The sequence below is a fragment of the Osmerus mordax genome, chromosome 3 (assembly GCF_038355195.1).
Source record: "Osmerus mordax isolate fOsmMor3 chromosome 3, fOsmMor3.pri, whole genome shotgun sequence".
Lineage (NCBI taxonomy): Eukaryota > Metazoa > Chordata > Actinopteri > Osmeriformes > Osmeridae > Osmerus > Osmerus mordax.
In genome coordinates this window covers 22,509,472-22,576,939 of record NC_090052.1, presented here as the reverse complement: position 1 = coordinate 22,576,939, position 67,468 = coordinate 22,509,472, and the positions used below count along the sequence as shown (strand labels likewise).

Sequence of the window (67,468 nt, the reverse complement as noted above, 5' to 3'; positions counted from 1 at the left end):
CTCCATTTACTCCCCTCTCTTCCCCTCTCCCCTCCTCTCCTCAGGTGTTAAACCTCTTCCTAGCTCTGCTTCTCAGCTCCTTCAGCGGCTTGGCTTCGTCAGACGAAGACGGGGAGATGAACAACCTCCAGATCGCCGTCGCCAGAATCACCAACGGTATCGATTGGTTGAAAGCCTTCCTCCTCCGCCAGCTTGGTGCCCTGCTGGGGAAGAAGGGGCGCTCGCGGGACGAGGGCGGCAAGGAGGGGGAGGAGGTGAAGAAGGACCAGATGGTGCTGACCCTGGTGACCTCGGATGACTCGGGGAAATTAACTGTGAAAGTGCCGATCGCCACCGGGGAGTCAGACGTGGACAACCTGGATGACGATGATGATGATAGCTCAGAGGGAGACCATGAGGGCACAAGACTGGATATCAAAGTGAGACCACGTTTGTCCAGATGCTTCCTTCCTTTGGCTAGTCTGTCTTGGTTAGATTGATAGATGGGGGCTGTGGATAGGGGGCAGAGAGGCTGGGTCTGGGAGTGAGGCTGGGGCTGAGGGTGAGGCTGGGTCTGGGGCTGTGGATAGGAGACAGAGAGGCTGGGGCTGGGAGTGAGGCTGAGGGTGAGGCTGGGTCTGTGGATAGGAGACAGAGAGGCTGGGTCTGGGAGTGAGGCTGGGGCTGAGGGTGAGGCTGGGGCTGGGGCTGTGGATAGGAGACAGAGAGGCTGGGGCTGGGAGTGAGGCTGAGGGTGAGGCTGGGTCTGGGGCTGTGGATAGGAGACAGAGAGGCTGGGGCTGGGAGTGAGGCTGAGGGTGAGGCTGGGTTTGGGGCTGTGGATAGGGGGCAGAGAGGCTGGGTCTGGGAGTGAGGCTGGGGCTGAGGGTGAGGCTGGGGCTGTGGATAGGGGGCAGAGAGGCTGGGGCTGGGAGTGAGGCTGGGGCTGAGGCTGGGTCTGGGGCTGTGGATAGGGGGCAGAGAGGCTGGGTCTGGGAGTGTTGGAGAGGTTGAGTAACCTGGGGTCCTGAGAGAGATCAGGTTGCCTGATTCACATGATGGCTCCTCTTACAGCTAAACCTCAGGCATGTCAACCCCTCCACCCCTCCACTACACGTCTGTGTGTGTGTGTGTGCGTGCATGTGTGTGTGCGTGCATTTGTGTGTGTGCACGCGTGCGTGCTTGTGCGTGTGTGTGTGTGCGTGTGTGTGCACTGTGTGTTTCAGACTGAGTGTGATTGGTGACTGTCTAAGACAGACTGCAGCTTCAGAGAAACTCAGACATCTACAGGACAGTACATCTACTGTATATACTATAATTAGTACACTTATGCATGTTTGTGTGTGTGTGCGTGCACACGTTTATCAGAATGTGTATGTGTCACATGCACATATATGACACATGAAGACTGATGTTACAATGTGTTAGTGTTGATACCAGCTCTGTTCTGTCAGCCGTCTAAGACAGCTTGCTGTGCAGGAGACTATGCTGTCTGTACTCCAGAACATGCTTCATCTCTGAGAATCTTTAGATAATTTAAGAATTGAAATATACCTCTCCTGTCCTCTCCTCCCCTGTCTTACATTTTACATTTAGTCATTTAGCAGACGCTCTTATCCAGAGCGACTTACAGTAAGTACAGGGACATTCTCTCCGAGGCAAGTAGGGTGAAGTGCCTTGCCCAAGGACACAACGTCATTTTGCACGGCCGGAAATCAAACCGCCAACCTTCTGATTAATAGGTCGATTCCCTAACCGCTCAGCCATCTGACCCCCTGTCTTCCAGTTGAAGGAGGTGGGGGGTGATGACTCGTCAGCCTGCAGCACGGTGGACAACCCTCCCGAGGAGGAGGAGGAGGAGCTGGAGGAGGAGCCAGACGCCAGCCTGCCCGTGGACTGCTACAGCCAGAGTAAGACTGAGGATCTAGTCTTGGAACAGTCAGCATCATCAGCTTTGGTCTTCTTCAACCTTCTCCCTTCTTCCATTCCTCTCTTTTCCATCTTCCACCTCCTTCCTTCCTTCCTCCTCCTCTCCTCTACTCTCCTCCCCTTTCCTCTCCTCTCCTCTCCTCTCCCCTCCCCTCCCCTCCCCTCCCCTCCCCTCCCCTCCCCTCCCCTCCCCTCCCCTCCCCTCCCCTCCCCTCCCCTCCCCTCCTCCCCTCCTCCTCCCCTCCCCTCCTCTCCTCTCCTCCCCTTTCCTCTCCCCTCCTCCTCCCCTCCCCTCCTCTCCTCTCCTCCCCTTTCCTCTCCCCTCCTCCTCCCCTCCTCCTCCCCTCCCCCCTCCCCTCCCCCTCCTCCTCTCTTCCCTGGCAGACTGCATACGGCGGTGCCCATGTCTGGACCAGGACATCACTACAAGCTTTGGAAAGCGCTGGTGGAACTTCAGGAAAACCTGTTTTACCATTGTGGAGCATAATTACTTTGAGACTTTCATCATCTTCATGATCCTTCTCAGCAGTGGAGCCCTGGTGAGAGATGAACACCCACCATGCTGTGTCTGAAACCAACCACACACAAACTAGTCACTGAGGAAAAAGAGTAACTGTTTTCAGAAACAACATTACATTTACTCTGACTAAAACCACTGAACTAGCCACAAGGTCTTGCACCACAACAGGTATGCCAACTTTACCTCCCCTCCCCCCCCTCCCCTCCCTCTCCTCCCCTCCCCTCCCCTCCCCTCCCCTCCCCTCCCCTCCCCTCCCCTCCCCTCCCCTCCCCCCCTCCCCTCCCCTCCCTCCCTCCCTCCCTCCCTCCCTCCCTCCCTCCCTCCCTCCCTCCCTCCCTCCCTCCCTCCCTCCCTCCCTCCCTCCCTCCCTCCCTCCCTCGCCTCGCTCCCTCCCTCCCTCCCCTCCCCTCCCCTCCCCTCCCCTCCCCTCCCCTCCCCTCCCCTCCCCTCCCCTCCCCTCCCCTCCCCTCCCCTCCCCTCCCCTCCCCTCCCCCTCCCTCCCCTCTCCTCCCCTCCCCTCCTCTCCTCTCCTCTCTTCTCCTCTCTTCTCTCCACAGGCATTTGAGGACATCTACATCGAGCAGCGTCGTGTCATTAAGACCATCCTGGAGTATGCTGACCAGATCTTCACCTACGTCTTCATCATTGAGATGATCTTGAAGTGGGTGGCTTACGGCTTCCAGACCTACTTCACCAACGCCTGGTGCTGGCTCGACTTCCTCATTGTGGACGTAAGGAAACAGATGATCGACTACTTCCTATCGATTCCCTTACTGGATGTAAACAACTTCCTGTCGTTGCACTTACTGGATGTAAACAACTTCCTGTTACATTTACATTTAGTAATTTAGCAGACGCTCTAATCCAGAGCGACTTACTGTAGGTACAGGGACATTCCCCCGAGGCAAGTAGGGTGAAGTGCCTTGCCCAAGGACACAACGTCAGTTGGCATGACCGGGAATCAAACTGGCAACCTTCGGATTACTAGCCCGATTCCCTCACCGCTCAGCCACCTGACTCCAATCTGTTGTTGTCTGACTGTCCCCTAGGTGTCGCTGATCAGCCTGACGGCTAACCTGCTGGGCTACTCTGAGCTGGGGCCCATCAAGTCCCTGAGGACCCTCAGGGCCCTGCGGCCCCTCCGGGCCCTCTCCCGCTTCGAGGGAATGAGGGTGAGCCTGCCTGACTCATGACCAAAGGTCATATATTTACCAGCCATATATTGCTGTCATATATTGACCAGAATGTATGTGTATGTTTGCGCGTCTATGGGTGTGTATGTGTGCGGGTGTGTGCGCATGCGTGTGTGTGTGCGTGTGTGTGTGCAGGTGGTAGTTAATGCGCTGGTGGGGGCCATCCCCTCCATCTTCAACGTGATGCTGGTGTGCCTGATCTTCTGGCTCATCTTCAGCATCATGGGGGTGAACCTGTTTGCTGGGAAGTACTACTACTGCTTCAACTCCACCTCTGAGGAGGTGTTCAGCGCCGACGTGGTCAATAACAAGACTGAGTGTCTGTCTCTGGTGGCAGACAATCACACGGAAGTCAGGTGGATGAACCTTAAGGTCAACTTCGACAGTGTGGGAATGGGATACCTGTCACTGTTTCAGGTGGTAAGTACTGGAGACACACACACACAGAAACACACACAGAAACACACACAGAAACACACACAGAAACAGAACATCTACAAATTCACACATACTCCACATGCATATTCCCCCCCCCCCCCTACACACACACACACACACATTCAACACACTAGACACCCCCATTCAAACTCAATCCCACACACACTCATCAGACAGACTCATCCACTTCACCATCCACTCACACTAACATGTGTTTGAACTGGAAGCAGCACTCATGTGGGAGTCAGTTGGCTGAGCGGTGAGGGAGTCGGGCTAGTAATCCGAAGGTTGCCAGTTCGATTCCCGGTCATGCCAACTGACGTTGTGTCCTTGGGCAAGGCACTTCACCCTACTTGCCTCGGGGGGAATGTCCCTGTACTTACTGTAAGTCTGCTAAATGACTAAATGTAAATGTCATGTAAGCGTGTCCGTGTTTTCAGGCCACATTCAAAGGATGGATGGACATCATGTACGGGGCAGTGGATTCCCGCAATGTGAGTCACCGTCTCTCAAAACATGCTCGCAACCATAACATTCCCATAATGTTTGTTTTTATAAAAACACCACAACGTGGTGACCAGATGATCTCATGGCATCATTTTGAGGCCATGAGATCATCTGAGTGTTTCATCTGGTGTTGGTGTTACCTTTAGTAGATGTTTGTTGTCAATGCTGTTGTTTTTTACTGTTGTTTACTGTTGTTGTTGTTGTGATGTGTTCCGTCCAGGTGGAGGACCAGCCGGTGTACGAGGCCAACCTCTACATGTACGTCTACTTTGTTATCTTCATCATCTTCGGCTCCTTCTTCACCCTCAACCTCTTCATTGGCGTCATCATCGACAACTTCAACCAGCAGAAAGCCAAGATAAGTCGACTCCCTGGAAGATCTTAATATATCAACATCCCCTGAAACACACTGACGCATCGGGCTTTACTGACTTTACTGAAAATGACAACCTTCCTTGATATCCCGTTAATAATGCACTTTTTAGGGTGTGAATATGTAAAGTGGATTGGGCGTGATGCTAACCAAGTGTGTGTTTCTATACTTTGGAGGGAAAGATATCTTCATGACTGAGGAGCAGAAGAAGTACTACAACGCCATGAAGAAGCTGGGCTCCAAGAAGCCCCAGAAGCCCATCCCCCGACCCCTGGTAGGTTGCCCCCTCTCCCCTGGTAGGCTGCCCCCGCTCCCCTGGTAGGCTGCCCCCTGGTAAGCTGTCCCCTCTCCCCTGGTAGGCTGCCCCCTCTCCCCTGGTAGGCTGCCCCCTGGTAGGCTGTCCCCTCTCCCCTGGTAGGCTGCCCCCTCTCCCCTTGTTTGCTGCCCCCTGGTAGGCTGCCCCCTGGTAGGCTGCCCCCTGGTAGGCTGTCCCCTCTCCCCTGGTAGGCTGCCCCCTCTCCCCTTGTTTGCTGCCCCCTGGTAGGCTGCCCCCTGGTAGGCTGCCCCCTGGTAGGCTGCCCCCTCTCCCCTGGTAGGCTGCCCCCTCTCCCCTGGTAGGCTGCCCCCTGGTAGGCTGCCCCCTGGTAGGCTGCCCCCTCTCCCCTGGTAGGCTGCCCCCCTCTCCCCTGGTAGGCTGTCCCCTCTCCCCTGGTAGGCTGCCCCCTCTCCCCTTGTTTGCTGCCCCCTGGTAGGCTGCCCCCTGGTAGGCTGCCCCCTGGTAGGCTGCCCCCTCTCCCCTGGTAGGCTGTCCCCTCTCCCCTGGTAGGCTGCCCCCTCTCCCCTTGTTTGCTGCCCCCTGGTAGGCTGCCCCCTGGTAGGCTGCCCCCTGGTAGGCTGCCCCCACTCCCCTTGTAGGCTGCCTCCTCTCCCCTTGTAGGCTGCCTCCTCTCCCCTTGTAGGCTGCCTCCTCTCCCCTTGTAGACTGCCCCCTGGTAGACTGCCCCCTCTCCCCTGCTCTCTAGTACCACCCGGTGTACTAGTCTAAGCCAGTATTTGGGTGATTGAGCTTTTGCCATAGAGATGAGAATGATAGAAATGACAGGTAAACTGAACTGTCAATTCAAACATCTATCTAAACCCTGGATCTGCATCTGACCCTGTTACCGTAGCGTTAATGTTATATGATGAATGTAAAGTCATGTTGAGATTTGCTGCATGACTCTGGTTCTTCCCCTTGGTTCTGTCTCTCGTTCCTAGAACTGTTTCCAAGGCCTGGTGTTTGACCTGGTGAACAAGCAGTTCTTCGACATCTTCATCATGGTTCTGATCTGCCTCAACATGGTGACCATGATGGTGGAAACGGATGATCAGAGCAAAGAGAAGGATGAGATCCTGTTCCTGATCAACCTGGTGTTCATCATCGTCTTCACCACAGAGTGCATGTTGAAGATGATAGCGCTGAGGCACCACTACTTCTCTGTCGGATGGAACATCTTTGACTTTGTGGTGGTCATCCTCTCCATTACGGGTGAGTACGCACCCAGACTAGGAGACAGAGAAAACAGAATTGCGTTGTAATATTTATTGTATTCCAGTACAATGAGAAGCAGTTTTAAAGTGTCTTAAAAAAGAAAATCTAAATCGTATATTAGTTTCCTCCTCGCTTCTGGTTCAACTTTGTTTTCACTCCACTCCCCTCTCTCTCTATCCCTCCTCCCCTCACCCCCTCACCCCCTCCTCCCCTCCTCCCTTCCTCCCCTCTCTCTCTACCCCTCCTCCCCTCACCCCAGGGATCATGTTGGCTGACCTCATCGAAAAGTACTTTGTCTCTCCCACTCTGTTCCGTGTCATCCGATTGGCCAGGATCGGCCGCGTCCTCCGCCTCATCCGCGGCGCCAAAGGCATCCGCACCCTCCTCTTCGCCCTGATGATGTCACTTCCCGCGCTCTTCAACATCGGCCTGCTCCTCTTCCTGATCATGTTCATCTTCTCCATCTTCGGCATGTCCAACTTCGCCTACGTCAAGAAAGAGGGGGGCATCAACGACATGTTCAACTTCGAGACGTTCGGCAACAGCATCATCTGCCTGTTCATGATCACCACGTCTGCCGGCTGGGACGGCCTCCTGTCACCCATCATGAACAGCCGCCCGCCCGACTGTGACCCCGACGTGGAGAACCCTGGCACGGACGTGCGGGGGAATTGCGGCAGCCCCGGTGTGGGCATCGTGTTCTTTTGCAGTTACATCATCATGTCCTTCCTGGTGGTGGTCAACATGTACATCGCCATCATCCTGGAGAACTTCAACGTGGCCACGGAGGAGAGCGGTGATCCGCTGTGCGAGGACGACTTTGAGATGTTCTACGAGACCTGGGAGAAGTTCGACCCCAAGGCCACGCAGTTCATCAACTACAGTGAGCTGTCGACCTTCTGCGACACGCTGCTGGATCCGCTCAGGATCCCCAAACCCAACACCGTCAAACTGATCACCATGAACCTGCCCCTGGTGCCCGGCGACAAGATCCACTGTCTGGATATACTGCTGGCTCTGACCGCTGAGGTGAGGGGGGGGCGGGGTGGGGTATTTGAATGTAAAACATTCTTAATTTTAACTGTTTCCTGTCATCTTTAACTGTTGAAGAATTTGGGAGATATTATATCATATTGTATATAATTAATTTATATATATTTTTTACCGTGATTCTATGTTAGACAGTTCTGTTACAGTGTGAGCTGTGAGCAAAATGTGCCTGTTGTGTCCATGCATTCATATAATCTAGTGTTGTCTCTAGGTGCTGGGTGACTCAGGAGAGATGGACGGCCTGAAGGCCAGCATGGAGGAGAAGTTCATGGCCAATAACCCGTCCAAGGTGTCCTACGAGCCAATCAGCAGCACCCTGAAAAGGAAGCAGGAAGAGGTGGCAGCGTCGGTCATCCAGCGGGCCTATAGGAAGCACCTCCTCGTGCGCACCCTCAAACACGCCTCCTACAAGTTCCGAGTGAAGCAGGAGCTGACCCAGGCGGACGAGGAACCCCCGGAGACGGAGGGGCTGATCTTCAACAGGATCAGCCAGCTGTACGGCAGCCAGGAGGGGAGGCTGGGCCTGGGGGAGCCCTCAGGGAGGAAGGCTGGGGCTACAGGGGTGAACGTGGCCTCCAGGAAGACAGGGGGCGCTGGTGAGCTCCGTCCCCGTGTGAAGATGCAGAGCGAGGTGCTGCTCCACTCAGCCCCCTTCCTCATCCCCGACTCGGTACGCAGTGAGGACCTTAAGGAGTCAATCGTCTAAGAGCTAACACGCTAACAACATACTAACAACAAGCTAACACCCCAGACAGCTGGTCTCCCTTAAGGAAGGAAGCTGTCCATGGTTTCTGGCAGGACTTCCTGACCATGTTAAGGTCACTAGGGTTTGACCCTGTGTTCAACTCAACATGACTGAGCCCATATGCTGTCTCAGAGACTCCAGACAGGAAGCTACTAATGTAGCAGTCAATCAAATTGATGTTTTCGATGCCCTACAAGGATTGTCGCTGCCAAGGCCAACCAAAGAGCACTCTGGGTAAGACCGTAGAGCTCAGATGGAGTGGTGCTCCATGGGGCTTGGTTCTCTGGTTGTGGTTGGAGATTTAGACCTGTGGTTCTGATGACTATCAGAGGTGACCTTTCTCCCCGCAGTGCTTATATGGCATCTTTCTAAAGTTTTTTTTTTATCCACGTTTTTTTTTTTTATCTTTTAGAAGGAGCCATTTCTGATTATTTTTTTCATGCTGTCAAAAGTATCAAGTTACATCAGATGAACATAATTCACAACAGTTTTACCTAGAGAAAATGCAAGTTTGTTTAAACTTGTTGCTTTTCATAGCAATGGAGTTCTACAGTACATTAGATAATTGTTGCAACCGGAGTTTGGTAACAGAAGTTGTCTTCCATAAGTAGAATCTCTTATTATTTTTTTTATGAAAACTGATTTATTGAAATGTTTCTTGGTTTCTTAATCAATTGTATTTTTTTTTTTTTAAGTATAACATTTTATTTAGAAGCTCTTACAATTTATTTACAAGTAAAAATATGATTGATTTCCTAATTGCATTTTAGGCAGTGATTTATTGTTTTGCTATTTGATCTCAGTGCCTTAAGATGAGTCAAATTCTGTGAAATCCAAATTGATATTGCACTCCTCATTACTGTAGTCATTTTTTTGTAGAAACAGTCGTAGATAGATCAAACATCTACATTTGGAATTTGGATACTTAAGCTATTTCAGCTAACACCTTTGAGTGCCTTAGTGTATTCTCTAAGAACACGTAATTGTTTATAAGACATAAAATACCAGTATATGATGTGCTGATTTCATGTCATTTGTATCTACGTACTAACAATCTGCAATGTAATTTCATTTTTTCTTTTTGGTTGGGTATTGTAGATTTTTTTTCTTGCTGCAATTAAAAGGCACGTCTGTCCTGTGCAGTGTTGTAGTGAATCTTAGCAGCTTCTAACCGCCATGTCTGTACAAACTAGACAAGCCCACTCCGCTCTGCCTCTCCCACCAGTAGATTAAATACATGCTCCAAGTCTTAACGTGATCCTGTCTTAGTAGCGATAGTGTTATTTTGGACGGATACCCCACACCTGAGGTCAGGGCCCTCTTGACGGCAAGTGAGGTCATATTGATGTGTCACTATCATGTCCATGACGTGCTCATCTACACATACAACCTCACGTATGTACCAAACATTCATAAAAACACAACTCAAAGGAATTCAACATTTATGATGATCTATCTAGAAAATCAGACACACTTTTGCAACTAGGGTAGGAGTGGGGGGGGGGGGGGGGGCAGAATTTTATCTCTAGAATACCTCGCCTCCTCAGACACCAGCATCACTTCCTCAGACACCAGCCTCACCTCCTCAGACACCAGCCTCATCTCCTTAGACACCAGCCTCACCTCCTCAGACACCAGCCTCACCTCCTCAGACACCAGCCTCACCTCCTCAGACACCAGCCTCATCTCCTTAGACACCAGCCTCACCTCCTCAGACACCAGCCTCACCTCCTCAGACACCAGCCTCACCTCCTCAGACACCAGCCTCATCTCCTTAGACACCAGCCTCATCTCCTTAGACACCAGCTTCACCTCCTCAGACACCAGCCTCACCTCCTCAGACACCAGCCTCACCTCCTCGGACACCATCCCTCTACTGTAAACATCTGTACATGTAAACAACTGTTCAAAGTTTTTACTAAATCATGTTGCAGTGCCTGTGGACAAAAACTTTGAACAGTTGCTTAAACACACAGATGTTTAAAGTAGAGGGCTGGGGGCCTGAGGGAGTGAAGTATACTAGTAATACTGTCCCATGGTAATACTGTCTCATGGTAATACTGTCTCATGGTAATACTGTCTCATGGTAATACTGTCTCCTAGTGTCACAGCATGCAGAGCCTCTCATCAGGTGTAATGAAGACATCGGTGTGAGCTCAACGTATTGACATCTTGTTTATCTAAAGTGTGTGTGTGTGTGTGTAGTGGCTTCGGGTTTAAAGAGAGATGAACCCGAGGCCCTCTGACCCACACGCTCTACTCTTGTGAGGCAGTAGGCCTTCTGACCCAGACGCTCTACTCTTGTGAGGCAGTAGGCCCTCTGACCCAGACGCTCTACTCTTGTGAGGCAGTAGGCCCTCTGACCCAGACGCTCTACTCTTGTGAGGCAGTAGGCCTTCTGACCCAGACGCTCTACTCTTGTGAGGCAGTAGGCCCTCTGACCCAGACGCTCTACTCTTGTGAGGCAGTAGGCTCTCTGACCCACACGCTCTACTCTTGTGAGGCAGTAGGCCCTCTGACCCAGACGCTCTACTCTTGTGAGGCAGTAGGCCCTCTGACCCAGACGCTCTACTCTTGTGAGGCAGTAGGCCCTCTGACCCAGACGCTCTACTCTTGTGAGGCAGTAGGCCCTCTGACCCAGATGTTAGAATGCAGACAGGCCAGCTTCTTAGTTTTGATTGGATTAAGATGACTTGTGCACACAGATTCAAATTTTTAATCAGACTTAAATTAATCTTGAAACCAGTGTTTTAATCGTTGCAAGGGATGTTGATATGAATGGAGAAACTATGTTTATTTTTGTACATCTTCCAGTATTAGTGCCACAGCAAAGCTCATGCATGTTAAAGTAACAGTACACGCGTTTATCAGCACTGTACTGTTTGACTCCATTTTTTTTTTCAATTGTAGTATTTTAGTGCTGCACCACTGTTTACAAACTCATGCTGTCCGAGAGACTGAGGCCAGTGTTGGGGTAGGGGTTCCTGAAACTGTGTGTGTTAGCTGTGTGTGTGTGTGTTAGCTGTGCCTGTATATATATCTCCAACGCATAGTAATGGTTTTGACCCTTTTTGTAGGTTTATTTCTTTGTATTGTCAATATTATAAAGCATATTCCTGTAATAAAATGTAAATGCATACACAAAAATGTCCCAATGAACTGGGTGTGTATATTATATTGTATAATTCACAGTATACATATTTAAATATGTGTTAGAATATATATTCCCCCCACTCTCCAGGTGGGAAAAATTCAGGCTGCTCAAATTCGAATGGTGAAATTCAGATTCCAAAATTTTGAGCCGAAAAGGTTTGAGTCGAAAAAATTCATATTGCAACTTTCGGGATACCATGGTACTCCTGACCAGACCGGAACTTGTTTTTTTTTTTTTTTTTTTTTTACTCCTTTTTCACACACAGCACGAGAAAAAAGTTTCTAGTTTTTTTTATCGCAAATGATTTTGAAAACCTTTCAACATTGCAACATCTGGGATCCCAAGGTATTGCTTGCCTCAGATCAGACCTCTCTCCTCAGACCCGAAGCAGTGATTGTATGACTGATCTGCATGTATGACTGCCTGCAGCTACACCTGGATGAGAGGGGCCTGAGGAGAGAGGTCTGCAGTTGGACCCTTTTCGGAGAAGTGAGATGGTTCGATTGCATTCAGGCTCAATTGCCTTACTTATCCTTGGTATCCCGGATGTTGCAATCAGATTTTTTGTTGGCTCAAATTTTTTGGGTTATAATTTTTTTAATCTGAATTTCACCATTCGAATTTAAGCAACCTGATTTTTGTTCTATTAAAATTTCTGAAGCTTGAATTTTTTGTATAAACATTTTGGGATCTGAATTTTACTGTTCGAACTTGAGCAACGTGAATTAATGAACCTTGGATTTTTGGATCAGATTTTTTTTTCACATTGAAAAAAAATCATATTTAATTTTTTAAGAGGTGAATTCAAAGCAAACACATTTAGTGGTGTTAAAAGGTCAATATTAAGTATTCAATGCCTTTGAAAATTAAAAACATGGTGTCACTGATTTGCTTCCATAGTTCTAGAACCAGGAAATTAGGAGATCATACTGCATACTTCACATGCCCTCTGCTGGACACCTCACCTGCACCCAGTGTGACCCTCCCTCGCTCCCACTCATCCTCACCTGCACCCAGTGTGACCCTCCCTCCCTCCCACTCATCCTCACCTGCACCCAGTGTGACCCTCCCTCCCTCCCACTCATCCTCACCTGCACCCAGTGTGACCCTCCCTCCCTCCCACTCATCCTCACCTGCACCCAGTGTGACCCTCCCTCCCTCCCACTCATCCTCACCTGCACCCAGTGTGACCCTCCCTCCCTCCCACTCATCCTCACCTGCACCCAGTGTGACCCTCCCTCCCTCCCACTCATCCTCACCTGCACCCAGTGTGACCCTCCCTCCCTCCCACTCATCCTCACCTGCACCCAGTGTGACCCTCCCTCCCTCCCACTCATCCTCACCTGCACCCAGTGTGACCCTCCCTCCCTCCCACTCATCCTCACCTGCACCCAGTGTGACCCTCCCTCCCTCCCACTCATCCTCACCTGCACCCAGTGTGACCCTCCCTCCCTCCCACTCATCCTCACCTGCACCCAGTGTGACCCTCCCTCCCTCCCACTCATCCTCACCTGCACCCAGTGTGACCCTCCCTCCCTCCCACTCACTAATTTACATTCAGTCATTTAGCAGACGCTCTTATCCAGAGCGACTTACAGTAAGTACAGGGACATTCCCCCCGAGGCAAGTAGGGTGAAGTGCCTTGCCCAAGGACACAACGTCATTTGGTTGGCATAGCCAGGAATCGAACTAGCAACCTTCTGATTACCAGCCCGATTCCCTAACCACTCAGCCATCTGACTCTAATTCCAATGTCTTTACTACCTGTGCGACTTGTGTGTCTGTGTACGTGTGGTGGGGAGGGGTGTGTGCATATATATATTCTGAAGCCTATATTTTGTGTGTGTGGGAGGAAGGGGGCATCTGTGTGTGTGCATCTGTGTGTGTGCATCTGTGTGTGCATCTGTGTGTGTGCATCTGTGTGTGTGCATCTGTGTGTGTGCATCTGTGTGTGTGTGTTTATATATGTATTGATATTCCGAGGCCTATATTGTGTGTGTTTGTTCAGACAGCAGGTATTCCAGCCATGCACGATGCTGGTGCCAGGTTGTAAATACTCATCCAGCTCTTTATCACTCACCGCTCTCCAAGATGATTAGAGAGTTTTCACTGTAGCTGGACCTTTCACACACACATACACACGTATTCATGCACACATATGCATACACACACCTACTTACATACAGTACATGTCAAACGACAGTAAAAAATGTGAGGAGAAGGGGGGGAAAGAGAATGACATGGGAGGCGTAGGGCTGAGGGGTTGAGGGGGTTGGTGGGGTGAGATGGGAGACGGTGAGAGCAGCAGATGGGGAGGGGGGGGGAGAGGGGGAGATGATGGAGGGGGTGTTGACTGGGAAGGGGCCAGAGTTGAGGGGTTTGGTGGGGGCAATAGCAGGTGTCCCTCCCCCTAATCTGCTGGTATTCAAGGTCAGAGGTCAAATGACCCCTGGAGGTCACAGATGTTAATCGTCCAGTGCAGGTGTCTCTCTCCCTGTCTGTCTCTCTGTCTCTCTCCCTTTCTCTCTCTCTCTGGCCCTCCCAACACAGCTGCTGTCTGTCTCTACCCATCTACAGGATCAGTCCCATTCTATGGTACTGCAACAGGATTTGTGGAAAACCTTGAACTGTAGCTTAAACACACAGATGTTTAGAGTAGAGGGCTGGGGGCCTGAGGGAGTGAAGTATACTAGTAATACTGTCCCATGGTAATACTGTCTCATGGTAATACTGTCTCATGGTAATACTGTCTCATGGTAATACTGTCTCCTAGTAATAATGTCTCATGGTAATACTGTCTCATGGTAATACTGTCTCATGGTAATACTGTCTCCTAGTAATAATGTCTCATGGTAATACTGTCTCATGGTAATACTGTCTCATGGTAATACTGTCTCCTAGTAATAATGTCTCATGGTAATACTGTCCCATGGTAATACTGTCCCATGGTAATACTGTCTCATGGTAATACTGTCTCCTAGTAATAATGTCTCATGGTAATACTGTCCCATGGTAATACTGTCCCATGGTAATACTGTCTCCTAGTAATACTGTCTCATGGTGATACTGTCTCATGGTAATACTGTCTCCTAGTAATACTGTCTCCTAGTGTCACAGCATGTAGAGCCTCTCATCATTCGTCCTAAAGAGATATGAAACAAACACACACAGACCGGATCACAGATCAGAGAGCAGGTTGTTGACAACGGTAACCAACAACCTACTATATCATTTCTCTCTCTCTCTCTCTCTCTCTCTCTCTCTCTCTCTCTCTCTCTCTCTCTCTCTCTCTCTCTCTCTCTCTCTCTCTCTCTCTCTCTCTCTCTCTCTCTCTCTCTCTCTCTCTCTCTCTCTCTCTCTCTCTCTCTCTCTCTCTCTCTCTCTCTCTCTCTCTCTCTCTCTCTCTCTCTCTCTCTGTCTCTCTCTCTCTCTCTCCCCCCCAGTCTCTCTCTCTCTACTTCAGCCTAAACGGTCCAGTTATTCCTATCCTCTGTAGTTTGAGCGGAAGCTTCAGGGTCTGAAGTTCACAGTCCAGACACCTGATAGGGTTCTGAAATAGTTATTGGAGCCACATCTGAGAAGAGCACGTCACTGTACATTAACTTAGCACTTCCAGGAGCCACTGGGGAGATGGGGGAGGGAGAGGAGGGGGAGGGAGGGAGGTGGGTGGGCGGGCAGTAAGGGACACAGGTGGGGGGCGGGGGAAAGAGGGGTAGGGAGGGAGTGAGAGGGAGGTTTGGGGGAGGGCAGTAAGGGACACAGGTGGGGGGCGGGGGAAAGAGGGGTAGGGAGGGAGTGAGAGGGAGGTTGGGGGGAGGGCAGTAAGGGACACAGGTGGGGGGCGGGGGAAAGAGGGGTAGGGAGGGAGTGAGAGGGAGGTTGGGGGGAGGGCAGTAAGGGACACAGGTGGGGAGCGGGGGAGAGGGAGGGGATTGGCAATGTTCACCTAACAGTGACGTCAGGAACAGATTCATCCTTTCTGTTTTTCCTCTCCACTGTTAGTATTATCATCTTTATCACTTCCTGAGATACAAGAATCCACTTCCAGGTTTACATCACCGAGGCCTGTACTGTCAGGCTCTTTTTCTCCATTTCCCTGACGGGTCAAGGGGACCTAAAGATACAAGCGTCTCTGGACAGATCTTGAAGAGCTGTGGCTCTTTGCTCCAGCCTTGAACCCCATGAGCCAGTGTGGGTACAGCTAGGGTTGGGCCAAACACCTACAGGAGCCAGGGCAGACAATCGCATCCAAGCAACATACTAGGGGGGATTTGCACCTGTGATTGCCCTATCTGCAGTAAGTTGCTCTACCCCTGAGCGATACCCAGATATTGAGGTTCAAGGATCAAGGCCAATAAGACCGGTCCACTGGCCAGGCACAGGACAGGTGCGTCAGCAACAACAACAGTCAAACACTGTCCCACGTAAACAGATCAGATGACTGGATAGGGCTCATTGTTATGACCTTTAAGAGCACAGTCATTAATATGGACCATTACGACCGTGGTTCAGTCAACATGAATATGGACCCTGCTCACACACACACACACATGCAGTCACAGACCACATACACACACACACACTCACACACACATGCACACACACCTCCCATGATACCATAGCATCATCTTCATGGGTAGTGATAACCTAGATAACCTTTATTAGATACAGGACACCATGTAACTGCATGGATCAAATATGCACACACACCCACGCAAACGTTTTTCTTTTTTCAGTTTTAGAAGAGAGAAAATTTAGAATGCCATATTCCTACTGTAGAATGAAAAACCGAACAGAACCAGTTTTCCCAGATGAAGCTGTGTTACAGCAGAGTGTGACATGCTGGTGGGGTTATGGTGTACTGAAAACAAGTTGGACAACAGTGACATAAACCCTGTGCTTTGACTCCAATGACTTCCGTCACAAAGCTTGTTTGTTTTCCCACCTTTCAAAGCTCATGGAAACATGCATGATTGTCTTGACTCATGACCCTGTTGTGTAAGCACACTCACACACACACTCTCACACACACTCACTCACACACACACACACACACACACATACACAAACACTATCAATGAAGGCTCTCTTTTAACATAGGGATGGAATAACCATCACATTTCCCTGATCAATGCATTGAAACATAAGTTGTCGCCCTATAAAGCCAAGCTGCTAAACCAAAGACAACACACACCTTCCTGCATCTCTCAGAGACCAACGACAAACTCAGAGTTCTCTACTGAAGACGTCAGCCTCAGATACGACGAGGACAGAATGGGGCAGGGTGAGCTTCTCCTACCTGAACCACCGTGGGCCTCGTTGGAGCTGCTTCTGATAACCTCCTCTTCTTTCCTCTCTCGTCTCCCATCTTTCCTTCTCTTCTCTCTTGTCCTGTTTACTGTGTATTTCCACAACTCCTCAAATCTCTCTCTCTCTCTCCCTCAGTCTTTCTCCTGGTGACCCTTCTGCTGGTCAGTGACCTGGTCAGGCCTGCATCTGGCTCAGAGAACCAGCGTCTCTTCAGCATCGCCGTCGACCGTGCTCAGCACCTGCACCTGCTGGCACAGAAGATGTTCAACGACTTTGTAAGATCTTGAGCCTTTCTTATTCAGTGTTAACTTTCGTACTCAGTGTTATCTGAAAGATCAAACGATCTTTAAGATAATCATTTTACTTTGTTTCTTTCTTTCCCCATTTGTCTCTCTACTACCTCTCTTTCTTCCCCCTCTCCCTCTCTCTGTCCCTCTCTCTGTCCCTCTCTCTGTCCCTCTCTCTGTCCCTCTCTCTCTCTTTCTTCCCCCTGTCCCTCTCTCTGTCCCTCTCTCTGTCCCTCTCTCTGTCCCTCTCTCTCTCTTTCTTCCCCCTCTCCCTCTCTCTGTCCCTCTCTCTGTCCCTCTCCCTCTCTCTCTCCCTCTCTTCTCTTCCCCCTCTCCCTCCCTCTCTCTGTCTCTCTCTCTCTTTCTCTCCCTCCATACATTGTCAGGAGGGAAACCTTTCTCCAGAAGATCGAAGGCAGATGAACAAGATCTTCCTGCAGGACTTCTGTAACTCAGACTCCATCATCAGCCCCGTCGACAAGCACGAGACTCAGAAAAGCTCGGTCAGTTGGATCTCTGTTCAGATTCACGTAGATTAGATTCATATTCAGATGAATCAGGTTCACATTTACCTGTGCGTGAGAATCAAGCACAGATTAACTGAATCATCAGAGGGACTCATTTCACATTAGTTATAACCAGGTTCAGATTCAGACTTTCACTCTAGCCCTTGTCAACCAATGAGCCACCCTTTGAAAACTCGACAACATACATGTTTAATGTGTGTGTGTGTGTGTAGGTGCAGAAGCTGCTCCACATCTCGTTCCGTCTGGTGGAGTCGTGGGAGTACCCCAGCCAGGCTCTCAGCAGCTCCCTGACCCTCAGTCGCTTCAGTGAGATCCCTCTGAAACTCACCGACCTGAAGATAGGCATCGACACCATCCTCAGGGTACACGTACACACACACACACACACGCACACACACACACACACACTGACACACACACATACCCTCACAATGATGTTCTCTTACTCCAAAAGAAAATACATACCAACTCTCTCAATCCAGACAAACTCATTCTGAGATTACCTTTTACTGCCCCCCCCCCCCAACACACACCCAACACACACACTCCACACACACACACACATTTAAACACACACACACCTCCAGGGCACCCAAGACGGGATCCCCAGCCTGGAGGACAACGAAGCCCAGCAGCTGCCCCCCTACGAGAACTACTACCAGAACCTCGGGGGCGACGACAACATCCGCAGGAGCTACGAGCTGCTGGCCTGTTTCAAGAAGGACATGCACAAGGTAGGGAACTCTGCTGGCCCTGTGTGTGTGAGGGTGTGTGTGTGAGGGTGTGTGTGTGTGTGTGTGTGTGTGTGTGTGTGTGTGTGAGGGTGTGTGTGTGTGTGTGTGTGTGTGTGAGGGTGTGTGTGTGTGTGTGTGTGTGTGTGAGGGTGTGTGTGTGTGTGTGTGTGTGTGTGTGTGAGGGTGTGTGTGTGTGTGAGGGTGTGTGTGTGTGTGTGTGTGTGTGTGTGTGTGTGTGTGTGTGAGGGTGTGTGTGTGTGAGGGTGTGTGTGAGAGAGAGCTGGTGTGTAAGTGCTGGTATTTCTGTTGTGTGTGTAGTGTATGGTGTGTGTGAAATGGTGTGTGTGAGTGTGTGTGTGTGAGTGGGTTGTCTAGGTAACTGAAGCCGCAAAGCATGTATGTGTTTCTGCTCCTCAGGTGGAAACGTACCTGACTGTTGCCAAGTGTCGACGGTCCCTGGAGGCTAACTGCACCCTGTAGAACCATGCCTGACAGACAGAACCAATCTATCACAGATCAACAAAGCCCTGGACTGCGTTACATAAAAAATGCTCCCCCTCTATATTCCATCCCTTCTGCTTTGGAATGAAATAACTACACAAATATATATTTATAAACTATAACTATATATTCACTTTAGGTTTATTTTAAAGCAGAAGGAATGGCATCTCTCAAGAGGCAAGAGTTGGGAGGATGATTTTCTCACAATCCACCTTTGTTTTGTTTTGGAGTATAGATTTTTTCTGAGACACCAGGCCGATGGTTCTCTGTTACCGACAGCACTTTCTCTCTGTATTTCTCTCTCTCTTTGTCTATAGTGGAGTCTGATTTAAAAGATTCCAGACAGATAAGTGTTTTCTGATGGAGGTGTATTTGTTTGTCACTCGCAAATGACTCAAGATACGATTCATATTGGTGCTCATTTTTATTAGTAATCAAAATATACACACTCTCAGAGGATGTGTGTTTTGTAACAGTTTAGGTCAAATTGATAATGATATGATAGCCTGTTGGTGAAAAGACTCCCATATGTATTTGTGGTGAATACATATGTATTAGGAGACGTTTAGACGTTTGACGTTTAGACGTTTGAGGTTTTTCTACTTGATTCATTTCCCTCTCCTTACTTACTTACTGTATGTGAAATGTGTAATGGTTTTTAGTTTTCCAATAAAGCTGTTGTTTATTGCAAATCATCTTTTTCTACTCCCTGCTTCCTTTTTAATCAATCAATCAGTCTGTCCGTCCATCCATCCATCCATCCATACACCCATCATGTGATTAAGTGATGAGTTGGCAGATTTTGGTATCAAGTCGTCTGTGAGCCAAATCTGACCTCCCGAACAATCAAATGACAGAACAGTAGGTTCTAACAACAACCTTCCATATAAACATTTTACTAAGTTGGCAAAAAATCTTACTGTTTATCACTTCAGCACCAGACAGTGGAAGGATACAATTAGAAGCTGCAAGTGGCAGCTCGGATCTAAGACGGATTCGAGAGACCGCAGATAGAGTGCGGCTAGTTTGTTATTTGTTTTAGATCAACACTTGTATTATTGTTTTTGTTGATTTTATGTAAAGCACTTTGAGCTGCAATTCTTGTATGAAAAGTGCTATATAAATAGTCTTACTTACTTACTTACAAGATCCACATACAGGCAGGAAACTCCAACACTGTCAAACTGTGTCACTGTTTAGAACGCTGAACTAACGTACATATGGCCAAAAAGACAACACACATCTTCATTGTTTCATCCGCTACAGCAAATCCTTCAATTCAAAATAACACAATTTCACTCTAGGGTACGTGACGAAAGCTGAAGCAAGCTCAGTTTTCTGTCACAGTTACCAAGGTTTAAAACCCATATGAACACAATGTTCAACCTTGTGAGGCAGCTGGGTTCTCGAGTTCACTACCACTTGAGAATGCATCTTGCCAAACTCCAAGTTCTTCTTTTTTGTCCGAAGCACATCGGTTTGGACCAATCAGCACCCTCTGAGGAGCTACTGACGTGGTTAACCTGGAATAGATGATGATTGACACATGAGTCATCCAATCACCTGCCATGTTTTTTTTTTAAGCCTTTTGCCCTTTTACCAAACAGTTTCCAAAGACGACTTTCCAGATGGATATGTGTAATAAATCACGTGGCGAGTCAGGTTAGTTCAGATCTGTTGGGACGTAATTAAACTAAAGACCTAAACATTCACACAATCCCCATCCTTACAATCTGGCATTTAAATCTCTGCCAGATTATTCAACATTATCGTTTAAAACAACATTGATGTTGGAGAAACTCACACTATAATCCTGTAATGAGGATCGAGTGGAAAGGCCAGTACTCTCTGAACCCTCCCTGAGACAGACTGGTGCCTGGCTGCACATTGGCAGCAGAACGCAGACGGCTCCGAACACAACTCTCAACCCGCACTGATCGGGTTACTGTTGTGCCAGAGATTTGATTAAATGACATTTCACACAGTTTGAATATATGGACCAAAATGTGACGATATTTCACACAGTTTGAATATATGGACCAAAATGCAATGACATGTAGACCTCCAGTGGCTATCTGGATCATGGTCAGGTCATGATGAATATGGAACACAATGTGACCATTTCAGACAGTATGACTATGGATCACACAGACACACACACCCACGCACACACACACCTGCCTGGTAGGAATGAGATAACCTTTATTAGATACAGGACATGACCTGTGTGGAACCAATATGCATACACACACACACACACAAAGAGAACTTATTTTGGGAGAGAGGAAAAGTCTCCCTGAATGCTTTAAAACATTCATGACTGATTTGACGTGCAATCCACAAACTCATACACAAACATGCCAAATTAATCTTTTTATCTAAGATAGAATAACCCTCACATTTCTCTTACCAATGCATTGAAACATAAGTTGCCGCTCTATAAAGCCAAGCTGCTAAACCGAAGTCAACAACACACACCTTCCTGCATCTCTCAGAGACCAACGACAAACTCAGAGTTCTCTACTGAAGACGTCAGCCTCAGATACGACGAGGACAGAATGGGGCAGGGTGAGCTTCTCCTACCTGAAGCACCGTGGGACTCGTTGGAGCTGCTTCTGATAACCTCCTCTTCTTTCCTCTCTCGTCTCCCATCTTTCCTTCTCTTCTCTCTTGTCCTGTTTACTGTGTATTTCCACAACTCGTTGAATCGCTCTCTCTCTCTCCCTCAGTCTTTCTCCTGGTGACCCTTCTGCTGGTCAGTGACCTGGTCAGGCCTGCATCCGGCTCAGAGAACCAGCGTCTCTTCAGCATCGCCGTCGACCGTGCTCAGTACCTGCACCTGCTGGCGGAGAAGATGTTCAACGACTTTGTAAGACAACACGTCCTCCGTGTTAAAAGAGTTTAATTTGTTCTGACGGTCCAGTGAATCGGTCCATTCGTTGATCCTTAATTTTCGAAATCTAAATATCTTCTAAATCTCTCAATTTCTGTCTTTGTACTGCTACCTATCTCGAATCCCTTCAATCTACTGTATTTATCTTTCTGCCTCTCTGTGTCAAACTAACTCCTAGTTTCTTTCTGGATGTACTTTACCCAAAGGGCAGAGCATTTTCGGAGGAGCAAAGACAACGTCTCTTCCTACAAGACATCTGTAACGTCAGCCCTGTCAACAAGCAGGAGGTGCAGATTAGCTCGGTCAGTTCATTTTGATTCCCCTGATTCTGATATACTATATTCCCCTGATTCTGATATATCCCCTGATTCTGATATACTAAAATGTGTGTGTGTGTGTGTGTAGGTGCAGAAGCTGCTCCACATCTCGTTCCGTCTGGTGGAGTCGTGGGAGTACCCCAGCCAGGCTCTCAGCAGCTCCCTGACCCTCAGTCGCTTCAGTGAGATCCCTCTGAAACTCACCGACCTGAAGATAGGCATCGACACCATCCTCAGGGTACACGTACACACACACACACACACGCACACACACACACACACACTGACACACACACATACCCTCACAATGATGTTCTCTTACTCCAAAAGAAAATACATACCAACTCTCTCAATCCAGACAAACTCATTCTGAGATTACCTTTTACTGCCCCCCCCCCCCAACACACACCCAACACACACACTCCACACACACACACACATTTAAACACACACACACCTCCAGGGCACCCAAGACGGGATCCCCAGCCTGGAGGACAACGAAGCCCAGCAGCTGCCCCCCTACGAGAACTACTACCAGAACCTCGGGGGCGACGACAACATCCGCAGGAGCTACGAGCTGCTGGCCTGTTTCAAGAAGGACATGCACAAGGTAGGGAACTCTGCTGGCCCTGTGTGTGTGAGGGTGTGTGTGTGAGGGTGTGTGTGTGTGTGTGTGTGTGTGTGTGTGTGTGTGTGAGGGTGTGTGTGTGTGTGTGTGTGTGTGTGAGGGTGTGTGTGTGTGTGTGTGTGTGTGTGAGGGTGTGTGTGTGTGTGTGTGTGTGTGTGTGTGAGGGTGTGTGTGTGTGTGAGGGTGTGTGTGTGTGTGTGTGTGTGTGTGTGTGTGTGTGTGAGGGTGTGTGTGTGTGAGGGTGTGTGTGAGAGAGAGCTGGTGTGTAAGTGCTGGTATTTCTGTTGTGTGTGTAGTGTATGGTGTGTGTGAAATGGTGTGTGTGAGTGTGTGTGTGTGAGTGGGTTGTCTAGGTAACTGAAGCCGCAAAGCATGTATGTGTTTCTGCTCCTCAGGTGGAAACGTACCTGACTGTTGCCAAGTGTCGACGGTCCCTGGAGGCTAACTGCACCCTGTAGAACCATGCCTGACAGACAGAACCAATCTATCACAGATCAACAAAGCCCTGGACTGCGTTACATAAAAAATGCTCCCCCTCTATATTCCATCCCTTCTGCTTTGGAATGAAATAACTACACAAATATATATTTATAAACTATAACTATATATTCACTTTAGGTTTATTTTAAAGCAGAAGGAATGGCATCTCTCAAGAGGCAAGAGTTGGGAGGATGATTTTCTCACAATCCACCTTTGTTTTGTTTTGGAGTATAGATTTTTTCTGAGACACCAGGCCGATGGTTCTCTGTTACCGACAGCACTTTCTCTCTGTATTTCTCTCTCTCTTTGTCTATAGTGGAGTCTGATTTAAAAGATTCCAGACAGATAAGTGTTTTCTGATGGAGGTGTATTTGTTTGTCACTCGCAAATGACTCAAGATACGATTCATATTGGTGCTCATTTTTATTAGTAATCAAAATATACACACTCTCAGAGGATGTGTGTTTTGTAACAGTTTAGGTCAAATTGATAATGATATGATAGCCTGTTGGTGAAAAGACTCCCATATGTATTTGTGGTGAATACATATGTATTAGGAGACGTTTAGACGTTTGACGTTTAGACGTTTGAGGTTTTTCTACTTGATTCATTTCCCTCTCCTTACTTACTTACTGTATGTGAAATGTGTAATGGTTTTTAGTTTTCCAATAAAGCTGTTGTTTATTGCAAATCATCTTTTTCTACTCCCTGCTTCCTTTTTAATCAATCAATCAGTCTGTCCGTCCATCCATCCATCCATCCATACACCCATCATGTGATTAAGTGATGAGTTGGCAGATTTTGGTATCAAGTCGTCTGTGAGCCAAATCTGACCTCCCGAACAATCAAATGACAGAACAGTAGGTTCTAACAACAACCTTCCATATAAACATTTTACTAAGTTGGCAAAAAATCTTACTGTTTATCACTTCAGCACCAGACAGTGGAAGGATACAATTAGAAGCTGCAAGTGGCAGCTCGGATCTAAGACGGATTCGAGAGACCGCAGATAGAGTGCGGCTAGTTTGTTATTTGTTTTAGATCAACACTTGTATTATTGTTTTTGTTGATTTTATGTAAAGCACTTTGAGCTGCAATTCTTGTATGAAAAGTGCTATATAAATAGTCTTACTTACTTACTTACAAGATCCACATACAGGCAGGAAACTCCAACACTGTCAAACTGTGTCACTGTTTAGAACGCTGAACTAACGTACATATGGCCAAAAAGACAACACACATCTTCATTGTTTCATCCGCTACAGCAAATCCTTCAATTCAAAATAACACAATTTCACTCTAGGGTACGTGACGAAAGCTGAAGCAAGCTCAGTTTTCTGTCACAGTTACCAAGGTTTAAAACCCATATGAACACAATGTTCAACCTTGTGAGGCAGCTGGGTTCTCGAGTTCACTACCACTTGAGAATGCATCTTGCCAAACTCCAAGTTCTTCTTTTTTGTCCGAAGCACATCGGTTTGGACCAATCAGCACCCTCTGAGGAGCTACTGACGTGGTTAACCTGGAATAGATGATGATTGACACATGAGTCATCCAATCACCTGCCATGTTTTTTTTTTAAGCCTTTTGCCCTTTTACCAAACAGTTTCCAAAGACGACTTTCCAGATGGATATGTGTAATAAATCACGTGGCGAGTCAGGTTAGTTCAGATCTGTTGGGACGTAATTAAACTAAAGACCTAAACATTCACACAATCCCCATCCTTACAATCTGGCATTTAAATCTCTGCCAGATTATTCAACATTATCGTTTAAAACAACATTGATGTTGGAGAAACTCACACTATAATCCTGTAATGAGGATCGAGTGGAAAGGCCAGTACTCTCTGAACCCTCCCTGAGACAGACTGGTGCCTGGCTGCACATTGGCAGCAGAACGCAGACGGCTCCGAACACAACTCTCAACCCGCACTGATCGGGTTACTGTTGTGCCAGAGATTTGATTAAATGACATTTCACACAGTTTGAATATATGGACCAAAATGTGACGATATTTCACACAGTTTGAATATATGGACCAAAATGCAATGACATGTAGACCTCCAGTGGCTATCTGGATCATGGTCAGGTCATGATGAATATGGAACACAATGTGACCATTTCAGACAGTATGACTATGGATCACACAGACACACACACCCACGCACACACACACCTGCCTGGTAGGAATGAGATAACCTTTATTAGATACAGGACATGACCTGTGTGGAACCAATATGCATACACACACACACACACAAAGAGAACTTATTTTGGGAGAGAGGAAAAGTCTCCCTGAATGCTTTAAAACATTCATGACTGATTTGACGTGCAATCCACAAACTCATACACAAACATGCCAAATTAATCTTTTTATCTAAGATAGAATAACCCTCACATTTCTCTTACCAATGCATTGAAACATAAGTTGCCGCTCTATAAAGCCAAGCTGCTAAACCGAAGTCAACAACACACACCTTCCTGCATCTCTCAGAGACCAACGACAAACTCAGAGTTCTCTACTGAAGACGTCAGCCTCAGATACGACGAGGACAGAATGGGGCAGGGTGAGCTTCTCCTACCTGAAGCACCGTGGGACTCGTTGGAGCTGCTTCTGATAACCTCCTCTTCTTTCCTCTCTCGTCTCCCATCTTTCCTTCTCTTCTCTCTTGTCCTGTTTACTGTGTATTTCCACAACTCGTTGAATCGCTCTCTCTCTCTCCCTCAGTCTTTCTCCTGGTGACCCTTCTGCTGGTCAGTGACCTGGTCAGGCCTGCATCCGGCTCAGAGAACCAGCGTCTCTTCAGCATCGCCGTCGACCGTGCTCAGTACCTGCACCTGCTGGCGGAGAAGATGTTCAACGACTTTGTAAGACAACACGTCCTCCGTGTTAAAAGAGTTTAATTTGTTCTGACGGTCCAGTGAATCGGTCCATTCGTTGATCCTTAATTTTCGAAATCTAAATATCTTCTAAATCTCTCAATTTCTGTCTTTGTACTGCTACCTATCTCGAATCCCTTCAATCTACTGTATTTATCTTTCTGCCTCTCTGTGTCAAACTAACTCCTAGTTTCTTTCTGGATGTACTTTACCCAAAGGGCAGAGCATTTTCGGAGGAGCAAAGACAACGTCTCTTCCTACAAGACATCTGTAACGTCAGCCCTGTCAACAAGCAGGAGGTGCAGATTAGCTCGGTCAGTTCATTTTGATTCCCCTGATTCTGATATACTATATTCCCCTGATTCTGATATATCCCCTGATTCTGATATACTAAAATGTGTGTGTGTGTGTGTGTAGGTGCAGAAGCTGCTCCACATCTCGTTCCGTCTGGTCGAGTCGTGGGAGTACCCCAGCCAGGCTCTCAGCAGCTCCCTGACCCTCAGTCGCTTCAGTGAGATCCCTCTGAAACTCACCGACCTGAAGATAGGCATCGACACCATCCTCAGGGTACATTTATATTTTATATATTTTTAATTAATAATTTTACATTTACATTTAGTCATTTAGCAGACGCTCTTATCCAGAGCGACTTACAGTAAGTACAGGGACATTCCCCCGAGGCAAGCAGGGTGAAGTGCCTTGCCCAAGGACACAACGTCAGTTGGCATGACCGGGAATCGAACTGGAAACCTTCGGATTACTAGTCCGACTCCCTCACCGCTCAGCCACCTGACTCTCACACACATGCACACACACACACACACACACACTGACACACACACACAAACCTTCATAATCTTTTATTGAAGAAAATTCAAGCTAACTCTCTCAATCCAGACAAACTCATTCTGAGATTACCTTTTACTGCCCCCCCCCCCCAACACACACCCAACACACACACTCCACACACACACACACATTTAAACACACACACACCTCCAGGGCACCCAAGACGGGATCCCCAGCCTGGAGGACAACGAAGCCCAGCAGCTGCCCCCCTACGAGAACTACTACCAGAACCTCGGGGGCGACGACAACATCCGCAGGAGCTACGAGCTGCTGACCTGTTTCAAGAAGGACATGCACAAGGTAGGGAACTCTGCTGGCCCTGTGTGTGTGAGGGTGTGTGTGTGTGTGTGTGTGTGTGTGTGAGGGTGTGTGTGTGTGTGTGAGGGTGTGTGTGTGTGTGTGTGTGTGTGTGTGTGTGTGTGTGTGTGTGTGTGTGTGAGGGTGTGTGTGCGTGTGTGTGTGCTGCTGTGTAAGTCTGTGTTCATATGTCTGTGTGTGTTTGTGTGTGAATGAAATATGGAGGATTGAATGTGGGACATGCAGGCTGTGCGTGTGTGTGTGTGTGTACGGTTGTGTCAAGTTATAACCAAAGTTTTTGAGAGTGTATGTTTCTCCCGTAGGTGGAGACTTATCTGTACATGGCAAAGTATAAAACTTCCCTGGAGGCCAACTTCTAAACTCTGATTGGTCCTGGTCCTGGGTCACCTTACCTTAATCACAATAAAACCTTGTTGCAAAACATCAACCCTCTGTTTCCTTTATTGATATATCAACATAAATAGTATCTGTGTTTATCAGTTGTTTATATTTTCAGTATATACTGTATATAATGTAGAAATGTAAATTGTATCGGGTCACGGTCACCTATAATTGTCATTGGCTCTAGCTGGTAGTAACTCCGCCCATCTTTCTGAGCGCGGCAAAATCATACACTCGCATCTCGTGCACATGCGGAAGTTAAGTAGCTACATACTTCACCACGACTCGAACAAAATGGAAATTACATTTTGTTCTCTGTCGTTTTAACAAATCACGGCGTCTGCAACATTTTACAGACCGACACCGAATGTCACACGACAATGAATAGAAGTGAGAGATAACAGCACACGCGTTTCCAAACATGAACATCGAAGTGGAAATTATCGAGTTCAAGGTACCCTACGAAAACAACAAAACCATTTTTGTTTGGGGTATCCAGCCTACGTTTACTGAGGCCTTTATTTACGTAAGTAAATGTCAGACGGAAGCCGTTTTACATTTGTATACATTGTTTCATTTAACACACTTTGACCCAAAGCGACATACAAATAGGCTACATGGAAAGTAGGTCTACGGGTAGCCGAGGTCAACGTTTGAACCCAGGACCTTCTTTGTGAAGCGGCAGTAGCCTAGCTCCAGTCTGTATGCCACTGTGACACATAAAAAAAGAGAGCTGCCCGCTGTTCAATCATTTACGTTTGTTCTGCATAGGCCTACTGTCACTAAACAGATGCTAATTTTCGAATTTCTTTTCCATCGCATATATTACAGCCAAATGACAGGCAGTGTTGTGTCAACCCTTGCAAACTGATTATTAATATATACAATAATTATAAGTATAAATTAATTAATTGATAAAAACTTCTGCTACCAATATTATTATTGTTGGTGTTTTTACTTTTTAAACAAGACAGTCAAGTCAACCAAGGTCTGTTTTTCTGTGATCACAGCTAGTTAAGCGTTTAAAAATAAACGGTCACAGTTTGAATTGGTTATTCGAACACCTAGTTGTGTTTCAGGAGTCTGTTTGGAAGGCGTTCTCTGCGTTTGGACCTCTGTACCTGCTCAAGGTGTGTCCAAACGCAGCCGTAGCGGAACCAGGGTTCTACGCGCTGATCAAGTACTTCTCTGCTGCTCAGGCCTCGCAGGCCCAGAGAGCCATGGAAGGAAGAGGCCTGTTCCAGACCACGCCGCTGAGAGTAAGTGCGCACACACACACACACACACACACGGGCACACACACACGGGCACACACACACGGGCAAACACACACGGGCACACACACGCACCCACAGACACACACACAGAAACAGCTCTCCTTAAATTAATCTCCTTCCTCCCGTCTAATCTAAAAACTGTTCTACATCTTCACCAGTAGGTGGAAGCACCCACCACAGTATGACACATAGACCCTGGGCAAGCAACGCTGACTTGTACCCCTCACTCCAGACATGAGGTCAAAACAAGTCAGTCTGGCAGTTTTGAGGCCCATAAGTCACCAAAAAACTAAAAAAATGGAGGAAGTGCACATTTTTGGGGGGACTTTTGTATCTACTTCCTTGGTTTTATCTGCAACATAATTACAGAAATGTTGTGCCTCTGTGCTAGCTTGGTATCTATAAGATATCATGTTTATTCTGTATGGAGTCATCAACAAGATCCATTGCTGAGATTCAGGAATCCAAGAAGTCACAACTTGGATGCTTCGTACAGCAAGTGGAGGAACACAATGACTGTTCCTGCCAGTAGGGGGCAGTGTACAGCAGTGCTGGTCCCGTGACTGAGGCGTGTGCGTCCTGCAGGTCAGGGTGAGCACCAAGAAGCTGCCCTCCTTCCTGTCTGACCCCTCGTCCCGTAGGCCCCTGAGCCACAGCCGGTGTCAGGACCTGGCCAACCACTACCTGGGCTTCAACGGCTGGTGCACACGAATCATCACGGTACACACACATGCATGCAAGCACACACACACAGGACATATTCATAACATGCACGATCCTCTAAGTCAGGGGTCCGCGGGCTGAATGCGGCCCGCTCACGCATTTGGACCGGCCCTCTGAACAATGCCAGAGACATTTTTATTTTTATAAATAAATAAAAAAACGTTTACATATACATTGATTATTTTTGCATACGTAAGTAAATGTTTTGGTTTCAATAGCAATGAATATGAAAAAAGGTCTTTACGATAGTAATAATGCTCTTTTAATAGGCTATATACCAATTGATATGTATGGTGCATAACAAAATAATAAACTAATCTAACATAATAAATACATTTAAAATCATAATAACATCTCCACAATAATACTGGTAGTCACTCCGGCCCATGTAATTTTCTGATACAGACCGACCGGCCCCACACTAAAGAAAGGAAAATTATCTGGCCCTCGCAGAAAAAGGTTTGGGGACCCCTGCTATAAGTCATAAATAACACCTATTCCAACGATGTGTGTGTCCAGGTGAAGGACCTGTCTAGTGATGTAGATCAGCTGGGGCTGGGTGCCCCAGGCCCTGCCCCCGCCCCAGGCCCAGAGGGGTCTCCCCAGGAGAGGAGTCTCCGCTACGGCTGCATGGTGGAGCTCTCCTTCCCCAAACACCAGCTGAGCTGCCGGGGAGTGGGCATCGCTGAGGAGACCTTCCTCGTCTCCAGTCAGTACATTCTCACACACACACAGACACACAAGTACACTCACACACACACATGTTCATTATCGTGTGTGTGAAGGAATCGCTCTGTGCCTGGGGGGAAACACACATCTGTTCAGTATTGTGTGTGTGTGTGTGTTCCCCAGGCCCAGAGGTGGCCCTCCTGAAGAGAGGGAAGCTACAGAGGTGGGCCAGAGACAAGGCTGTCGTCCAGGCCTTTGAGAAGGTGCTCCTACTGACGCTGGGTGAGTCCACACACGCGCTTACACGTCCTCGCTCAAGGTGTCAGGTGGCTGAGCAGTGAGGAAATCGGGCTAGTAATCCGAAGGTTGCCAGTTCGATTCCCGGTCATGCCAAGTGACGTTGTGTCCTTGGGCAAGGCACTTCACCCTACTTGCCTCGGGGGGAATGTCCCTGTACTTACTGTAAGTCGCTCTGGATAAGAACGTCTGCTAAATGACTAAATGTAAGAACACACAGAATCAGTACATACCTCTGTGCCTTAAGCCTTGTGCTGCCTTCGGGTCACAAGGTTCACAACGAACCATCGTTGTGTTTACCCAATACAAAAACAAATAAATAGCATTTTCTTTTAACTTTCGCAATGTGGGGGGGGGTCTGAGACAGCCCGACGGTTAAAAGAAAATTTGTTTTTGAATGCGGTAAAGTTGTCGCAATACGACGGTGGGTCACAATGTCTGATGGGTCAGAATGACCCGAAGATAACACAAGGGTTAAGCTTGTACCGTAAAACACTTCCTGGTTCGGTGTTGTTGTGGATTGTTGATTAATAGGGCAGGGTGTAAGGCTTGTGTGGTACATAGGGATCAAGGAGAGAAGGCCTAAGATTTGAACTGTAGTAAGAACAGTACAGAAAGGAATGCTGAGGAAGGAGAAAGGGAGGCTGGGGTGAAAGAATGGGACTGATGTGGATTATATGGACTCAAAAGGAGTTGTTATGAGGCTAAGAGTGAATAACATCGGTTCAGGGACAGAGAAACATGGAAGCTTCTGAGGGTTAGCAGCTGGGAAGGGTTAGGTTTGAAGGGGGAATGGAGGAGTAGCTGAAAAATCTGGGATCGATGAACCCCCTTAAGGAGGGAATAGGAAGCAAGAGTGACAGGTCAAGCTGACCTGGCCATGTGGTGAGAGAAGGATGAGGGTCTCCTTAAGGAGGACGTGTGTTGATCAGGAAGTATGGAGTGAACTTGGGTCTCAGGGGAAAAAATGAACATAGGGGGGGTTTTGAGGGGACATTAGAGATAGTGAGTGCGCATGCATTTTGGGGTTATCTAGGACAGGATGGCCTTAGCCAAAATATGGGAAGAACCTTCTAGAAGGTTGTGAAATCGCAGCATGCAGGGCGGGGGTTTTTCCTCAATTAGACTATATAGGGGGATGTCCAAGATATTTGATTGCCTTTTTTGTCTTATGTGTACTGCTGCCGCATTGCTGAATAAAACATCAAGCTGCCTTGACTTTGACAAATATTCCCGTCTTCAACCTCTATTTTTGATAATCCTTTTGAAACTAATTCTACAACAGTGTCTTGACTGTTAAGCCTCTGTTGTTACGGCAACAGATAAGAGAAGTGGAACTCAACAATAGTTGGTCTATTTGACCGCCATTCGACCTCTGTCTACTCTGTTACCCAGGTAACGGGAAAGTGGTGGTTGAGGTGAGGGTGGACAGAGACGAGGTTCTACCAGAGGAACACCTGGAGGGACTCATCCAGGTAACACCTGCCCCTCCCTCTCTGGATCAACACCCTGGATCGACCCATCCAGACACCTGCTCTCCCTCTGTCTCTCTGAGTTTCCCTCCTCTCCATCTCCTCCCATTCTTCTGTCTCTCCATGCCTCTGCCCCTCTCTCCTTTCTCCCCTCACTTGTGTGCGTGTGTATGAAATAATCCATCTTAAAGAAATAGCAATATATGTATTTATCAGGTTAACAACGTGCCTTGGAGCCAATTGAACCCGGAGGAAGAGGAGGAAGAGTGGGATCTCACTGTCAACATGTGACCCTTAGAGCAACATTTCCAGAGGAGAAAAAGGAGAGGAGAGGAGAGGAGAGGAGAGGGGAGGAGGAGTAAGGAGTCCTTTCAGTATCAGCCGCTCTACTCACCTGTACAGCTGCCCAACCTGTAACACGTTCCCCTTGTGATTCCACTATAGTAATGTGTTAAGTCTTAGTGCTTCCTAAGTTAAGCATGAGTTACCACTGTTCCTACTAAGTTTATCATTTGTTTTATCAGTAATACGAAGTTACGTTTCTGTGTCACTACGGTTGTGCCGTGTGGTGAGTTCCCCCCAGTGCCAGGGGATTAACACGGCTCACCAGCTGTCTGCCATCAAGCTGGGGCAAATCATTTTCTCAGTGTTGAATTCCTCTCCTCCTTCCTCTTTGTCTCTCTCTTTCTCTCTCCCTCTTGCTTTCTCTTCCCCTCTCTCTCTTTCCCTCTCTCTCTTTGATCTCTCTCGCATCAGTTTTTTCTTCAGTTTGCCACCACCTGCACTATCTGGTGCCGCTCTGTCCTGTCTTGTCTGGGAGAGTGCAACAGAAAGCCCGGAGGCCTCCATTCATATTTTCTTATTTACGCATTTGGCAAGAGGTAAATGGCTTCTAGAGTGTTTGTGGGGTGGGGTGGTTTTGTTTGGCTGCAAAAAAGGAAACATTGATCCTGTTCTAAAAGATGCAGACAATCAAATAACAAAAGTTTAGCTGAGACTAGTCTGAGTGAGTGATAATGTGTCATGTTAATTAAAGGCTCTTGAAAGCGTCTGTCTCGATACTGTCAAGCCAAAGTTTAGCAACATGCGTGAGCCTAGCAACCCTTGGCAGTATCGCTTCCTCCCGCTTCATGCACACCATAACCACCTTTCAGAAACACTACTTAGCCAGCTATGCCACCAAACATTTGTTGGTGATGGTTGGCCGAAATGTATCCTGCGTGAGTTCAACCAATTCAATTTGGTTACAGGGGCATTCATGCTAATAGTTTGCTCTAAAGACCTACGTATTGCCACACTATATATAACCTAAGCAATGTTATGATACTGTCTCTCACTGCTGTCTGTTTACCTGTAAAGGTAAAAACAGTCATCCTGCTGTTGTAGACACAGACAGTAGAATAACAAGATCCAATCATGTTTCTGGGTACAGTTTGTGTTCCATGGGCTGAGGATACAGTACCTGGGATGGGTGTGTGCATACTGTTAGAATATGCCCTTTTCTTGTACCTTCTACATGCGTATTTGTATGTCATTTTGGTTGAAAAGGGTGGAGTGCAATCTCCGGGTCGGGGAGGGGATCTTGACCCAAGCGGAGGAGTTCAAGTATCTCGGGGTCTTGTTCACGAGTGAGGGAAGGATGGAGCGTGAGATCGACAGGCGGATCGGTGCGGCGTCCGCAGTGATGCGGGCTCTGCATCGGTCTGTCGTGGTGAAGAAAGAGCTGAGTCGAAAGGCGAAGCTATCTATTTACCAGTCGATCTACGTTCCTACCCTCACCTATGGTCACAAACTGTGGGTAGTGACCGAAAGAACGAGATCCCGAATACAAGCGGCCGAAATGAGTTTTCTCCGCAGGGTGTCCGGGCTCTCCCTTAGAGATAGGGTGAGAAGCTCGGTCATCCGGGAGGGGCTCAGAGTAGAACCGCTGCTCCTCCGCGTCGAGAGGGGCCAGTTGAGGTGGCTCGGGCATCTGATAAGGATGCCTCCTGGACGCCTCCCTGGTGAGGTGTTCTGGGCACGTCCCACTGGGAAGAGGCCCCGGGGAAGACCCAGGACACGCTGGAGGGACTATGTCTCTCGGCTGGCCTGGGAACGCCTCGGGGTCCCCCAGGAAGAGCTGGTGGAAGTGGCTGGGGAGAGGAAAGTCTGGGCCTCCCTGCTTAGGTTGCTGCCCCCGCGACCCGACCCCCGGACAAGCGGCAGATGACGGACGGATTTTGGTTGAAATTGTGAGCTGAATGAATTAAACGTCAAGCTAGCAGCTCCCGGGAGAGCAGTCTTTCTGACCCACAGACTCAGTGGTCGTCCTCAGCAGTAAATCAGGATTCACAAAAGGGATGTCTGTCCTCGCAAATCACGTTTGAAGCCAACGTAATAAATCACATTAACAAATGTGAGTCAAACGTTACGTGACACATTATATAGCTCTGAATTGACTCAACGAACACGTATCAATAGTTTCAGTTGGGTCACGGCTGAGTCATGCACGATGTTTTGTAATGTTGTGTCTTGGTGATGGGTCTTGTTTACCTGTCTGGCAGCTGTTTGAACCCTGAGGAAAAGTTCCTCTCTAAGCTGGATCAGGATCAAACCTCAGCAACGAGACAAGGTAAGGTAAACCTTGCCTATGGGGTACCAAATGTGCTTGGACAACAAATGTCCTAGGACACCGACACTGAGAACAAGGTTGGACCAGAACGCCTTTTGCAATCCTCCAATTGGTCGAACAGCGCTGCTCCTGAAGGGTTGGCCTTACAGCTTAACTGCAGCAGCTGGCTCGAGCCGTGGAATGATCTGACGTCAGAGAAGGAAACCGAATGTGAAAATGAAAACGAAAAGACGAGTTGCGTGAGTTGGGATCCCGATGTCAGTGGAGTCTCGTGGATTCTCCTGCTTATCCTCTGGTTGTCCTGCGAACGGGCTGTATTTACGTAATTCGTCATTTTTGTCACTCCACGCATGTTTTTTATAAGACACCAGAAACGGATCACATAGTCCAGAATCCAGTTTGTAGACCAGATCCATTAATAAAGAATAATAATCGTTTTTAAATAAAGGTTTAACATGTCTTTCTTTCAGATTTTAGTATGAGACAACTGCAGGAAGACGACTGAAATTCATTTTAGAAATATTTATTTTACATTGAAATGCTAACAAAACTGAAAAAGTATGACCATAAATAAATATATAAATAAACATTTAAAAAATCATAAATATAAAATTTGTAACTGTAACACTAACAATCTGACCTTTTTCAACATGATAACATTGTACATGGAGATGTTTGTATCACACAACACAAATGCTGACACATTGAAACACGTTGCTTCCCACAGACTGTAACTTTAGGTTCTCATCGGCCAGAAGAGGCAGTCGGAGTGGTTTTTCAAGATGAACTGCAGAGTGGAGAGCAGCTCCCTTCGAACCACCTCCCAGACACAGAAACTGGAGCTCTGTATGGGAGAGGGAGAGAAACACGCGCATATTCATTAATCGCGAGATCCATTTTTCCATCGCTTATAGGAGCAGCTCAACATTTGACAGACAGACACGCCATGGATGTAATGCTGTATTTTAAACACAAACCGACTTACCTTGTCTATTACAATCCCCGTCAGTCCGTCAAAAAATGCTTTCAGGGTCTCTGACCCATCATCCCCATCCACGCTGCTGCTCACCTGAATAGACAAAAAACAATAAAGTTTGAGTTGAACAACAATGTCTCCCATCTTCAGTCAATCAAAATAACTCTAAACTTTTCAATTTTATTTCTACCAGAATGACTGCAAATAACTCTGAATGAGTTAAAGAATGGACCTCTATATCTCGTGGTCGTTGTGTTACTCTTTAAACTTGCTATAGGCCTAACTCACACAGCGGCTTTCTTCGGTTAGACGGTAAACAAGTTCCAGAAAGTCCTCCAGCTTCTTCTGGTCCCAGGCGCTCGGCAGGTCTTCATCTGCGAAAAGGGAGCCGATTCTCTCCAGAGTCTGGTGAATTGCCTTTGTGGTCTCCCTCCGCTATAAGCACACAGGTAAGATTATTGGCCGGTTTTTAGCGTTTTAGTATTTAAAATTGAAAATGTTCAGTGCGAAACTGCATTTGTCCTTCTTAATTTTAAGGCTATAAGGAGTGATTTGTGCGCTTACCTGCTGCGCACCAGAGGTGTTGAAGGCGGAGGCTGGAAATGCGAGTATCACATTATCCTGCTGACATTGCGCGGGAAAGTTACCCCCCTGGAAAATAAACATAAAACCGTATGCAAATTATTTTCAATCGTTATTTAGCTGCTGTAAAGCGATCATCTCCACAGTAGGGACATGTAAATGTAAGTAGGGGATAACTTACCATGTCCCTAAGCAGGTGATGTGTCTTCTTCAACAGGTTCCCCTGCAGTTGACACGTGGGCATTGACCTGACTTGCACGAGGCACAGCAGGAGAATGGTGATGCTGATGCACGCCACACTCTGGATTGCCATGGTTCAGGTAGGCTACAGAGTTGATAAACTGCAGAACAGATCACCATTGTTAGCTTTAATAGGCAGCGTCTTTGGATGATTCATTTGCTAAACCCAAACAACCTCTAGTATATTTGTATATTGACTCACCTGGTTGCGGAGTGTTGGTGGTGCTCAGTTGGGTCAAACTCGATTGTGTCTGGGCACTACCATTGTTGCGGTTTAAATAGTATTCATTTATGGATGTATGCAAAGTGAAAGGGGGCTTAGTAAAATGGAATGGATTTTGGAAACTTTGGTCAAGATCAAACCGCAAGGCAGGATTTCCGCCCCCACCCCCCCTCACATTGGATACCAGTCTAGGGTACATTTACATTTTACATTTAGTCATTTTGGCAGACGCTCTTATCCAGAGCGACTTACAGTAAGTACAGAGACATTCCCCTGAGGCAAGTAGGGTGAAGTGCCTTGCCCAAGGACACAACGTCATTGGCATGGCGGAAATCGAACCGGCAACCTTCTGATTACTAGACCGATTCCCTAACCGCTCAGCCACCTGACTCCCAGGGTAGGATGTCTTGATCACTGTTTGCTGTTTGTATGTCCCTATAGTTCCCTGGAGTGAAGCCTGGCAAAGGTCCGAATTTTAAATATGTTAATTAGGAATCGGGTGACAGTTTATAGACCATGTATTGACAGCTGTGGAGCTGGCTATAATAAATGTATTGTGTTTTGGGGATTTACACTCGTGGATTTCAGCACGGTAATTCCTACTGTGTGCGGGTGGACCTGTTCTTTTAAAAGTCATTAGGCCTACACATTAGTACCGATTAATATTTCTTTAAAAACATGATGTAAAACAATGTCTTAAAAAATATATATACTTTGGTAAACAACGTTCTAAATCACAAAAAATAGTAAATCACAGCACACAGCCCAGGAGAAACAGTTCATTGATGAGAAAGTAACAATGTTGTCTCTCCAAATCTGAAGTATAAAGCTTGGCAAAGTAAATTTTTGATATATTCTAAATTATTTTATTAATATAGATGGTGGTCTATATAATATAGCCTAAATACGGTTTGAACTAAAGTTACGTGTGTAACACGCAGCCACACACATATAACCTACACACAGTAGGAATTATCATGTTCACAATCATTGGGGATAATTTACAAACCTAATATTTTTAAAAAACATTTAAGTAACAGAATGATGATTCACGTCATGACACTGGCATCCACACCCCAGGCCCCCAGTGCAAACAGCTGTTCTGACAACAACCTCCAGAAACTGTCTAATGTTTAGAGAATAGACTGCCCAAAAATCTTCGTCCATTTCCGCGTTGGAGCCACTGTGGTGCAGTGATGACTGGAGGGAGAGAGGCTGGGCCACCTCCATAGCGAATATGTTGGCATAAAATTGGCATGATTGTAGTTAAGAAGTGGGTTGTCATCTACAATATGACTTGCCACTATCGAATCAGTCAATCCTGAGAGATCCTGTTGGCTCTTAACTAATGTGAGAAGAACAGCAGCGTTATTGTAGCCTATATGATTTATTGATCATAGTGTAGAGCTTTCTGGATTTTGAAGGCAACGTGTTTTGGTACAGAGTGCAATGAGAGGGAGAATATCAGTGTATTTGTATCAAAGGCATTTTGTCATCAACACAGAAACAGGAGGTGGACTGGATTCGTTAGTAATGTGACATGTCATAGAAGTAATGTGACATGTCAAATAAAGTTGGAAAAAAACAACAACAAAAAACACCCCACAGTATATTATATTACGAATGTTTTTTATTAATGAAAAAGATTGCCATAAATAAATAAACAGATAGATAAATAGATACATAGATAAATAGACAAATAGACAAATAGACAAATAGACAAATAGACAAATAGACAAATAGACAAATAGATAAATAGATAAATAAATACATAGAAAAAAATATAAGTAGACATAGATCTATTAATGGAAAAGACCACGTTATTTTCGGCTTTTCTCAAATGATGACTGTTCGTGCCCAGGTTGTCGCTTCACTCATGACTCTCTATGAACTTCTTGAACGACAGCAGGTTGTAACGGACTTCCTGTCTCACGATCTCCCAGGCGCATGCGTTATTCTCCTGAAAGCATAGAGTTTTTCTTGAACCACAGATGCCACTGCCGCTGTTTTGCCTCTGCCGCTGCGGTACACCAAGTGACTGGAAATTCCTACTTTCTATGCAATGACGAGACTGCCATCCTTTTTATGATGAAATGGGAACTGAAATGTGAGTTTCATAACTGAAGACCCACCTTCTCTTTCAGGATGCCACTCAGCTGGTCAAACAATGTCTGGAGTGACGCGCTGACCTCGGAGACACCCTCTCCTTGAGCAGGTGAAGAGCCTGCTTCGCCGATCTATATGGACATGTCAGGACATTCTGGACCTTAGCATATATCATAATGCAACATTTGAAGTTTGTTTCATGCAATTAAGTTTATAACAAAAAAAACATGTCAAAAATGTCAAAAGACAATTCTGCTTCTATACTCACACATCCGTGAAGTTTCTTAATCTGACGATATATGTAGTTAGTGAAGAGCTTCAGTTTATCAGTGTCCCAGGAAACGGAGTTTAGGTTGTTGCTGAAAATCTGAGCCACGTGCTCAAATGTCTTCAGAGCGACAACGGTCACATCCTCTGTCTAGAGATAGGCATTAAAACAGAGGAGAGAAAATGATGACAGAAACAAAAATTACAACTCCTTGTCGTAAAAAAAATTCATAGGGTATTTACTATTTTGTATGATTCAATATGGTTTCCAGAGCGCATAATTCCAACGGTATGGCTCATAGCTTACCCGTATAGAATTGTACAGGTTTTCTGGGAACAAACGCGCCACTTTTTCCTTGCCTAGACACTCAACAGGAAAATGACCACTCGAAGATGAGACATTGGCCTAAAAGATACAAAAACATATGGGAACACAATTGGTAAACCTGATAAACCTATTACAAAACTCAAATCACCTATACAAAACATTCGGGATTGTGTTGCAAGCCAGCGAACCAACAAACTCAGTCACGAGAGAGGGAGAGAGAGAGACAGAGAGAGACTTTAGCCTGAACAACAAAATAAATTGTCCAGTACACAGATCATAGCAGTACACATTTCTTACAGTTGACCCACCATATCAGAAAGTTTCAGAATACTCAGGTCGTTCAGTTGTCGCATCTGGAACTTTGTCCACCTGCAGACTTCAGAAGCAGCATGGTCACAGCAGCTCAGCGCGAATAAGACGCTCAAAAGTTTTAAAGTAAACATGCTTGTATATTAACACAATGTTGTAACGACTAATGATTAACCTTCACATGCCACCTTGGTCACATCCACCGGCTTTTAAAGCCAAAAACTGCACTTTAAAAAAGTCCCTGTTTGTGGCTAGAGCTGGTGCTCGCCTGTTTTCGGTTCACCGTGGGGGCTATAACGCTGATACAGAATTCATTTGAAATTAATGTTTCAAGGTAAACAATGCAATTCATAAGAAAAGAAAGCACGAATTTGTAATCCATATATGTATGCTATTTGCTATATAGACTATTTGCATGTTGTGACTTGAATTTGCAGAGAAGTAGCCGAACGCTTAACGAATCTTGGCACTCTAGCACGATCATTTTGAGTTTCATAATGAGTTCATAGTAGGCTATACCTTATTCATAAATTACTTCGCAATCAACGACTGAAGAAAAGCAGCGTAAATGTGTCCCAGCTGAAACGTTGACACGATTTGAGAACATTTGGCGCTTGATTCGATGAGGGGACGAAATAGCTTGGGAGAATATAACGTTTTATCAGCAGCATTGTAGTGTGTTAGTCATTACATTCAGTTAGTATTGCTTTCATGCATCCAAAATATAGATGTCATAATCATAATCAGAATTTGGTTTATTCGCCATGTAGTAGGTTTACACAAACACGGAATTTAGTGTGGCAAGAAGATGCAAACAATAAACATATGGCCTACGGATCTTAAATTAAAAGTAAAAAAGTACAATAGTCTAACTAATTCTAAGTATTAAACAATCTTAAACATTTCAGTCACAGGCTTGACCAGAGGTAGGCTACAGTGTGTGTATATGTATATTTAGTTGTACTGATTTATTACTTGGTTTGCAGAAATGATTTGTAATACGCTTGGTGTGTGATATGTGTTGGTTGCCGTGGAGTTGTAGGCTATATTTGTGTCACCTTTTTATTTAACCGTTGACTTGTGCCTGCTGTATCACCGAAGGGATCATTACCAATAAAATAAGGGACCAATTAGAGTGGAGTTGGGGCGGGCTACCCGGCCAATTCGACTTACATAATTGGACCGATGGCGGGACAAAAGAGAAGTAGAGGGAAGAACGCGGCTGTCAGAGGAGAGTATACGCAAGCGATCGGGTGACAAGAGTATCACGGGCGAAGAGATCCTACTAAACGGGTTGCTAACGTGTTCTGTTCTAAAAAACGATTCCTAAGGATTACGGAGGGGGAACTGCAGAAGGTGGCTAACAGCCTATACCCGGACGACTGTGTGGGCAAGAACGATCGCCCAGGAGAAGTAAGGTGCAGGAGATTGATGCCAGGCAAACCGCACAGACACTGGATTGTCCCGCGAGGGCGTGTCTCCCTTGGAGGCTTTAATACTTTTTAGAAATACATGTATTAACTTTTTATATATTAAAATGCGATATTTTATAGTAATTGTGTTTCCATCTGATTTTCTTTGGTTGTGCACACGCTGTTCCTCCCTCTCAGAACGAACCGCAAATCAAGTTCCTAGACTTAAAAACTAGGTGGCGTAGTCGGCACAGCACTACACGCCGGACACATACAGTTGGCCTATAGGCCGCTACATTTTATAGAGTGCTACAGAGGGTTTTCAATAATTTCATGAAATTGTACACATTCCTAGCCTATGCCCATCCTTACATGCGTCGCAGTAAGGACAAGCACATTCTAAATTAGCTTTAAAAGAATATTGGCCACCTGTATAGTTCGGGGCCAAACAATAACATCGGGGCCTAAAGCCACGTTGCAGAAGTTTAGTAAAGTTCCTCTAGATCCACTTTTCAAACAGACACTCTCTTTTTAAACAGCATTCCCCCCCTGCTAGGTTGAGTATGTTATTCGGGTAAACCCCCCAAGAAATCACAAATCAAACCTGTAGACTAGCCTATACCACACATTCATAACAAAACACACATTTACCATATACCTGTAGCCTATAGCGTCCTAGACATTTAGGTGATAAGTTGATTTAAAATTCTGCATCATTTAAATGCATCAAGATGTATCCTCCACAATCATATTCATAACATTGAAATACAAAAGGTTGGATGCTGTTGAGAATGCAGGATTTAGTGATCTAGAAATGGACGAATGTGCAACTAGGCTCGGCCTACTCGTTGATTCCATATGGATATAAAATACCTGCCACCGATGTTGAAACGTAGTAGCCTATCAAGGTTCCCTGGGCAGAGAGAGAGAAAGGGAGAGAGAGACCAAATAGTCCCATTTGACGTCGTCTGCACCAGGCAGAGATTTATTTTTAACGTTTTTCGTTGAAGAAATAAAACAGACAGCTTTCTCGTTTGTTCTCATTCCACAATACACTATAGGCACGGCATAGAGGTATACTGTAGCCTAGCCTAATTAGCCAGCTTCGCCATGATAAAAAAAAAAACTTGAATCCCAATTTGTATGACACTGATAACGTTTTGAATAGTTGATAGGATGTGAATGGAATAGCGTTAATTCTCAGCCTGTTTTTGTTAGCAAATAGTGAAAACTTGACACGGTTTCTTTGATAAAACTGAGTAGAACGAAAACTGGCTATTGCTTTAGTTGATGTCAGTCAGATCTCTATTGTACTTTGTTTACCAATTAACCGTAATAGGCCTATAGCCTAACCTCATGGTTTTCCTCCCTTTACACATTCCACCACCGGCTCCCAACTTTCAAGACAAATTTACCCCCTTGTTTTTGTGTCCTCGTGTAGGCTATTGGCTACGACAGTGAATGTGCCCATTGGAAGAGTTCTAGGGTATATCCTGTCCCGGTTACGGAATCACAAAAAAATAATAACTTAATAAGCTATACTGAACTTGATGCTGACAAATAAAAAGTGGGTAATGTATAAAAACAGCTTTATTTTATTTTTTTCCCACATTTTGTTCGGTAAAAAGGTAGCACATTTTAAATAGTAATAAAATAAATATAAACAGCTTTCATTTTTTTCTTCACATTTTGTTCAGTAAAAAGGTAGCACATTTTAAATAATAAAATAAATAGTACATATTATAATATTATAATATCAATAGATAAATAAATAAAATAAATAAATAAGAGGGGTTGCTGGGGGTGTCTAGATATAAATAAAATAAAAAAATGACTAAATGTAGATCCTATTTCTGAGTAGAGCAGCGATAATATCCAGCCTCAGCAGGTGACTTTTGGTCTCTTTCCTGACGAGCTCCCACGCATTCGCACTGTATTTCTGAAACATATAAAAGCGAGATGAGAACACTGGATTTTGGAAGTGACAAAACTGTACCGGATACAGTGTGTAATTTCACAAGCAAGAGGATTGTATAAACAAGGTATCACCACCATTATCCTGTAATCTCAATTTATGAATAAGTTACATATCAGTCATTATAAGTCAATTTAAACTTTATAAGTTGCTAAACTCACCATCTTTCGCAGGACTTTCCTGTTCAGTTTCCTGAAGTAGCGTTTCAGATTCATATCCGGTTTCACCTGCGGTGGAACCTGCAAATAACACATGCACGTCAATTGAAATTGAAATATAGTAAGTAGGCTAGGCTAATGAAACACATCTAATTGCTAATTAGATGTAAACTATGACAATAATTATTGTAAACTAAACTAGCCAATTTAACTAACCAAACACACATGATTTAATGGAGTAAAGCAAGAGTCAATACAACCTAGGATGAATTAATAAATACATTAATCCAAGTGGAACTTACACATGATTTGAGGTTATAGAATTGCCGATGAATGAGGTTGAGAAAGTCGTCCAGCTTCTTGCTGTCCCATTTGACTGCCTGCATATTCCCATTGAACAGCTCCGTGATCTGATATATGCTCTCATTAAGGAACCGCACTTGGTCCTTCGGCTGCAAGTATAAGAAAGCAGAAAGATACAAGGGTTAGGGTTAGACAATACAAATACGAAAATACAAAATAAACGCAGCTACGTTGTCAACAGACCGCATATTGATTAAATCGATAATCGAAAATAGTTTTACCTCAGCAGAGTATATCATCTTTTTGTACTGAGACTCGGGGAACGGAACCGGTGAGGCGTCCTCAGTGTAGTCTCCTCCCTGAATAGAACACACAGTAACAGAACGTTCAATCTCACGCGCCAATGTTTTTAACAATTCTTTACTTTGAACGCAGGCATCCAAAACCCGCATCATGCACGTTGGCTCATGGCAGAGCCCGTGAACCACACTATGCCTACGTTCAATAGGCTACATTACGCATAGCTATATGCAAATGTACTAGTAATCTCAGAGAGACCCGCAAATACCTGTATTTTAAGACGGTTATGTTGGTTAAACTGATGTAAACAAAACAACGCCGGTAACTCACCATCTCCTGAAGCATTTTGAGCGACTCCGCGCTCAGAAGTCTGTAGCTGTACCGGAGCCAATCACAGCACTGGGAATCTTGCATTATGCTGCAGATCAGGAGAATAACACATGTACACCGTTGAAAGTACATTTTGTATGGTCTTGGTTTGGGTTATGCAGCTGAATGATTGCATGGCTGTACCTGTGTTCTCCAGTTTATGTAGCCACTAGCCAGGCAGAGATCGGGAAAGGGAAAACATGAAATCCCCTCTTGCAGAATTGGTAGGCGTAGACTTTCACTTTCCAGACTTCCCTAGCAGCGTTTGACTAGCCCTACATGCACCAATTCTTCTTCTAAACTAACAAAATACTCACAGTTTGTGGGTTGCAAAATTACAAACAGCGATGATTGATTAGGCTATAGCCTAGGTTTTGCATTGTTCTAAATATTTCGCTTAGGCTTGCCTATTTAGGCTATCGGAAAACGAGTTGAAAGACTTCAGCGCACTTATTGCCACTACAAATAACATGCATGAAAGTCTATCTTTGAACAAAATAAACTCTACCTTCCAAATTAGTATAATATATAATCGAATTATCAGGGTTTGAATTCAAATTAATCCGAAAATTTGCCCCGCTGCTTTCGGTTGAGTCCGCTAGTCTTGCAGAAGAAAAGTGAATGGCGACTTGAAAACCCAAACGTTTTCACTTTCATCTCAGAGATGACGCAACTGTGACGAGTCACAAGAGTTCCCTCTGTCTCTGTGTATGTTTGTGTGTGTGTGTGTGTGTGTGTTTATGTGGTTGTGCATACAGCTGTCTGACCATTCTTTTGTATTATTTTCCTCTTCAATAAAGACGAAGAAAGCAGCCAGCTTTACTGCCTTAGTGAATCTCCTCCAGTTCTTTACTAGTATTTAATCAAATGTGAGGTCCGTGGCTTGAAAATGGTTTAGTTCTGATCTTAGATAACTGGACAATAGGCATGATTAAAACATGTTGGGGTGTTTTATAGAGGCGGAGGTTTCATACATGTTCCACCCACTTTTACACAAAACGTAAAATCTGTCCCTTCTACTTTGTATTAAGAAAATGAGGCCTACATTTAATGTGTATCAGTTATTATAAAAGCTCTCCAACCCACATTTGAAAACTAACCTGTCCCTAGTTTTATGTAATCTAGGCTATATTCCAAAAATGTATTCACCATTAAATTAAAGTTATGTGCTGTATTGGTGTAAACAGCCCTGCATGAGCAGGGTTCGAATTGTGGGGGGGCTTGGGGGGGGGCTTGGGGGGGCTTGACCCCCCTCATTAAGACTTGGACCCCCCAAAAGAGGTAAAAACAACAGGTCGGGGGGTCGATACACACCCTGGAGAAGAAGTTGATTTGTCATTGTATAATTCACTCTCTACCATGTGAGTCACACCCTATATTACAGTTTTTTTCAAATGCTTACACAAATTTTTTTACTTGTCCTCTTTTTTTCAAAACTTAAGACACAAATCCAAGAACTGCAAAAACAAAATGCTAAATGCCTCGCTTCTCTTGCAAAATGAAGCACTGCATTCAAAATATCACAAACACGCCTCAAAAGCAAACATTTGTCTCATGTTGCAAACACTTTTGCCATTAAATTACATTTTTGGATATATCATATACACACAGTTATTCAAAACCTAAAGCTCTTCTTTCATGAGCTCCTATGTACATTTCTGTAAAAGTAAATAGCAGAGATGATGAAAAATTCATGGTAAACACGAAAACTAGATTGAAACTAAACTTATTTTTTTACTGTAAGCATTTGTGGTTGTGAATACAGTATTACACAGTATGAAAGAAAGAGTGTAGTAAGACAGAAACCAAACCAAATATTTAAAAAGGTGATTACGGAATGGTGTGTGTGTGTGTGTGCATTAGTAACTGTAGCATACAGTAATATATACTATTTTCTACAATATTGTCAGAATGTCTTCTTACAGTCACTGTACTGTTGCACAGTATGATACAGTAATCCACCAGACTGTGACCAATCATGCAGTGCACTGCAGTCAATGGATGCATGGGTGCTAAAATATATGTTTGTGTGTAGTATACCGTGTGTTGTGCTGAAACAGCTATTATGTGTTCATTAGAACATGTGTACATTACAGTGTTACATACCTGTTATCATGGTTGTGTTTCAAAAAGGAAATCAAGATGCTTCCTCTTAGAATTTTGTGTGTTACGTGGAGAATTGTGTGATGTGTTTTGCAAAAAGTGTTTTATGAAATTGAAAACTGAGTCAAAGGCCCAAAATGTGCGTTTTGCAGATTTAAGGTGTGGTTCTGGTGTTTTTTTTTGTGTGTAAGCGTTTGAAAAAAACTGTAAGCACATCAGGTCCAAGCTTATGGTGGAATGTAAAGGGTTCCTGTCTGGAATCTTATAACTTTGTTATTAAGAGTTATTTTCAGGGGCTGAAATTAAAGATTGGTCTATTTATTCACGCCAAATCGTTGTCATCTTTAGGTTAAAATTCATTTATTGACAGAGAGATTTAGAAAATACAGATGTAAAGCAATTCAATATGCATGATATTAAACAATTGTCACATTTACAATACATTTACATTAATGCATTTAGCAGACGCTTTTATCCAAAGCGACTTCAAAGAGAGAGTTTTACAAAAGTGCATAGGTCACTGATAATAACACATAAATAATCAACATAAATAACACAAACATAAACACAAAATAAATAATAATAATAAGATAAGAGCCTAATAAATAATATAAATAAATGAGTTCAAATCAAACACACATATGCCACGCACGCACGCACACATACGCACACACACACACATTGACTTCAGGCTTTAAAGATTCTTGCTGCCAGCACGTCTAGTCTCAGCAAATGCGCGAGCACCACTCTTCTGACTTCCTCCCACGCGCTTGCGCTGTAACCCTGCAAGAATCAAAGGGCACGTTTAAGTTAATTACTCACTATATTAATCTTAATCAAGTCATTAGTTAGACCTATATTCTAGACTATATACCTGATTTTTCAAAGATTTCTTCATCAATCTGAAATGCAGTTTCATCTTTTTGTTGACAGCATTTGATGTCGGTCTCATCGCCTTTAACTGAAGTGAGAGAAAGTCATTAGGTCGATAATTTAATCGTGGATTCAGAACATTCATGCCACATTCATGTCCTGCGTGTCATTTAAAGAGAGAGAGAGAGAGGCAGAGAGAGAGAGAGAGAGAGAGAGAGAGAGAGAGAGAGAGAGAGAGAGAGAGAGAGAGAAGAGAGAGAGAGAGAGAGAAACACTTACACATTGATGAACCTGAGTGTTCTGGCGGAAAAGGTAGTTCATGAACTCGTCCACGTCTCTCTGGGCCCAACGCGTGGCGTTGCTGCTGCCGCTGCTGAACAGCCTTTCTATGCCATTAAGCGCGTGCCAGATGAACACCAACTTATCCTCGGCCTGCAGGAGAGCGCGTGCAAGAGTTAACAAACATGCGTCGCCAGGACAAGTACCAGGTGTGACATTACATTTATTATAAATGAATAGGCCTATCATTCATTTAATCAATCAACTTAATGTTGATTGAAATTGAAATCATTATTTTCACATCTCTGATTGCCGTCCCATAGGCTAAGCTTAGCAGCATGGATAACCTTGTCTTCTTACCTTCAGATGGAGGGCTTGGTTGTGTTGCTTTGAAAGGAAATTTGGCAGTCCGTCCCCGGAGAATCCTGACGATCTGTCCCCCTCGACCCTTCTACCCTGAACCCACAAAACCGTTGAAGCGGATCAGTAAGGATCTCTAAACATTTCTTGTAGCCCATTTCCCATGAAGAGGATGATGAAAGCGATGCTGTTGAACATGAGTGTATAGCGTTTGTGCCGTAACTCACCATGTGTTGCAGCATCGAGATGGTCTTATTGTTGAAGACTTGGAACATACTTCTGGAACCCTTCTGCTTTTCCATCCACGTGCATCCTGTGCCGACATTCCAAAGGCACAGTGTCAGGGTCACGAGCGTCCACAGGTTGGTTGAGCTCATTGCGCTGCGTTATAACTAGCGGCAAATTATGAATGAAGGTAAATTAAGTCTATGTCCTCTGCAGTCAATACTAATGGTATGAACACGGTGTGAGCGTCTTGACTGATTTTTTTCCCAGACAATTTGTACCATTCCTATGTCCGTTTGTCGCTTTAATAGGCCTACTTGCAAAGCGAAACTCTAAGGGAAATCCCCATTCCACCTCTATAGAGCCATTTAAATCAAATCAAATGTAGGCTGTTTTTTATTGCCCTTTTGACAAGAAATGTCACAGAGGGCTTCACATACGCATAGAACTGCCCCTCAACCAACCTCAACCCTCAAGGAAGACAAGGAAAACCGCCACAAAAAACTCATTAGAAGAGAAAAGAAACCATTCGATGTCCCGACCACATGTGTAGCCTACCTCCCAACAATAACTTTGACTTTGCAATAACAATGTTATGATGTTATGTATATTCACAGAGTAATATTTTTATTTGACAGTGGCTGATCCAAACAACTACACAATATCAATGGAGAAAAAAAAATCCTAAATTGCATTACGGATGTATGGGGCTAGAATATTTTGACCATATGCCTAGGTCCGTAATCATAATATATATTATATATATTATAATATTAAAATCTGGTCAAAATGTACCCCCAACATATTGATAGAAAAATATAAATAAAATATGAATGTGCTACGCTACGACAGGCAACCACGCACGCTGTCCGAAATTATCATGTAATCATATTTATAAACGTAAAAAGTTTTGAATGGGGGACCCTCAGACTTCCCAGCAGATTTCGTCCCCCCCAATGCTGACTCCATGGCTACGGCCTACTGTGTGTCAGGTGTCCTGTTTTGTTTTCAATCAAGTCATTCATTCAAAAAAATCTTAAGACTGCCTTTTCAATTGCACCTTTCCGTTTACGCAGAGAAACTGCATCTCCAAGGAACAAAGTCCTTGTGGTCTTTGTGGGACAGCGTAAATCGCAACATCGACTAAAGACAAGCCACGCGTCAAAATACACACAAGACAAGACTATATTTCGTAAAACAGTTTATTATTTTATTACAATCTTAATTTAATCAATTCGGTGGCCAAACACAAATCGTTTAATGATAAATCATAAACTATTGCAAATCCGGCAACGACGTAAGGTTTTTTTTTTTTGCAAAAGCATTTTTTCTTGATTTTCCTCTGAAGCTGGTGAGTTTACAAAGACATCGTAATTTCTACATGTTGAAACCGAAATGTATGAAAATATCCTTTAATAAAACTAGAGAACTCGATTATTCGATCATTCAATAGGGTCAAACTCTAACATTAAGAAGAAAATTGGATTTAGGTAATAACATGGTTTTATATTGAAATGCAAATTATCGTTCAGATTAAATAGCCAAATTTGAACGGATTCCATTTAGGCTATCAATTAATTAAACTCGGTTAAAGACACTCACGGATTGATTTAACAATTTGAATGTAAATAGGTTTATCTATCTATCTTTAGACGCTATAGCACAAGAAAAGCCCAATTGTGGAAGACTATCATGCTAATTCTCAGACAATAATCTAAATAGGCCTGGGTTTTCATATTGATTGTAATTATTTTTATTTGTGAAAGTAATTTAAACACTGCACAGTTTATATGATCAGATGTTTTTATTTTCAAATACAACAGTTATTAGACAATTATTATATCAAATTACAATTTCTGGCTGCACAATTTGGATTGAGACATTGATTGATGTTGCAAGTTCTGTTCAAGATCAAACATTCTTAACTTACTATATTTATTGGGTTTGTCTCCGAATGCATGCTAGGCTTTTGCTTCAGCAGTCAGCCAACGATGCTTGTGCTGAGCGCCTGCTGCTGTGCTGACGTCACAATGCACATAGGCAGGCAGGCACGTGTGTCGTGACTGTGTGTGACAGGGGAAGTAATTTTTGTGTAATTAAGAGGGGAAAATTCATGCATTTCGCTTCGGAGTCACTAAACTAAATATGTTCCGACTCATTTAACTCCTGTGCTGAGACAGTGTGGATGAAGAGGTTTTACCTCTACACACCACCTGAGGGCTGCAATACGAATAATAATCCACAATTAAAATCAACTAACGAAACATATCTAATTCTTTACATGAAACATAGGCCTATTTGTAAGATTATTTTGATTTAAATTGTAATACTGGTGGTACAATTTAGCTATTTAAATCCTTTCAATCCCTGCTGGTTTCAATCTTGAGTGTGGGATTACTCACTCACTGTTGAACTGTGATGTGAAGGCTGGCAGAAGAATGGTGAGTTTACACCAAAACTCTGAAGGATTTTGTTTATCTTCCACTCTGTCTGCATAAGTAGTACGTGACTGCAAACCGTCCAGCAGAGGGTAGTGCAACCTCACATCTCAAACTAGATCTCACATTACAGTTTTTCTCAATTGTTTACACACAAATACTGGTACTTGAGACACAATGACCACAACATGTAACTCATGCACCAACCCCATGAACCAATTCTGCAAAACTACAAGCACAATTCCTGCTTTACACTCAAATTGCAGTTCTAAAACACATTTTTTTCAAAACACTACACACAATTCTCATTTTCATGAAGAAAATCTTTTGTTTTCACAAAGAACACACTGCCATTCAAATACGCACACTGACTCATCGCATGGACAAACACCTGTCACACAGTTTTACAATTAGCAATCAGAGCTTTAGAATAAAAGGGCAACAGGTGACCTTTTCTGTTGTTCTTTGAGCAATGGATGCCAACATTGGAAACAGAGGCAGAGGAGTGAGAGTAAGAGGAGGAGGACATGGAGGACAAGGATGGGGAAGGCCAAGGACCATAATCTCTGATGAGATCCGAGCCGCTTTGGTTGACCATGTAGTCAACCATGGTCTAACAATGAGGGAGGCTGGGCAAAGAGTACAGCCAAATTTGAGCAGGTACACTGTAGCATCCATCATCCGGACTTTCCGAAATGAGAATAGATAAGAAATCTACTCTCACTACAAAATTGCAGTAGGCCTACTGCATATCAATACAGTACTCAATGAGTACAGTAGTACAGTATTGCCTGTGGACTGTTCTGTAGGACTGTAAAATAAAGTATGTTTCAAGTATTTGGAAAATGTATTCCTACACAGTTTTTACAGTATTTTACTATTTGTTTGGCAGAACTGAAAGATTACCAACACAAGGTGGTCGGGAATGTCTTCTGTCTCCTGAACAGGAAACTGAAATCATGAACATGGTCTTAGAAAATAACGCCATAACATTACGGAAAATACAAAGAAAAATAATAATAATGTAACTGTATACACTATACAGTAAATTATTCTGTTGTTTTGTATGTAAACCACTGTATGTGCAACTTTGTGTTGGTTGGGATGTACACTGTGTACATATATGTAAAATATATTTGTTACCGTGTATTTCTGTGTTCTGAGTATAAAAACAATATTCTCAAATATTTTACAACACACTTTTATGTATTTACTGTCTGTAGTAAATGTAACACTGAACAAAAAAAGGCCTAACTCACTATGATGAATGAAGAAGAAGTGTTTTCCATTCATCATAATGTTTTACATTGAGCACATCAGTGTTCAAATGGTTCTTATAAATGTCTATTCATATGATGGTTTGTGTTTGTCATTTGAAAACAAAATACAATTTTGAGATTAAATAACATTGTTTTGAATGTTAAGTTTAATTTTGCAGGAGAAGTGAGGGGTTTTGCCCATTGTGTGTGTGTTTTTTTTATTTGTGTGTAGAGTTCTGAGAGTATGAGGTATGCATTCAGAAAATGTGTCAAACCAATCGAGAAAAACTGTAACACCATCCTGAGGTTTACAGTTTTTTTCAAATGCTTACACACAAATTCCTTACTTTTCACACAATTTCTGAAACCTGACACTCAAACACCACACCTCAAATCTGCAAAACCATACGCACATTTTGGGCCTTTGACTCAGTTTTCAATTTCATAAAACACAACACACAATTCTCCACGTGACGTAACACACAACATTCTAACAGGAAGCATCTTGATTTACTTTTTGAAACACAACCATGATAACAGGTATGTAACAATCTACTGTAATGTACACATGTTCTAATGTACACATAATAGCTGTTTCACCACAACACACGGTATACTACACACAAACATATATTTTAGCACCCATGCATCCATTGACTGCAGTGCACTGCATGATTGGTCACAGTCTGGTGGATTACTGTATCATACCGTGCAACAGTACAGTGACTGTAAGAAGACATTCTGACAATATTGTAGAAAATAGTATATATTACTGTATGCTACAGTTCATGGAACACACAGACACACCATTCCGTAATCACCTTTTTCAAAATTAGGTTTGGTTTCTGACCTACTACACTCTTTTGTACTGTGTAATACTGTATTCACAACCACAAATGCTTATAGTAAAAATATAAGTTTGGTTTCAATCTTGTTTTCGTGTTTACCATGAATTTTTCTTCACATAAATGTACAAAGGAGCTCATGAAAGAAGAGCTTTAGGTTTTGAATAACTGTTTGTATATGATATATCCAAAAATGTAATATAATGGCAAAAGTGTTTGCAACATGAGACAAATGTTTGCTTTTGAGGTTTGTAATATTTTGAATGCAGTTCTTCATTTTGCAAGAGAAGCGAGGCATTTTGCATTTTGTGTGTGAAGTTGTTGGATTTGTGTGTTAAGTTTTGAAAAAAAGAGGACAAGTAAAAAAATTTGTGTAAGCATTTGAAAAAAACTGTAATATAGGGTGTGACTCACATGGTAGAGAGTGAATTATACAATGACAAATCAACTTCTTCTCCAGGGTGTGTATCGACCCCCCCGACCTGTTGTTTTTACCTCTTTTGGGGGGTCCAAGTCTTAATGAGGAGGGTCAAGCCCCCCCCAAGCCCCCCCACAATTCGAACCCTGCTCATGCAGGGCTGTTTACACCAATACAGCACATAACTTTAATTTAATGGTGAATACATTTTTGGAATATAGCCTAGATTATATAAAACTAGGGACAGGTTAGTTTTCAAATGTGGGTTGGAGAGCTTTTATAATAACTGATACACATTAAATGTAGGCCTCATTTTCTTAATACAAAGTAGAAGGGACAGATTTTACGTTTTGTGTAAAAGTGGGTGGAACATGTATGAAACCTCCGCCTCTATAAAACACCCCAACATGTTTTAATCATGCCTATTGTCCAGTTATCTAAGATCAGAACTAAACCATTTTCAAGCCACGGACCTCACATTTGATTAAATACTAGTAAAGAACTGGAGGAGATTCACTAAGGCAGTAAAGCTGGCTGCTTTCTTCGTCTTTATTGAAGAGGAAAATAATACAAAAGAATGGTCAGACAGCTGTATGCACAACCACAAACACACACACACACACACACACACACACACACACACACAAACATACACAGAGACAGAGGGAACTCTTGTGACTCGTCACAGTTGCGTCATCTCTGAGATGAAAGTGAAAACGTTTGGGTTTTCAAGTCGCCATTCACTTTTCTTCTGCAAGACTAGCGGACTCAACCGAAAGCAGCAGGGCAAGTTTTCGGATTAATTGGGTGTGCTCAAGCCTTCGGCGAGAGCTCAACCTTTGTTCTCTCACATATATATTATTATTATTTTTATTTTTATTTCTTTTTGCCCCCCTAAAACTCAGTAAATACTTGGCCTACATAGACAACGTAGGTGTCAAAAGTTTCGTCTTGGTAGCGATTGAGTTGCTTCTATTGGAATTTACGTTCCGTTGCATGGTTTAAGCTTAAGTTAAGTTTTTGTGGCGAAAAGTGAAGCTAACGGTGGCTAATTTGCTAGCCACAGTCACTGACGTTACTAACGTCACTGCGTTACTAACGTCACTGCGTCACTAACGTCACGAAAACACGCGTGACTACCTTTGCCAGAACATTCGTTTCACATCTGTTAACTTGGGGGATAGCTAGGCTAACTATAGCTTTACTGCAAGGCAGCTGCAGAAACGCCACAAGAAAAGAGGCCAGGGTGATAACTATTTACTCATTTTACTTTGTGATATGACACACAATTGTGATGTGTAATGTACAATATAAGCTGATATTATTAAGGAAGTACATCTACTTTCGGAAACAGTAGTCTACTATTTCACTGAAGTATTAGCATCATGACATTAGCCTGTGTTTCCCGGGCAACACATACTACAGTGGTCTATAATGTAGCGTTATCTGTTTTCAATCGTTAAAATAAACATTCCTCACATATACATTTTCGTTGTAGGATTTATTCTGACATTAGAAAACGATTTGTTGGTGAAATTACCATTACCTGTGGTTTCAAACCAGTGTAGCTCACTGCAACGCTGTAGCTTACGCGAGACACACTACAAAAACATCTAGCTACAGTACACAGCTGTTTAGGAAGTCAAACGGCGACAGAAAATGTTCGGCACTCCCCTTACTTAAATCAAAAGTCTATCTAACTACTAACCTGAACTTCATTGCCACAGCCTAAACATTGTCAATCTGTTCATGAAAATAATTAATTTCAGCCTAAACCGTACAACGGAACGTTAAATCCAATTCAACCAACGCAATCGCTACCAAGACGAACACAGCAGTAGTCTAGTACTGTACCGTAGTAGTACAATTTACCGGGGCAGCTTCTCCACACAGGGCTATATCGCATTTTGCGTTTTTACTGACAATGATCGCTACCAGTGAGCTTTTTATGAATGAGCGATTTTCCACTAAATAAATGTCAAGCTTATTTACGTTTTGGGGGGCATATTTTCAGTTAGCAGATGGTACCGTTTGAATCGCGATTCCATCTTCTACTGCCGGGTAACGTCGTAGAATAATCTTCAAAGGGGTTGTTTATTCATGAATGAATGCAATATGAGTAGGCTAAATGCCTGAAAATATCATGAGAAGGGAAAAACTTAAAATGACGTTTAAATCATAGAGATTAGGTAAATTTTTACACCGGTCTGCCAAATTTATTCGTTTTGATTCAACGATGAGGCTGCCTCTTGCAGGGGAAATGAGAAGACATCTATTTCATTCTACACTTCATTCGTATTTTCAGTTGTAAATGAGCAGCAAAAAAAATGCTTTTAAATCTATTTAATCTTTATAAATAATAAGTATGCATTTTCATATAAAATATACAGAAATCAGTTGTAAAAATGTCATTCAAAAACGGACCCCTGTGCAACCGACGCAAGCAAGCACACCCTACAATTTACCCAGAAATTGTACCCTCTCTAGTTTGAATTCAAACCCTGATAATTCGATTATATATTATACTAATTTGGAAGGTAGAGTTTATTTTGTTCAAAGATAGACTTTCATGCATGTTATTTGTAGTGGCAATAAGTGCGCTGAAGTCTTTCAACTCGTTTTCCGATAGCCTAAATAGGCAAGCCTAAGCGAAATATTTAGAACAATGCAACAACAAAAAAACTGTAAGAGTAACAATGGATAATCACTGTTAAACCAGCTGGTCAAAGATTCCAGTTACCCTATCGGAGCATCCAAGAAATACATTCAGAAATAGGATGTTTTCGTAATAATCAGACCAGAGTTTGGCGAACAGCAAATAATTTAAGACAGGGGATTCATGAGAAGGAGGAAACCCAGAGGAGGAGGAATCCACTTCTGTTCACAGATTCCTGCTCATGTGCCTGAATACGCCTGTTTATTTACACCCCACCTATTAGTGATGGGTCGTTCGCGAACGATCCGGCTCTAAGAGCCGGCTCTTGAAGGTGAACGTCGGGAGCTGGCTCGCATATCTGCAGAGCCGACTCTATTTTTAATAGATTAATACAGCCTATAAAAACTAAATGATTATGAAATAATGGATTTTAATTGTGCACACGATCATCCTCACATTCGGTTCCTGTCAATCCTGCATGAGGGAGGGCCGAGCCAACTCACACACAGTAAGAGAGTAGTCAAAACTCGGAGGAGAGCCATGACAAATCAACGCATTTTTAAAGATATGTGGTTACGATCGAGTATGATTTCATTTCATAATTTAATTAAAATAGTTTTCACACCCATCATAGTCAAATTCATAGTTAAAACATGTATTTTTTAAAGAGCCGTTCGGGAGCCAAAAGAGCCGGCTCTTTTTGGTGAGCTGAGCCATACGAGCCGGCTCACGAAAAAGAGCCGGAATGCCCATCACTACCACATATGAACAAGACTGCCACCCAGTGTACTAATCCCTGAAAACTGAACTGCCTGAACGGCTTCCACAAGATTATAGAAATGTGTGCAAGTCCAGGGTTTGCGTAGGATACACTCAGTTGAAACAATTTATGACATCACGTTCAGGGTTCTAAATTAACACCCGCCAACCCGCCAAATGCGGGTTAAAATTCATTTTGGCGGGTGTTAATAAAAACTCACTAGCCAGTTTGGCAGGTGATACATGAGGCATTAGATGAATGATACATAAGGCTCTGTTCTCGGCATGGTTCTCGGTCATTTATCCCCCTGGCAGTACTTCCTAAATTTCCCATGAACACTGCCGTAATGCTACGTGACAACGTTTTATACGCCCATTGGCTGCACGCAGTTGAAGTAAAACCGGCGCGAGAAACCGTGGAAACGAACGGAGCGTCCACCAGAAAACAGAAGGAAGAAGTCAAACGAAGCATAGCGGATCATAGGAGGTAATAAGAGCTAGCTCGAGTAGTAAAGTAAAGTAAAAAGTTAACTTAATGCGGCGGTGGTTAGGACAAACTTCTGGGGGCGAGAAGAGGAACGAGGCAGGGGATGAGGATATTGATAGCACTAGAGAAACGAAGAAAAGAAAATGTAATGTCAAATGGCTGACGGGTCGGGAATGGCTTGTGTTTGACAATGAAAATGTTGTCATGTTTTGTAAGGATTGCCGCATATAGTCTACGCATAAGAAAAATTATGTTGCTTACTGACACAGTCTAGTGTCATGTAAATACACTGTTCTTAATAAAGAGTATATTAGGTCAGTTTAATTAATGCCTGCTTAGGACAAAACGTTACTGTAAATGCATGGGCAGGAGTCAATCTCATCATGACGCGAATGGACGTTTTAGCCATTTACAATAAATCGTGTCCTTACTTAGTCACGTGTTGGTGATTTCACATACCCTTGCATCATACTTCTGTGCTTCATTTTCTGTGTTTTTCATGCCAACAATGTTAATAAAATGATCAAATTCATTCAGTGAAACTCATAATTGTTCTTATTTTCACCGGAAAGAATTTGGCTAGTGGAAATTCTGATTGCCAAATTGGCTGCTGAACAAAAAAGTTAATTTAAAACCCTGATCACATCCCTTCCCCTCAGTTGAAACAGTCTATGACATCACATCCCTTCTCCTCAGTTGAAACAGTTTATTACATCACGTCCCTTCTCCTCAGTTGAAACAGTTTATTACATCACGTCCCTTCACCTCAGTTGAAACAGTTTATTACATCACGTCCCTTCTCCTCAGTTGAAACAGTTTATTACATCACGTCCCTTCACCTCAGTTGAAACAGTTTATTACATCACGTCCCTTCTCCTCAGTTGAAACAGTTTATTACATCACGTCCCTTCACCTCAGTTGAAACAGTTTATTACATCACTTCCCTTTACCCTTAGTTGGGCCGGAAGTCAGCATAGTTCTTGGCTACCCCTGAGAAACGAATGATCTTGACATGCTTGCTCCAGCCAGCCACGTCCTGCCACAGGTACTCAGGCGACAGCAACTTAGACGGCTTGTTGTACGTAAAGTACCTGTTCAGGTGGCTCTCCTCTTGCCACGCTGCCTCGATCCCATTGGCCGTGTCCGCCTCAAAATTACGACGGCAGATCTCTGCCATGGTGCGGACATCCTCCAGCAGTCCTCCGAAGACGGCGCCTCCGTAGTAGAAGTCTCCCTCCCCAAAGGGGATGTAGGCCCGTGACTCAGGACGGCGTTCGTACGGAAGGCTTTCTCGCTCCGTAGCATAGTAACCTGGGTGTATCGTGGCAACCAGTCGACCCAGAGCTTCCACCCCAAAGTGAGCGTGGAACTTGGAGTCGACGTCCAGACAAAAGATGTAGTCAGCGTGACCCCTGATCGTACTCTCGATGGTCGTCTGGATCATCTCCATCCTGCGAGCTGAAATCTCCTGCCAGCGGTTGGAGCTGGGCACCTTCAACACTCTCACCTAAAGAGAAGGAAGAGGAGTGGAGAAGGATGAGTGGAGGAACAGGAGAATCTAGAAGGACTATTACAGTATTTTTTACAATCGCTATGACACATTTTTCAATACATTTACATTACATTTACATTTATGCATTTAGCAGACGCTTTTATCCAAAGCGACTTCCACAAGAGAGCTTTACAAAAGTGCATACTTTTAATAAGTTTCCTAAACTCTTGACAAGGTTAGCAGTGCTGGCTATACAATTAACACATTTCTTGTTGCTTTGACACAAAATACATAAAGTAAACACAAATTTCAACTTAAACTTGTTTTACACACAAGCTCAACCAAGACCAAAACAATCGATTTTTACTTCTGTTGTAGAAAACAGACGTCCGTAGAAGGTAGTAGAAAAAAGGCAAAATATCTTTCAACGGCTCAAGGCAGCTTGATGGTTTATTTTGGCAAGGCAGATGTGCGTTCACAAACACATACAGGAAAAGACAACTCTTGATGCCCCAATACTCTTATAGCCTTACGTTTTATAGACTAAATGAGAATAATCCCCCTGCCCTGTATAATAAGGGAATCGGACTAGTAATCAGAAGGTTGCAGGTTCGATTCCCGGCCGTGTCAATTGACGTCCTTGGGCAAGGCACTTCACCCTACTTGCCTCGGGGAGAATGTCCCTGTACTTACTGTAAGTCGCTCAGGATAAGAGCGTCTGCTAAATGACTAAATGTAAACACAATATATAATCCATATACTGTGAGACCTGACACATTGACTAAATGTTCCTGTGAAAAGAGAACATGTGTTAGTGTTTGGTAGACATGGTGTATTGTTTAGTGTATTTTTGTGTTATGACAAATAGTGTTTGAGTTTAGTTTACATTGTGTGATTTTGAGCATGAAATTAACTCTTGGCCAATTGTTTGTCGTAGGTGTGTTGGTGCGTTAAGAGTTTAGGAAACTTGTTAAAAGTCATGAAAAAATTGTCATAGCGATTAGAAAAAACTGTAATCAAACTAAGAATGTTACTTCAGCCTGACAGCTTAGTTGAGCGGTTAGGGAAGCGGGTTAGTAATCAGAAGGTCGCCAGTTCGATTCCCGGCCGTGCCAAATGACATTGTGTCCTTGGGCAAGGCACTTCACCCTACTTGCCTCGGGGAGAATGTCCCTGTACTTACTGTAAGTCGCTCTGGATAAGAGCGTCTGCTAAATGACTAAATGTCCAGGCTTACCCGTCTCCCTTCCGCCAGGGTAACATTTGGAACGTCTCCAGGTCTGTCAGTGAATATGTAGTAGTCAACCTTGTAGCCAACCATGTAGTGCTTCTCTGCTGTGTGCAGGAAGTCCTTCAGGAAAAGCACATACCTGACAGGAACATTTGGAGACTCCTTGTTTTTCTTTAGGAAAATCAAGCATTTTCAACATGATTGGATTTCATAATTTTTGTTCCACTTACTTTCCTAGAGCAAAGACGGTTGTTGCTATGGTGATGTCCATTTGCTTGTAGATGCTGTCCAGGACAACAGAGTCAAAGACCTGGTCCCAGACTATAGGAGCCATCCAGGGTGTCACGGAAACCACATCAGTACGACTGGAACACACACACACACACACGTTAAAATGATTGGATTGCATGTGCCAATGTGTGGAACCAGAAGAGCATGTAGTTTAACAAATTTCAATTCAACAACATGATCCTCGAAAGTGCTATAGTTTACCTGGAGGAAAGCAAGCAACAATAATATATTTCACAGCGAGTACAAGCAGTTAAATCAGTTAACTGTCTCGTACAGCTTGTACGAGCTGGCATGAGGCCATGTTTATCAACACTCACCCTGACACCACACTGGGCTTCTTGTACAACAACCTGCAGAGACAAGACACTGTTGGGCGGACAATGACACAAATTGCCACCGTGCAAGACTGCCACCGTGAGCGTTGACACGGACACACAGGCTCATTCATTCTTATGAACACACCCTGAAAATAAGTCAGGTGTTGTATTTATAGTGTAAATCAATGTATTCACATACATTGATCTGAAAACTGTCTTTCTGCAGGGATAACGTACCCTTGTGGAAGGACCTTGTTCCGTGTCTTGGAGGGGTGATGGCTGGACAAAGTTCTGTGAAATAGAAGACAAGGTTTTATAAAGGCTTGTAAAAGGAGAATATTTGTTATTTAAATGATTTTGAAAATGGCAAATAAACTTCCCAAAACCAGTCAAATCATTATGCTTACAAATGTTCAAAATATGTTCATATGTACAAGCTAGCACATTTTTATTACAAGGTTGCAAATTCATTTTACAAGCTTGCAAAACTCTTTTTTCCACATTATGGCTTTTCAAACAGTGTCTTTCAAACCTTCAGAGATCTGGCACTATTCTCACCTCAGAAGTAACAATCCGCAGGTTGTATTGTCTTTAGCACCATTATCATTAAATATGTCACTAAGGTTACAGACAGAAACACAGTTAAGTAGCAGACACCATCAACATATTAAAATGCCTGCATACATGCATTATCTGTACAAAGAATTTCACAATCGTCATTACAATTGGTGTTAACCCATTGTCACATCATAGAGTAATTGATTAAATTAAAAGGTATACTAACCTTTTACTGTTAATAATACCTAAATCATGTAGGACATGTCTTTTCCTATTGGAAAAGACACAACAGTACAGTAGAATGTTATAAACTTTATAGAACCCAAGACAAACAGACTGACACTCAGTCAGACAAGCAAACTGATGAGTAGGCAGGCAGATAGAGACAGTAGTATTACCTGATGCTTTCAGAATAGAAGCAGGCATAGACGAACCTGTAGACAGATGGGGTACAGAAGAGAAGATCAGTGTTTATTGGGAAAGACTGCTTAAACACAATCCACATACCGTACTATGAATGAGCGGTTAGGGAATCGGGCTATTAGTCAGAAGGTCCCTGGTTCGATTCCAGGCCGTGCCAAAATGACGTTGTGTGCTTGGGCAAGGCACTTCACCCCTCTTCCCCCGGGGGGAATGTCCCTGTACTTACTGTAAGTCACTCTGGATAAGAGCGTCTGCTAAACGACTAAATGTAAATTCATCACACCCACTGTGCAAACACACCATGGTGTAGTCTACAAAAACGAAAGCCTCATGAATGGAGCCACAGTTAGTCATGCATCTCCAATGGGGGGCGCTGGTTATATGTAAACATTTACTTTGGCTTTAGTTTTGTGGACGCCTAATCTGAAGTGATGTACAAATAGTGTATGTAGAAAGCTGTCAGAAGGATTAATCTTTAGTCGGTGAAGAAGTTAAGAAAGCTTTATTACTTGCGGCCGGCCCACAAGGAGACAAAACATCAAAAGCCATGGTATTACAGAGTTTGTCTGTTAGCTTGCTGCTAACACCACGCTCAGCAGTCATTAGTTCATACACAGGCATGCAACTGTCACATGGTTTTTCTTTCTTTGGCTCTCTTGCATAGACCTTGCGTGCATGTGTGCGTGCATTTACATTTAGTCATTTAGCAGACGCTCTTATCCAGAGCGACTTACAGTAAGTACAGGGACATTCCCCCGAGGCAAGTAGGGTGAAGTGCCTTGCCCAAGGACACTACGTCAGTTGGCATGACCAGGAATCGAACTGGCAACCTTCGGATTACTAGCCCGATTCCCTCACCGCTCAGCCACCTAACTCCCTCACACGTGTGTGAACGTTCTAAGAGCGTTTTAACAAGCTCTTAAGAAGCTCTTAGCGTTAAGAGCTTCTTAACGAATCTGGGAAACCCGGTCAATGTCTTTAAAAATGCATCGATTTGTTATGGCTGTCTGTCTCCTCCCAGTTTCGACTACTCGTCTAAGTGAGTGTGTGTGAGTTGGCTCGGCCCTACCTCATGCAGTATAATTAATTGACACCGCGTGTATGATTGACAGGAAAAGACTGTGAGGATGACCGTGTGCGCCTTTAGGCTTACAAGTATTGTTTTGTTGTTCTTTGAATTAGTAAATTATTTTAAATACAATTAAAAATAATGCAGCCACATTCTTAAAATGCAAATGCATAACGATTTGCTTCCATAGTCATACAGGTTGTTAATCTATTGGACAGAAAATGTGTGAGGGAAAATCACTTCCTTGTCACGAACAACAATGGAGCAACAGCAGCGTATTGCGATTGAAATACCCAGAGCCCGTCTACGGAGAGCCTGTCGACTCCCTATTAAGCCCCATTTCGTCCGACGAGCTACCACTTTCCATAGAACATCACGCACTTTTATATAGGCTATTGATGCCCACGTTTTTTCAATTTCAACCGACATTGGTACACTGTGCAATAATGACCCTTTATTTCAGTATATCACTAAATAATTTGTCTCTTGTCTCTGCCAAGTGTCAACATACATTGTTGACACAACATCCAGGTCCAGCGAATCATACCGTTATTTAACAATTTTTAAAAGCCGTTATTTAAAGTGTTAATTGTTTATGACATTTACAAAGTGCATTTCACGGCTCAAACTGGTTTCACCATTAGGCAGATAAGTAACCCGGAAACACCCAGGTTGCTCATGTTTCAACTTGTCTATGATTGTCTACAATGGAGAGGGTTTAGCTCAGTGGTCACAGTAGGCCTATGTGTGAAGCTTTGGATAAATGCGTCTGATAAATGAAGACATGACATGACATTTTGGTCACCTACCTCAGAGCTTTCTCAGTCACGCAAATTAACCGTTAAGAGAGAGAGGATCATATACCATGAAACTGCGTGTACTCACAGTAGCAGTCCGCCTGTCACGCACAGGCTGTAAAGCTTCATGTTGGGTGTAAAACCCAGCATCTTTCCTCCTTGTCTCGGTCCACGGAAACAGTCCTCTCTTCCTACTGTCAAAGGCTTGTGTGTTGGGCACAACCTAAATAAGATGTGTTTGTGAGTTCCCGGAACTCAGCTCTCTCCAGGGGTAGTTTATAGTCCTGATTACCTTGACCACCGATTGCCGGGGGTGTAGTTACAACTTTAGCCTTCTGGGCGTGGATATAAGGTTGCAATAGTAGGGTGGTGAGAACTCCTCCATGTGTGGCTTAACTAGACAGAAACCTTTGTCCTGCTACTCCAGTGGCTGCAAGAAGAAGGATGCAAGAAGAAGAATCTCGGCTTCCCTTAAAAAATAATGAATAAGCTACTTAGCCTACTATTGTGTTAACATTTTAAATGCTTTGGAACACGTTCATCTCGATGAACCTGTTCATCTCGATGAACCTGTTCATCGAGATGAACACGTCTCTGACGAGATGAGTTCGTCAGATACATATAGGCCTGGCAGGTAGACTGACTCGATTTCCTTCCAATACTTTCCTGTAGCGTCACAGTACATTTCCCTGTTAAAGCCTGGCGTCCATTGACTTGGGGCTGTCAGAGCCCGTCTACGGAGTTCCACTCGCGGGCGAGTGCAAAATTAACGGGAGTCTATGCAACGTTCAAATTACTCGACAAAAAATTATATCCTGAGAAAAGTTGCTTTTGAGGGGTATAGCTCCATAGACCATTCATTCTGCACTCGCCTGTGAGCGCCCTCATATGGAACCTCGAGTGGAACTGCAACCAGTTCAAACGACATTCTCTGGGGCTGCTTTGAACAGTGTTTTTTCAGTGCTTCGAAACTATACGGTCATTGGATAAATGCTGCAATTATGTCCCGCCTCGGACGCTCAGAGTCTCTGGGGGTGAATGGAGGGTTTGTCGAAAGACTCCTTTTGATTGACAGCGATTTTGTACTATAAAAACCACATTTCTTGTTTCAGTTTAACCTAACTCCCACATTTCCTCCTTCAAGTTTAATATCGTTTCGTTAGATCACTTTGATTCAGGGAGACTGAGGTCTGAACTGAAGTCCTGTATTCAGATCAGGACTTGCAGGTGTCAAAGGATCCATAAGAAGCCTTCGTTTGGATGAACCTTGGAGAAATAATGAATGGAAATACTTACTATATAATGTGTATTTGCATAGGATGTGTTAGAAATTGCTTGCATATGTGTATTTATATAAGATGTGTTAGAAAAACTTCTTGCATAGAGGTTAAGACAGGAGGTCTCTGTATGACAGTTAGAAATTGCTTGCATAGGATGTGGTTAGAAACGACTTGCATAGAGAAACCACTGGGAGCTCTGGGTTTCTTAGAAGACAGGATGTGTTAGAAACTGGCTGCATAGAAGCAGAGAATGTTTAATAGGAGGGCCACAACATAATGGCCACCAACAAAACTCAGCAAGGATTGTTCTTGCTCCGGCTTTAACTTATGGATATTCGGCAGCGTTGCCACAACCGACCGAATAGCTTCGCTCGTATCTTTCTCTGCCACCATTACTGAACTACAACTGAAACTAGTGCACGACATCAACGTCATCGTTCTCAGCCACTCCCTCTGTTCGCTGATTGGACTTACAAGAAATGTGTTTCTGAAAACCGACTAATACACCGAAATCCCAGACCTAGTACAGAAGCAAAATCAAAATTGATCGGAAGTACGTAGGATGGGCAGAGCCAGGCTACACTTATCTGCCCAACCTCTACAAAATCTACAATGTGCCAAAATAATATATCCTGACAAGCCATGCTGATCAATTGGATCTATAAGGGCCAGCATGCTATCGCTGACACAAATAATGTCTTCCATCATCTATTGAATCTAGGTGTCCCTATCTGCCTTCGATCTTGTGCAGCTGCGTTGGTCTGAAGATAACCACGCCCCTCTCGTTTGCATGTGAGACTGGAAATAAATAAAGCACAGAAATAAATGTGGTGCTCGGAAATATATGTGGCATTAGAAAATAAAGGTCTCAAAAAATAAATAAATGTGGCATTAGGAAATAAAAGTCCCATGAAATAAATAAATGTTGTTTTTTCAAAAACGTCATTTTGAAATAAATAAATGTATTTATTTATTGATGTAGGTAAATGGATTCAGCTATATAATTATATGATGCTATATTTATATATTTATTGCCATCTTTTTTAATTTCAAGGTTTATTTCATAGCCATGTTTATGTATGTACTTATATATTTACCGATCTATTTATTTATTTAATTGTGACTAACTCGGCGTTCCATACACAGGCTCTTCTATGAACGGTGACGCCATTATCCTCAAGAATGAGTTAGTGGGCGGGGCTTTTATACCGGTTGATCTCTGATCTCCAACTTAACCTGTGCTCCCGACCAGCACTTTGTCTTTGCTGTCTGGAATTTTGTTTCACAAGTGTACTACATGACAAAGGTTTTCTTTTTTTTTTTCTTTTTTTTTTGCCTTTGTTTGTGTGTGTTGATGGCCAGAACTGAGCTGTTCCAGCAAACTCTTTATTTACAATTACAAGACCTAACAGGAAATGTTCACTTTATTTCAAATAATGTGTCCGTATCCTCACAGTGGAAGACACGAACGCACTACCTTTTTTATGCCAGCAGAGGGCGCCAACCACATCACGGATATATGACGTTCCGCGGTTAGGAAATTGCCGCCCCTTTCTTCATGCCGCCCCAGTGGGCTGCCCGCTTCGCCCCTGCCAAAAACGGCTACTGATCTCGTTGTTTATGATCATTGACCTATGCGCTTTTTGTAAAGCTATTTCTTGTAAGTTGCTTTGGATAAAAGCGTCTGCTAAATGAATAAATGTAAATGTAATATTATTTGACTTTTTCTTTGTTTCTATAGCAGAACAACAGAATGGAAGCTAAAGAAAGAGAGAGGGAGAGAGAGAGAGTAAGACACAAACCCATTACTTACATCAACAGAAGCTCCGCTTTATTTAGTGTCAGTTTCATTCTTCAGGCCATTAGACAAATGTAGTTAAGCTAGTAGCACTGCCCATCACTGGTGAATTCTGCCTGCAATACAGTAGAACTGTGTATTGTATATTGTATTGTATATTCTGCCAGATTGGAAGAAAGATCTGCATGAGCTGCATTTGGCCTTTCCTCCACTAAGTGGCGCTATGGAGCTACGGACGACAGGACAGCACTTGAAGTGTGTGTGTGTGTGTGTGTGTGTGTGCATGGCCGCAGGAACTAGGGGTGCTGAGGGTGCTGCAGCACGAGAATTGAAACACGAGAAAATGATGTGACTTGAAAATCCACCCCCGGGGCACCACCCCGCAACATTAAGCCCCTCCCCCCCAGCACCCCCCCCTCCCCCCCAGCACCCCCCCCCTCCCCCCCAGCACCCCCCCCTCCCCCCCCAGCACCCCCCTGATAAAACATGTTCCCGCGGCTGTGTGTGTGTGACTGAGCCTGTGTATGTATATGTGTGTGCATCTGTGCGTGTGTGTGAAGCTGTGAGTGTGTGTGTGTGTGTGGTGTGTGTAGGTGAGCATGTGTGTGTCCTATCCTGGAAGGTGACTGTGAGAGGCAGACAGAATAAGGAGACAGCTTGGAGTTGTTACCAAGGAGAAACTCAGGACAGCCATGTTGTCTTTGAGGCGACACACATCGATCCCCATCTACCCTGTTGCAGCCATGTACCGAGGACAGAAGGGAGAGTGTGTGAGAGTGTGTGTTTGAGAGTGTGTGTCTGAGAGTGTGTGTCTGAGAATGTGTGTTTGAGAGTGTGTGTCTGAGAGTGTGTGTCTGAGAGTGTGTGTCTGAGAGTGTGTGTCTGAGAGTGTGTGTTTGAGAGTGTGTGTCTGAGAGTGTGTGTCTGAGAGTGTGTGTCTGAGAGTGTGTGTCTGAGAGTGTGTGTCTGAGAGTGCGTGTCTGAGAGTGTGTGTCTGAGAGGCTATTGTTATTCATGTGGGAGATTCTTCCCCATGAAAAGCAGCAGCATAAGGGAGGACAATAAAGGGGTTCAATAAGCTTTAGAGCAGAAACACCCAGATGAGACAGGGACAGGAGGACGTAGGTGGCAGAGGAGAGGATGGATCACAGGGTCTCTCTCTGTCTCTCTCTTCCCTCTCTCTCCTGTAAGAGGCTGCTCACCTGTCTGTCCTCCTGCTCAGAAGCAGAGAAAACAGGCCACAGTCATTTGTCAGGACATGACTGATAATCTACTTTAAGATGTACCAAACGAACACACACAAATATACAGACTTACAAAGTGCTTCCCTCTCAGGTCTAATGGACTGGTCATGAATGGGCAGATCTGGAGAGATAATGTCTTAGTGGA

The 67,468-nt window shown here is 44.2% G+C and overlaps 9 protein-coding genes across 15 annotated transcripts in view; 4 read left to right on the top strand and 5 right to left on the bottom strand.

Annotated features, from left to right (window-relative positions):
- The window catches only part of scn4ab (sodium channel, voltage-gated, type IV, alpha, b), a 19,292-nt gene extending 7,206 nt beyond the window's left edge, over window positions 1-12,086 (top strand). For both annotated transcript variants that reach the window (XM_067233811.1, XM_067233810.1), the window contains exons 12-23: window positions 45-419; window positions 1,766-1,889; window positions 2,293-2,447; window positions 2,986-3,159; window positions 3,478-3,600; window positions 3,757-4,041; window positions 4,500-4,553; window positions 4,787-4,924; window positions 5,109-5,213; window positions 6,197-6,467; window positions 6,730-7,499; window positions 7,732-12,086. In XM_067233811.1, the coding sequence (XP_067089912.1) occupies window positions 45-419; window positions 1,766-1,889; window positions 2,293-2,447; window positions 2,986-3,159; window positions 3,478-3,600; window positions 3,757-4,041; window positions 4,500-4,553; window positions 4,787-4,924; window positions 5,109-5,213; window positions 6,197-6,467; window positions 6,730-7,499; window positions 7,732-8,226 (3,069 nt within the window). In that variant the 3' untranslated portion in view covers window positions 8,227-12,086. The remainder of the gene's footprint in view (window positions 1-44; window positions 420-1,765; window positions 1,890-2,292; window positions 2,448-2,985; window positions 3,160-3,477; window positions 3,601-3,756; window positions 4,042-4,499; window positions 4,554-4,786; window positions 4,925-5,108; window positions 5,214-6,196; window positions 6,468-6,729; window positions 7,500-7,731) is intronic.
- Window positions 12,087-16,669: 4,583 nt separating this feature from the next.
- On the top strand, window positions 16,670-23,706 carry LOC136940572 (uncharacterized). Its single transcript, XM_067232762.1, has 12 exons — window positions 16,670-16,703; window positions 16,865-17,004; window positions 17,403-17,519; window positions 17,756-17,905; window positions 18,131-18,277; window positions 18,695-18,753; window positions 21,321-21,346; window positions 21,508-21,666; window positions 21,885-21,973; window positions 22,077-22,226; window positions 22,452-22,598; window positions 23,012-23,706. Exons 1-12 carry the CDS (start codon window positions 16,694-16,696, stop codon window positions 23,072-23,074), a joined length of 1,257 nt encoding a protein of 418 aa, XP_067088863.1. The 5' UTR covers window positions 16,670-16,693; the 3' UTR covers window positions 23,075-23,706.
- Window positions 23,707-25,653: 1,947 nt separating this feature from the next.
- Window positions 25,654-27,502, top strand: gh1 (growth hormone 1). Its single transcript, XM_067233850.1, has 6 exons — window positions 25,654-25,663; window positions 25,825-25,964; window positions 26,195-26,290; window positions 26,394-26,543; window positions 26,979-27,125; window positions 27,446-27,502. Exons 1-6 carry the CDS (start codon window positions 25,654-25,656, stop codon window positions 27,500-27,502), a joined length of 600 nt encoding a protein of 199 aa, XP_067089951.1.
- Window positions 27,503-27,813: 311 nt separating this feature from the next.
- On the top strand, window positions 27,814-33,013 carry rdm1 (RAD52 motif containing 1). 2 transcript variants are annotated; one of them, XM_067233399.1, is made up of 7 exons: window positions 27,814-28,050; window positions 28,604-28,783; window positions 29,387-29,521; window positions 30,044-30,233; window positions 30,377-30,475; window positions 31,886-31,965; window positions 32,179-33,013. In XM_067233399.1, exons 1-7 carry the CDS (start codon window positions 27,946-27,948, stop codon window positions 32,251-32,253), a joined length of 864 nt encoding a protein of 287 aa, XP_067089500.1. In that variant the 5' UTR covers window positions 27,814-27,945; the 3' UTR covers window positions 32,254-33,013. The 2 variants fall into 2 exon arrangements, with proteins under 2 accessions (XP_067089500.1, XP_067089501.1); XM_067233400.1 differs by lacking the exons at window positions 31,886-31,965; window positions 32,179-33,013 and adding an exon at window positions 31,813-31,864.
- A 2,296-nt stretch (window positions 33,014-35,309) lies between these two features.
- On the bottom strand, window positions 35,310-36,444 carry LOC136940571 (interferon alpha-14-like). The gene is made up of 5 exons (XM_067232761.1): window positions 36,313-36,444; window positions 36,114-36,200; window positions 35,838-35,984; window positions 35,559-35,642; window positions 35,310-35,417 (listed from the first exon to the last, which is right to left on the bottom strand). Exons 1-5 carry the CDS (start codon window positions 36,442-36,444, stop codon window positions 35,310-35,312), a joined length of 558 nt encoding a protein of 185 aa, XP_067088862.1.
- Window positions 36,445-38,464: 2,020 nt separating this feature from the next.
- On the bottom strand, window positions 38,465-39,738 carry LOC136940570 (interferon a3-like). Its single transcript, XM_067232760.1, has 5 exons — window positions 39,603-39,738; window positions 39,275-39,354; window positions 38,969-39,118; window positions 38,727-38,831; window positions 38,465-38,554 (listed from the first exon to the last, which is right to left on the bottom strand). Exons 1-5 carry the CDS (start codon window positions 39,736-39,738, stop codon window positions 38,465-38,467), a joined length of 561 nt encoding a protein of 186 aa, XP_067088861.1.
- A 3,090-nt stretch (window positions 39,739-42,828) lies between these two features.
- Window positions 42,829-44,683, bottom strand: ifnphi1 (interferon phi 1). 2 transcript variants are annotated; one of them, XM_067233326.1, is made up of 6 exons: window positions 44,266-44,683; window positions 44,083-44,170; window positions 43,734-43,811; window positions 43,452-43,601; window positions 43,153-43,230; window positions 42,829-42,955 (listed from the first exon to the last, which is right to left on the bottom strand). In XM_067233326.1, exons 2-6 carry the CDS (start codon window positions 44,164-44,166, stop codon window positions 42,851-42,853), a joined length of 495 nt encoding a protein of 164 aa, XP_067089427.1. In that variant the 5' UTR covers window positions 44,167-44,170; window positions 44,266-44,683; the 3' UTR covers window positions 42,829-42,850. The 2 variants fall into 2 exon arrangements, with proteins under 2 accessions (XP_067089427.1, XP_067089426.1); XM_067233325.1 differs by lacking the exon at window positions 44,266-44,683 and having other exon boundaries at window positions 44,083-44,214.
- Window positions 44,684-46,911: 2,228 nt separating this feature from the next.
- Window positions 46,912-48,038, bottom strand: LOC136940569 (interferon a3-like). Its single transcript, XM_067232759.1, has 5 exons — window positions 47,964-48,038; window positions 47,737-47,832; window positions 47,377-47,529; window positions 47,099-47,185; window positions 46,912-47,007 (listed from the first exon to the last, which is right to left on the bottom strand). Exons 1-5 carry the CDS (start codon window positions 48,036-48,038, stop codon window positions 46,912-46,914), a joined length of 507 nt encoding a protein of 168 aa, XP_067088860.1.
- A 9,582-nt stretch (window positions 48,039-57,620) lies between these two features.
- On the bottom strand, window positions 57,621-63,409 carry LOC136941145 (histo-blood group ABO system transferase 2-like). Of its 4 annotated transcripts, XM_067233564.1 has the most exons (10): window positions 63,294-63,409; window positions 63,090-63,205; window positions 61,111-61,146; window positions 60,939-60,983; window positions 60,713-60,772; window positions 60,392-60,445; window positions 60,155-60,187; window positions 59,777-59,911; window positions 59,553-59,685; window positions 57,621-58,330 (listed from the first exon to the last, which is right to left on the bottom strand). In XM_067233564.1, the coding sequence occupies exons 2-10, from the start codon at window positions 63,149-63,151 to the stop codon at window positions 57,776-57,778; spliced, it is 1,113 nt and encodes a 370-aa protein (XP_067089665.1). In that variant the 5' UTR covers window positions 63,152-63,205; window positions 63,294-63,409; the 3' UTR covers window positions 57,621-57,775. The 4 variants fall into 4 exon arrangements, with proteins under 4 accessions (XP_067089665.1, XP_067089666.1, XP_067089667.1 ...); XM_067233565.1 differs by lacking the exon at window positions 63,294-63,409 and having other exon boundaries at window positions 60,939-60,977; window positions 63,090-63,275; XM_067233566.1 differs by lacking the exons at window positions 60,713-60,772; window positions 63,294-63,409 and having other exon boundaries at window positions 60,939-60,977; window positions 63,090-63,275.
- Window positions 63,410-67,468: the final 4,059 nt, after the last annotated feature.

Excerpts from the sequence above, each read along its gene's own strand:
- LOC136941145 (XM_067233567.1), bottom strand. The coding sequence starts at position 60,625 with ATGAATTTGCAACCTTGTAATAAAAATGTGCTAGCTTGTACATATGAA. Across the intron at positions 59,912-60,154 it reads AAGCCCAGTGTGGTGTCAGG|TCGTACTGATGTGGTTTCCG; the intron begins GTGAGTGTTGAT and ends TGTGTGTTCCAG. Across the intron at positions 58,331-59,552 it reads CCCTGGCGGAAGGGAGACGG|GTGAGAGTGTTGAAGGTGCC; the intron begins GTAAGCCTGGAC and ends CCTTCTCTTTAG.
- LOC136940571 (XM_067232761.1), bottom strand. The coding sequence starts at position 36,444 with ATGGCAATCCAGAGTGTGGCGTGCATCAGCATCACCATTCTCCTGCTG. Across the intron at positions 35,643-35,837 it reads TAACCGAAGAAAGCCGCTGT|GTGAGCAGCAGCGTGGATGG; the intron begins GTGAGTTAGGCC and ends TTGTCTATTCAG. Across the intron at positions 35,418-35,558 it reads CGGGGATTGTAATAGACAAG|AGCTCCAGTTTCTGTGTCTG; the intron begins GTAAGTCGGTTT and ends TCTCCCATACAG.
- LOC136940572 (XM_067232762.1), top strand. Across the intron at positions 21,667-21,884 it reads TGTAAGACAACACGTCCTCC|CATTTTCGGAGGAGCAAAGA; the intron begins GTGTTAAAAGAG and ends CAAAGGGCAGAG. Across the intron at positions 22,599-23,011 it reads TCAAGAAGGACATGCACAAG|GTGGAAACGTACCTGACTGT; the intron begins GTAGGGAACTCT and ends TCTGCTCCTCAG.
- LOC136940570 (XM_067232760.1), bottom strand. The coding sequence starts at position 39,738 with ATGTTTACTTTAAAACTTTTGAGCGTCTTATTCGCGCTGAGCTGCTGT. Across the intron at positions 39,355-39,602 it reads TCTGAAACTTTCTGATATGG|GTGGTCATTTTCCTGTTGAG; the intron begins TGGGTCAACTGT and ends TCTCATCTTCGA. Across the intron at positions 38,832-38,968 it reads TTAAGAAACTTCACGGATGT|ATCGGCGAAGCAGGCTCTTC; the intron begins GTGAGTATAGAA and ends ATGTCCATATAG.
- rdm1 (XM_067233399.1), top strand. The coding sequence starts at position 27,946 with ATGAACATCGAAGTGGAAATTATCGAGTTCAAGGTACCCTACGAAAAC. Across the intron at positions 29,522-30,043 it reads GGTGCACACGAATCATCACG|GTGAAGGACCTGTCTAGTGA; the intron begins GTACACACACAT and ends GTGTGTGTCCAG. Across the intron at positions 30,234-30,376 it reads GGAGACCTTCCTCGTCTCCA|GCCCAGAGGTGGCCCTCCTG; the intron begins GTCAGTACATTC and ends TGTGTTCCCCAG.
- gh1 (XM_067233850.1), top strand. Across the intron at positions 26,291-26,393 it reads AGGAGGTGCAGATTAGCTCG|GTGCAGAAGCTGCTCCACAT; the intron begins GTCAGTTCATTT and ends GTGTGTGTGTAG. Across the intron at positions 27,126-27,445 it reads TCAAGAAGGACATGCACAAG|GTGGAGACTTATCTGTACAT; the intron begins GTAGGGAACTCT and ends TTTCTCCCGTAG.
- LOC136940569 (XM_067232759.1), bottom strand. The coding sequence starts at position 48,038 with ATGGAAAAGCAGAAGGGTTCCAGAAGTATGTTCCAAGTCTTCAACAAT. Across the intron at positions 47,530-47,736 it reads ACCAAGCCCTCCATCTGAAG|GCCGAGGATAAGTTGGTGTT; the intron begins GTAAGAAGACAA and ends GCTCTCCTGCAG. Across the intron at positions 47,008-47,098 it reads AGAAATCTTTGAAAAATCAG|GGTTACAGCGCAAGCGCGTG; the intron begins GTATATAGTCTA and ends TGATTCTTGCAG.
- ifnphi1 (XM_067233325.1), bottom strand. The coding sequence starts at position 44,214 with ATGTACTTTCAACGGTGTACATGTGTTATTCTCCTGATCTGCAGCATA. Across the intron at positions 43,602-43,733 it reads AGATGATATACTCTGCTGAG|CCGAAGGACCAAGTGCGGTT; the intron begins GTAAAACTATTT and ends TTATACTTGCAG. Across the intron at positions 42,956-43,152 it reads GGAAAGTCCTGCGAAAGATG|AAATACAGTGCGAATGCGTG; the intron begins GTGAGTTTAGCA and ends TATATGTTTCAG.